Here is a 71923-nt window from a genome sequence, read left to right on the forward strand (position 1 = left end):
GCAATCTCCAGAATAAACTAATTAAAGTAATTGAATGTCTAGATGCCAGCAAAAAATAACGAAACACACTAGGTAAATTAAAGATATGGCCCAGTCAAAGGAACAGACCAACAATTCAAATGAGATACAGGAGTTCAAACAATTAATTCAGAATGTTCGAACAGACATGGAAAACCTCATCAAAAATCAAATGAGTGAATTGAGGGAGGATATAAAGAAGACAAGGAATGAACAAAAAGAAGAAATCAAAACTCTGAAAAAACAAATCACAGACTTACAGGGATGAAAGGCATGGTAGAAGAGATGAAAAAAACAGTGGAAACCTACAATGGTAGCTTTCAAAAGACAGAACATAGGATTACTGAACTGGAGGATGGAACATCTGAAATCCGGCGAGAAAAAGAAAATATAAAGAAAAAACTGGAAAAATATGAGCAGGGACTCAGGGAATTGAAAGACAATATGAAGCGTATGAATATACATGTTGTGGGTGTCCCAGAAGGAGAAGAGAAGGGAAAAGAAGGAGAAAAACTAATGGAAGAAATTATCACTGAAAATTTCCCAACTCTTATGAAAGACTTAAAATTACAGATCCAAGAAGTACAGCGTACTCCAAAGAGAATAGATCCAAATAGATGTACTCCAAGACATTTACTATTCAGAATGTCAGAGGTCAAAGAGAAAGAGAGAATCTTGAAAGCAGCAAGAGAAAAGAAATCCATCACGTACAAGGGAAACCCAATAAGACTTTGTGTAGATCTCTCAGCAGAAACTCTGGAGGCGAGAAGACAGTGGGATAATATATTTAAATTATTAAAAGAGAAAAACTGCCAACTAAGAATTCTATATCCAGCAAAATTGTCATTCAAAAATGAGGGAAAAATTAAAACCTTTTCAGACAAAAAATCACTGAGAGAATTTGTGACCAAGAGACCAGCTCTGCAAGAAATACTAAAGGGAGCACTAGAGACATGCAAAAAGACAGAAGAGAGAGGTGTGGAGAAGAGTGTAGAAAGGAAGACTATGAGTAAAGGTAAAAAGAAGGAAAATTAGATATGACATATAAAATCCAGAAGGCAAAATAGTAGAAGAAAGTACTACCCATGCAGTAATAACACTAAATGTTAATGGATTAACCCCCCCCAATCAAAACACATAGACTGGCAGAATGGATGAAAAAACAGGACCCATCTATATGCTGTCTCTACTCAAAGGACATGAGGGCAAGGACACAAATGGACATTTGCACACCAATATTTATAGCAGCATTATTTACAATTACCAAGAGATGGAAACAGCCAAAATGTCCATCAACAGACGAGTAGCTAAACAAACTGTGGCATATACATATGATGGAATATTATGCAGCTGTAAGACAGAATAAAGTTACGAAGTATGTAACAACAACAACAACAAAAAGACTGCCATGAGATATCACCTCACACTTATAAGAATAGCTGATATTAAACAGGAAACTATAAATGTTGGAGAGGATGTAGAGAAACTGAAACACTTATTCACTGCTGGTGAGAATGTATAATGGTACAGCCACTGTGGAAGATGGTTTGACAGTTCCTCAGAAAACTAAATTCCCAGTTGCCCCATGACCCAGCAATACCACTACTTGGTATATACCCAGAAAATAGTGGCACAGACATTGTACACCGATGTTCACAGCAGCTGTATTCACAATTGCCAAAAGAGGGAAACAATCCCAGTGCCCACCAACAGACGAGTGGATAAACAAACTGTGACATATATACACAATGGAATATTATGCAGCAGTAAGATGAAATGACGTCCTGAAGCATATGACAAGATGGATGAACCTTGAGGACATAATGCTTACTGAAATAAGCCAGACAGAATGGGAGAAAATATGTAGAAATCATATAGCAATAAGGTCTTAATATCCAGAGTATATAAAGAACTCCTACAACTCAACAACAACAACAACAACAACAAAAACAGAAACCACCCAATTTAATAATGGGCAAAAGATGAACAAACATTTATCCAGAGAAATTACACAAATAGCCAGCAAGCACGTAAAACATGCTCAACATCATTAGGCATTAAGGAAATGCAAATAAAAACCACCATAAAATACAATTTATAACCTCTAGAATTGTTGCTATTTTCAAAATCCAAAAATAACAAGTACAACCCCAGAAACAGCTTTCTGAAAGCTCTGGAAAACAGAAGAGTGCAGTAACAGAGAAAGCACTGAATCAGAAAAGGCTACTTAAAAGGGGCAGGATATGATGGCACCCTCACTGGCCTTCCCTCATTCCCTCACAAGTTTAGTGCAGAACTGACCCGTGTTCCCACTGCAGGTCCCTTCGGGAGTGAAGTAACCTCTGAGTACGTATATCTGTTCTAATCTGTCTGGTGGCAGCCTAAAGGGCTGAAACAGGACACGTGTCACAGGCTCGCTCTCACAAAACTTGCCCTGTGTGTGGAAGCAGTGCATGGAGCTCTCAGACAGAAGGCTTCAGAGAAAAATCAAGTTGTGGCTGTCTGAGGTAAGGAATTGCTGGCTGTGGAATATGCAGTGTAGTGCCCAGGACCCTAATGGTTTAACCTGTTTCCAAGGGAAGAAGGAACATACTGACCCATGTCAATGAGGGAATTCCTGAGGCTACAAGCACATGCCTAGGACAAGACAAATGCCCAGAAAGGACTGGGGAGGACCTATGCTTTTGCCTCAGCTGTTCTCTAAACTGACTCTATGGTTAAGCTCTGAAGGAGAGCACTCCAAAAGGCCATTCTGCAAAGGTTGGGAAAAGTGTTTTTTTTCTGTTGCTGTTGCTGTTATTTCCTGGCATTCAAGGAAAGCTCTGTCATGACACTAACTGGATACAAGCTTAAGGAACAAATGCCACAGATTCTAAGTTCCAGAGATAACACATTAAAAATACCAAATGTCCAGGTAGCAACAAAAGATTATGAAACATCTAAGGAAACAGGCAGCATTGGCACATGGAAAGGGAAGATTAAAGCATTAGAAACCATCAGCAAGGAGGACCAGACCTAGGACATGCCAGACAAAGACTTTTAAAATGGTCCTAAATATGCTCAGAGAGCTCCAGGAAAAAATGAACAAAGAACTAAAGGAAATCAAGAAAATGAAAGATGAACACAAAAAGAATATAAATAAATAGAAAGAAATTATGAAAATGAACCAAGCAAAGCTGAAAACTGCAGTATCAAATATAAAAAAAATTCCCTAGAAGGTTTCAATTACAGATTGGAGCAAGCAGAAGAAAGAATTAGTGAAGTTGAAGATAAGATGACTGAAATTCAGTCTGAGGAGCAGAAAGAAAAAAAGAATGAGGAAATGTGAACAGAGCCTGAGGAACCTGTGGGACACCATCAACCACACCAATGCACACACTGTGGGAATCCCAGATGAGAGAAAGGGGCAGAGAGAATATTCAAAGAAATAATGACTGAAAGCCCCCCAATTTAACAAAAGACAGATATATATAAATTCAACGAACTCCAAACAGGATTCACTGAAACAAACACATACTGCAACATATTTATAATCAAACTGTTGAAGCCATGGAGAATTCTGAATGTTGCACAATATGTCATGTACAAGGGGGCCTTGATATGATTTAGTGCCAGTTTCCCATCAGAAACCATGGAGGCAAGAAGGTGGTGGGATGACATATTTAAAGTGCTGGAAGCAAAATCTGCCAGCCAAGATTTCTGTACCTGGCAAAACTGTCTATTAAAAATGAGGGAGAGATTAAGGCATTAGAAAATAAACAAAAACTGATGAAGTTCATTACTTCTAAACCAGCCCTACAAGAAATGCTAAAGAGAGTTCTGTAGGTTAAAAAGAAAGGACAATAGACAAAAGATCAAAGAAGCATAAATAAATAAAGATCTCTGGTAATGAGTATGATGTGAGTAGATATAAAGGCCAGTGCCATAGTGTTTTTGGTTTTCAACTCCACTTTTTTTTTTACTTTCTATAAGATCTAAAAGGCAAATGCATAAAATGTAATGACAAATAGTGGTTTTGGACTCATAATGTGTAAACATGTAACCTATGATAAGTGCTACATAAATGTGGTGGGTGGAAGGGAATAGGACTGTAGTGTGTGTATACTATTGAAGTTGGGGTCAAAGCAAATGAGACTGTTATAAATGTAGGATATTAAATTCAAACCCCATGATAACTCCAAAAAGTACTGGAGACTATGCAAGCTCATTAAGACAGAATATAGGGTGCCAAGGGAGGAAGGCAGGGGGAATGGGAAGTTAAGGCAAAATGGGTGTAGGGTTTCCTTCTGGGAAGATGGGAAAGTTCTAGTAATGGAAGGTGGCTAGAGTACTGCAGTAGTGTAAAATGAATGATACCACTGAATAGTACACTTAGGACTGGTTGAGATAGGGAAATTTATGTTGTATATATGTCCCACAATTTTTTTTTTTAAAGAGCAGTTAAAGAGACAATGACAATTAAAGGCAATACATGATCCTGGACAAGATCTAATGATGGAGAAGAAAAGGGTCAAAAGAACATTATTGGGATATATTTTTTAAATGGCACATAGACTTTACATTGATGTTAAATTTCTTGAACTTGACAACTGCATTTCAGGTGGTTACAGAAGTGAATTTCCTTGTTCTTAAAAAAATGTACATAGAAGGAGCATGATGTGTCATCTTCATCTTCAAAAGTCTCAGGGGTGATGGTTGTGGAAAACTCTGTCACGGAAAATAAAGATATTTTAAGACATACAAACACTTAGAAAATGCACAACCCACATTTCCTTTCTTAATGAATTATGTGATGAAATACTTTAGCAAAATGAGAAATAAATGTGTGGAAAGAAATGATAATCAGGAAGGAACTCTGTAAAAACACAGTTACCTCTAAGTAAACCCAGCAGCTGTAAAAGTTAAATCAACTGTTCCTCCCTGTTTTTGGAAGCAACTGTTTGGTGATTCCAAAGAAAGGGAGGAAAATACCAATAAAATGATAGATTGTGGGGTAGGACAGAAGTAGTAGAATAAAAACTGATCTACTCTTGAATTTGGTAGAAAACAATGTTTAAATATTTTTGTTAAAATATTATGGGGAACTACTGAAACAGAAAAAGGCTATGCAACTTCCAAACCATTAGAGTAAAAGTGGAACAAGGTAAACTTAAAAAAAAAGAGCAAGGAAAACAAAACAAATAGAAAATATAAAATGTTAGGATTGAGACTAAGCATATTAGTAACCACAAGTACAAATTGGTGAGATTTCCCATCACCTGTGAGTGGTGTGGTGTCTGGGGCATCCTGAGTCACCTGGGGAGAAAAGTGGGGAAGGCTGCAGCAGGATGGGTGGATAATCGATGAAAAGGAATTAATGTGGGTTCCTTGTTCTGTTCCCTCTAGATGTTTGCATTTGAAAATTTTCAACATAAAAACTTTTTTTTATTAACAGACTCTCAGAAAATCCATTTATATATTGATTACAAATGAAACAGAAAGGATGAAAAAGACCAAGAAATAATAGGCAAATATTTAAAAAGAAAGCTGGAATGTCCTTATTACTTGGTTAAGGATGGGGGAAAACGAGGAATACTCCACTAAGATACAATCACCACGAAAGAGGCTTCTGGTCCTGAACACACTGCGCTGAAGGAAAGGAACCAGAACTAGTTGGGAAAACTGGGAGAGACTGAGAGGAGCAGGGTGGGAGGGCCCAGCACACCTCTCACAGCCATGTGACCGAAAATAAACTCAGGAGTCAACCTGAAACATTAGAAAAGAGGCAAAATAGCCTAAATGTCCATCATAAGGAAATGCTTATAAAAATATGATCTGTCAATACTGTGGAACATATGCAACCGAAAAAGAATGAGATGAGCTGTGTGGAAAGTCCTGTGTGATATACTGGCCTTATTTACATGAAAATGCACACAGAGAAAATATTTAGGGTACTTTTTTTAAAGCACTGTTAAGGTGTATACTTTCAGGATTTATCTCCAGAGGGCAGGAGTAAGAGCCATTTCCATTTTCTTCTTTTGAATTTTCTATATTTAAAAAATGTTTTATGACCATGAACCCCCCAAAAATGTTTTATAACAACATGTATGACTTTTGTAATAACACAGAAAAAACTATTTTACGAAATTTGAATGATCTTCGGCTATGTTAACAAAAGTATGGTATCTACAGCAGAGTTTTGAGAATCCCTCCCTTGCTGGTCAAACATCCTGTGGCATGCATGTTCCTTTCAGGGCTGCACACCTCCAAGGCACCCGGTGGCCAGCTCAGAGGAGACAGTCAGGCTGTGATGGATCATATGGTCAGTCAAATGAGGGCTGGCTCATGTATCTCCCAGAGGAGATTCCAAGGTAGCAAAGAATCTGTCATCAAATTTGAAGGTTGTAAAGGATGAAGGAAATTCCAGGTATTTCTTATAGCTCTAAAAAGCAGAACTAGAACTAAGACTGATACCTCAGTAAGAAAAAAATTTAGTATACAGATGGCCTAATATTTTTTCCAAAATTGGAACTAATATGAGGGAAGTCAGTGCACTGAGGATTCAGGGTCAGATTTAGGAAAAAGTGCTCTCAGAGATGAACTAAAAAAGGCATCAAAATAAAACTGATGTCAATTCTAATTTGCAACAGCATCTAAAAGAATAAAAGAGCTAGGAATAAACTTAACCAAGGAGGTAAAAGACTTCTACACTGAAAACTATAAATGATGCTGAAAGAAATAAAATGACCTAAATAAATGCAAAGACATCTTGTGTTATGGATTGGAATATTTAGCACTGTCAAGATATCAATTTTGCCTAAAGCAATCTATTAATTTAATGCAATTCCCATAAACATTCCAGCAACCTTTTCTGCAGAAATGGAAGAGGTTATCTCAACATCATATGGAACTGCAAGGGGTCCCAAATAGCCAAAACAAACTTGAGAAAGAACAAAATTAGAGGACTCACACTTCTTGATTTTAAAACATATTGCAAAACTTCAATAATTTTTAAAATGTGGTATAGGTGTAACAATAGCCATTGTGCTGGTTTGAATCTGTGGTGTACCCCAGAAAAGCCATGTCCTTTAATCCTCATACAATATTGCTAGATAGAAGCTATTGATTATCCATGGTGATGTGATCCACCCAATTGTGGGTGGTAACTTTTGATTAGATAGGTTCCATGGAGATGTGTCTCCACCCATTCGAGGTGGGGTTTCTTACTGGAGCCCTTTAAGAGGAAACCATTTTGGAAAAAGCTTTAGAGCCATGAGATCTCATGCAGCCAGAGACCTTTGGAGATGAAGAAAGAACCTCCCCCCCCCCACCCTGGGGATAGCTTCATGAAGCATGAAACCTGGGGAGAAAGCTAGCAAACATCACCATGTCCAACATGTGCCCTTTCAGTTGAAAGAGAAACCCAGAACGTCATTGGCCTTCCTGAATCAAGGTATCGTTTCCTGGATGTCTTAGACTAGACATTTCTATAGCCTTGCTTTAATGTTGGACATTTTCATGACCTTAGAACTGTAAGCATGCAACTTAATAAATTCCCCCTTTTTAAAGGCCATTCCATTTCTGGTATATCACATTCAGGCAGCTTGCAAACTAGAACAACCACAGGCCCATGGAATAGAATTGAGAGTCCAGAGATAAATCCATACATCTATAGCCAGCTGATTTTTGACAGCAGTACCAAGTCCATTCAATGTGGAAAGACTAGTCTCTTCAACAAATGGTGCTGGGACACCTAGAAATCCACACGCAAAAGAATGAATGTGGGCCCTACCTCTCACCATATACAAAAATTAATTCAAAAGAGATCAAAGGTCTAAATATAAGAGCTAACATTATAAAACTCTTAAAAAACAATGTAGAGGAGTATCTTCATAGCCTTGTAGTAGGAATAGATTTTTAGATTTCACACCCAAAGCACAAGCAACAAAAGAGAAAATGGATAAATAGACTTTATCAAAAATAAAAACTTTGTGCATCAAATGGTATTATTGAGAAAACAAAAAGACAACCTTTAGAATGGGAAAAATATTTGGTAACCATGTATCTGATAAGAGCTTAACTACCAGAATATATAAAGAACTCCTATAACTTAAGAACAAAAAGAAAAACAATTAAAAAGAAGGCCAAGGATTTGAATATACATTTCTCCAAACAAGATATTCAGATAGTCAATACGCATATGAAAAGATGCTCAAAGTCATTAGCCAGTAGAGAATTCTAAATTGAAACTACAATGAGATACCAGTTCACACCCAACAGGATGGCTATTATTAAAACTGACAATAACAAGTGTTGGTAAGAATGAGAATAAATAGGAATATTGTACATTGTTTGTGGGAATTTAAAATGGTGCAGCTGTTGTGGAAACAGTTTGACGGTTCCTCAGAAAGTGACAAGAATTACCATATGACCTGTCCATTCCATTCTTAAGTATATATCCAAAGATGTCAAAGCAGGAACTTGGACAGATATCTGTTCATCAGTGTTCATCATGGCATTATACATAACAGCCAAGAGGGAAAAGCAACCCAAATGTCCATCAACAGATAAAAGGATAAATAAAATGTGGCTATTATGGAGTATTGTTCAGCCATAAAAAGAAGTGAAGTACTGATACATGCTACAACAGGGACAAACCTTGAAGACATCATTATTGAGTGAAATAAGCCAGACACAAAGGGAAAATATTGTATGACTACTCCTATATGAAACACTTAGAATAAGCAAATCCATAGAGACAGAAAGAAAAACAGTTGCTATCATGGATTGGGGGGAGGGAAGAGTGGGGAGTTACTGCTAGATGAGTATGTATTTTGGTTTGGGATGATAAAATAGTGTGGAAATTGTGGTGGAAGGTACATAGTATTGTCGCTGCACTTAATGTCAAAGAATTGCCCACTAAAATGGACACTTTAAATGATTTTTATGCTTTGTGTATTTTACTACAATTACAAATAAATAACTAAAAATAAAATAAAGTCGATGTAATTAACCCAAAACCCTAGACAATATATGGCCCCTTTAAAGAAAAAGCTTCATAAAGGCCTCAAGTATCAGTGTAAATTATTTTTTTCCATTAACAATTAATGTTCTGTTTCTTGATTGATGGCTTGTTATTTAGATACATTCAGTTTGTGAAAAATACATGCACTTTTCTCTGTGACTATTATATACCAATAAAAAGTTATAATATGTATATATACCAACATAATATTAAGTATAAATTCCTTATACTATAGTGTACACCTGTAAAATCAAAACAAACTTATGAGTGAAACACAAAGAAAGGTGCACTCAGTAACCTTCAAGTTGGTAGCATCACTTTGCTGTGACAGAGGACGCTCTGCTGAGACTGACTGTCCCACCTCCAGCAGGGGTCAGATGCTCAGCCCTTCTGAGTCCCACACTTCTATGCCCACGTGCTCTGTGCAGACGTGGTCCTTCTCCTCCCCTCAACTGGACCCACTGCAGAGCCCTTGTCCTGCGGCGTGGCCCCAGGGCCCACTGGACTGGACTTAACCCAGGGGCCAGCTCACCCAGTCCTCTTCCTCAGGGACCTGAGACGGCTGAACTAGGCCTTCCTCCTTGGGGCCAACACGTTCAGGAATACAAATGGGACTCTAGGCACTGACAACTATTCTGTCCTCATCCAGAATATGCTTTTACTATTTTTTCAGATTATCAAAATAAAACCACCAAATCAAAATGAGAAATCAGTGACATTAGAAGATATCTGTAGGACTTGCCTGGATTTCAGACTTCTAAGAGATAGTCTTTATGAAGACTTAGGGAAAATTCACATCTAAACCTTAGAAATGGAAAATTCACATCTAAACCTTAGTGGGTGGAGGGAGCACAGCGCTGGAGTGTCCAGCCACCTTGGAGAAGTTTGGGAGCACCCTGCACAGCAACGGGGGTCACACCCACAGCTCTGCAGTTCCATGTTGTTTCCTTGGAACAACACTTCTCAGTGTGTGGTCAGATGGTCTCTGGAGGTCCTTGTGACCTTTTAGGAGAGTTCATGAAATTAAAACTATTTTCATAATTATACTAAGGTGTTATTTGGTTTTTAAACTCTCACTGATCAGTGTACAGTGGCCCTTTCCAGGGGTCACATGACACATGATACCACAGGAAACTGAATGCAGAGGCAGACAGGAGAATCCAAGTGACTTCTATAAGCCAGACATTGAGAGGTTTACAAAAATGTCAAATGAGGTACCTTTCTCACTAAATGCATTTGTTTGGAAAACCATATTTCATTTAAAAAGTTATTTATATTAATATGTAATTTGTTTATTATTTTGAAATGCATTATTATACATATATTCATTTTAAACTTCTCAGTTTCAATTTCTAAGGCAGCAATTACCAACAGATACAACCCACATCAATAAAAGCTCTTTGAGGGTCTCAATTTTTAAGAGCATAAGGGGTTCTTGAGATCAAACAGTTGTGAACAACTTTTCTAGAGCAACTTTAGCATGTGAGCAGCAGAAGCCATATGCAAGAACATACAAAGCTGCCTGAGTGCCAAAAGAGAAATATGAGAAAGATGTCTGTCAGAAGAATGGAAACATAAATGGTAGTACACTCTCTCAAAAGCAGCATACAATTCAGTACAAACTAACTCCAACTCCACAAAAGAGCTTGGATCAGTCCTAGAGCTCGGGGTTGAGGCAGAAGAGAGCATAAGGAGAATCAACAGCTGTGTTATACTTCTGCATACTGTGTTCACTCGTGGCTTATAATGTCTCATAATTTACAAAGGAATATATGCAACATACCAAATATATGAACAATGTTTCAAATACAGAGGTAAATGGACAGAGGAACTCTAATGTTAGTAAAATGGATTTATTAAATCTCAAGCTGTACACCATATAGAATAGATTTTCAAGTTCCTGGGATTTTCAAAAATGGATGGTTTGTCAGATCACAGAGAAAACCTCATGGATCCCAAAATGTAGAAACAGTACAGACACTTGCATCTGGTCACATTGAAAGAAAATTGGAAATAACAGAACTAAAAAGAAATACACCAGGAACAACCTATCCACTTAGAAATTCTAAAACTCCCTCCTTAACAATTATTAGGTTAAACTGGAAATTAAAAATTATACATTAAAACTTAAGAGGCACATCTAAAGCTGTGCTGAGAGGAAAATTTATAGCCCTAAGCATTTTCATTACTAAACAAGAAAAATTAAAAGAAAGCATTTAAATAGTCAATTCAAGTTTAAAAGTGTAAATGAAACCTATAAAAGTATAAATTAAGCCAGAAGAAAACACAAGGCTGGAGTTAAGAAAGAAAGAAACAAATGAATGAATTTGAAAACAGAAGGAAAGTATAATTGATAAATTAGATCAAGAGCTGGTTACTCAAAAATAAAATACTATCAGATATGATCCACTAATGCAATAATTAAACATGACTACGTGAAATTCTCAAGAAGAAAATCTTTAACATGACAAAGTACACACCTGAATAAACAGCAGTGAGTACTATGCTCAATGGTGACCGGACAAACATCCCATCTGAGGAGGAACAGGTGCCCCAACCACCCACGTGCGTTACCGACACTCTGAAAGAAGTGACCACTGCAGTTCGAGAAGAAATGAACCTCCTTCGAAAGCATCCGTTTGGAAAGCAATGAGGCAAAGGTTTTACTTGCAGATCGTATGATACTAGGCACAAAATCCCCAAGTGAACCAACTGTACAAAAATCAGTCGCTTTTTTTAAATGCCAAAAAAACAGGAAAAGGAAAAAAAAGCCAGTTGGAACAACGCGAGGCAGACACGGAGCCCGTTCAAGGGGCGCAGGAAGCCGGGGATCCGGAAGGCGCCCCAGCAGGGCCCGGCGAGGCTGGCGCGGAGCGCACAAGGGACCGCAACGCACCTTGTCCTCGGACGGGCCAGAGAAGCGGCTCCCCGAATGCGGGCTCACACTCGGCGCCACGCCAGGCTGACCCGCAGCGGCCACGCTCCTCTTGCAGGGTAATCCCACCACCCAACTCGAAACTCTGGAAAGAAGACAGAAGGCAGAGGTCCAGCCGCAGGCGCGCAGGAGCCGCTGCCGGGAGCAGCAGGCGCGCGGGGCCGCCCGACACCCAGGCCGCGCCCGGGTCGCCCCCAGGGAGCCGCGGCCACAGAGGCTGCGCCCGGGACGTCCCCAGGGAACCGCGTCCACAGGGGCTGTGTCCACAGGGGTCGCGCCCGGGTCACCCCCCGGGGAACCGTGTCCACGGAGGCTGCGCCAGTGTCGCCCGACCTCCTTCGTGCTCGTCTCACCATGGTCCAGCGGGGCTTTCATTTGAGGGGTTAGCGCCTTCCTGGCATGGCCGCTGGCAGATGGGACTTCCTGGCCCCTCCTGACTTCACCGTGGACACCCGGGCCCTGTAGTGAGCTGGAGGGGCAGCTGGCTTTCCAGTATGTAAGCCACAGGCCAGCTCTCTAGTTGAAGGACAAGGGTCCCAGTCCCTGGGCTTGAAAGAGTGGGTGTCCTGGGGAAGGCCTAATACAGAGCCTGTGGTCAAGTGACAGGCAGCCATGGGGGTGGGAGGAGGAGGGATGGGGGGTGGTCAGCTGATCCGAAAGCAGAAAGTGGTGGATGCCAGGGCAGGGCCAGCAGCTGAGTCTGGAATGTTCTAAGGCTGGGCTTTGGCCTGCACCAGTAGCAGTCTGGAATCCACCCCCAGGCTTTGAGTTCAGGGAAGCAGGTGGACCTTCAAAGCTGAGAAAGGTTGACCTTGTACCTGGGAGGAAGTGTGGAGGCCTGGCTGGAGGCAGAGCTGCTGCAAGGGGCAACCCACTGTCTGGTGACTCCCAGGCTCGGCTCCCTGCCTGCCCTTTGGCTAAGACCTGTCCTCCTCCCTCTGGCGGCCTTTACCCCACAGCCCCTTACCCCTCCCCTGGGAGGATCGGTCCTTAGTGTGAAAACTGGAGCAGGGTTGCCACATGTCATGCTACAGCCCATCTGGGGCCCCGAAACCTGCTGGACCTCTCTCCTCCCCCTCCCCCTTCTAGTCCACCTAAACCCGCCCTCCCGTTTGGTGTGTGGATCAGTTGGTGCAGCAGAAGCTTTGCCAAGTGATCTGATTTTGAAATGCAGGCTAGCGTAGCACCACCAAAAACAGCATGTTCAGATTGGAGAAAATAGATGGGAACTCAGGCAGGGAGGGGCACAGTTGAGCTTGAGGGATCTCGGCTGGAAAAGGCTGAGCGCTCTCAGGGTCACTCCCAGAGTCCCTCTTGAAACCCACAGGGCCCAGCCAGGCAGAACAGTAGAGGGACCCCTAGTACACGCACTTCTTAGTCTTGACTTAGAGCCAAGTCCCTGGGCTGGGGGGTGGGTGTGCCGTGTTATAAAGCCCCAGGCCCTGTGCGGCCTGCTCTCTGGGAACAACAGGTAGAAATTATGGTCGGAGCAGCAGGTGGGGGGTGGGGTGGGGGGCGGGCAGCAGGAGGAGTGAGACCCTGGCTATAGAAAAGCAGAAACCATCGGGTGGAGGGCCCACCTCGATGCTCTGGTCAGACTTGGAGCTGACATCCAGGTTTCCTGGGAACCAGGTCACCTGGGGGCCTTAGACCACCAGTCAGGAGGCCCCACTGCATGACCTCGCCTAGGCCCCTCACCATATCTGAGCCTCAGTTTCCCCTTCTCTCTGGGGATGGGGGTGGAGCAGAACCTCTGGAGCCCCTTCCAGCCTGGCAAGCTGGGATTCCTTACATCTCTCTGTCCCAGCTAGGGGAAAGAGAGAGGCCTGGTCCCAGGGGCCTGGGCTGGCTGACAGGTGACAGGCAGCCTCCTGCAGTGGGACCTTGTGTGTGAGGATGCCTGGAGGGGGCCGCTGGAGCAGATGAGCCACCTCCTGGGCTAGCTGCTGGGCTGTGTCCTCCTGGGGGCCATCTGTGACCGGTGAGATGGGGCCCCCCACAGCCTGGCCCAGGCCCCTTGGGGGAAGAAGCAACACTTCTGGACTCTGAGGTGGCCTCTGTGTCCCTCGCCACCCTGCAGGTTTGGCCACCGGCCTGTGTTTGTGGGGTCCCTGGTGCTGGCCATGGTCCTGGGCACCAGCGCAGCACTGGCTGCCAGCTTCCCTACGCTGCTAGCCCTGTGGCTGCTGCTGGGGTCTGCCCTGGCAGGCACCTTCCTCGCGCTCTACGTGGCTCATGAGTACCAGGGGGGGATCTGGGGGCACCTCTGGGAGTGGCCCTACCTAGTCGAATGGGTTCTCGGGTCCCCCACCTCAGGAGGGGGTGCCAGGTAGCTAACTGCTCTGCAAGCCCTGGGGTTCATGGGCAGCCCCTGGGGTGGGGGGCCTCAGCTCAGTCTGTCGGTGTCCACCCCAGGCCTGGAGCTCTGTGACCCCCTACATCACTTGGCCTTCTCCATGGGCATGGGCCTCTTCTCTCTGGCAGGCATGCTACTGCTGCCCGGGCTGGAGGTGCTTGCCCAGGACTGGTGCATCCTGCAGGGGCTGAGTGCCCAGGGGACTGGGCTCCTGCTGCTCTTTTGGGGGTGAGTGTCAGGAGTGGGACCAGGGCCACCGTGTAGCAGGGACAGGTCATAGAAAGCCCAGGCTAGGTGTCCTGCCCTCGGGGTCTGGGGAGCGGCTGATCTCTGCCCCTGTGGGAGCAGGAGGTGCAGCTTGGGTGCTGCGAGCCACCCTCACCCCCTTCGCAGTCTCCCAGCCCTGTTCCCTGAGTTCCCCTGCTGGCTGCTGGCTGCTGGCCATGGGGCAGCTGGCCAGAGCCGGGAAGATCCTGTGGCACTTTGCAGAGGCCAGCGGTGTGGACCCGGAGGCCAGTGCCTCGCCGGAAGGGAGCTCCCTGACAGCAGGTGGAGTACCCCCTGGGGAGGGGCACCCAGGTACCTGAGGAGGCAGGAGGGGCACGGGCCAGGCCGGCTCAGAGAGGCGCCTGACCTCTGCCCCCGCCCCTCACGTCCCCGTGGCTACAGAGCTGGTCCTGCCGTCTGCAGAGAACCCCTAGCCCCAGCCCCACCCTGTCCTTGCGCTCCTGCACAGCCACGTCACCTGGCGGAACAGGTTTATCCTGGGATTCTGTTCATAAGGAGGGGAAAGGGGGCAGCGGTGGAGTTGGGGGCGAAGGTTTGGTCCCTGAGCTCTGGGGTCTGCCGGGCCCCCAGCACAGCCCTCCCTCTCAGGTTGATTGGCCAGGGTATCATGCCCTGCTTCCTGGGCGCTCTGGCCCCACGAGAGCCATCCATCTACCTGCCCTACTTCCTGGATGCTGGCCTGGAGGCGGTGACCACAGTGATCCTGCTCCTGACAGCAGATCCCTGGGGACGCCAGCCGGTCCTGCTGCTGACCACCATGGCCACTGGCCTAGCATCCCTGCTGCTGCTCGCAGGGACCCAGTGTGAGCCCCGGCTGGCGGCCCAGGGGAGGTGACTGGGTGGCCGTCATTCCTTTTATCCCAACTATCTAGCGTGTTGTGTGCTTGGGGAAACTGAGGCCCAAAGAAGGCTGCTACTTGACAGGGATAAATATCAGGATGCGGACCAGACAGGGCACAGGGTGGGGGCAGGAGCCACCACAGGTGGGGGTGGGCTGCAGTTGCCCCACCGTGCGGAGGCCAGAACAGGGTGCAGTGGGGGGCGCGGTGGGAGAGCCCTGCTGTGTGACAGGACCCTTCAAAGGTCAGGAAGCTGGAGAAGGCTGGCAACGGGTGGGAGGGAGCTGGGCCTGAGCGGGTGCCTGTGCCCTCCACCTCCAGACCTGCCCGGCTGGGCCCTGCTGCCGCCCGCTGCGCTGGGTCTCGTGGCCTCCCCGGCCCTGTCCGAGCTCAGCTGCCTCTACGCGGCGGAGCTCCTGCCCACGGTGACCTGGTGAGCGCCCCGGCATGGGGAGCCCCCAGGCAGGGGAGGGGCCGGGAGGACACCCCCAGGCTTATGCACTCCTCCCAGCCCTCCTCCTGGGTGGGGGGTGGGGACCTGCTCAAAGAGGGCCCCGGTGCGATGTAGGCCGAGTGGGGGAAGAGACGGGAAAGCCTCACAGGCATAGCAGTCGAGGGACAAGTTGGCGCCATTTTCCTCGCTACAGAGCAAAGCTCTTCCCAGGGCGGGGAGCAGCTCTTGCCCAAACCCCTCATTTATTCCTAATTTCTGGGCGCCTTGATCTCTAAGGGCTGGCCGCGCCCCGGGGCCGGTCACCGGGGGTTGACGCAGGCGGGCGTCCGTCTGTCCGTCTGTCGGCAGGGGCATGGGCCTGGGCCTGGTGTTGGCCGCGGGCTTCCTGGGCCAGGTGGCCGCGCCCCTCTCCACCGTCCACGGCTGCCGTGGCTTCTTCCTGCGCCACGTGCTGTTCGCCACCTCCGCACCGCACGCGCTCGTCTGTGTCCCGCTGCTGCCTGAGAGCCGCGGGCACCCGCTGCCCCCGCGCCTGCCCGACGCCGAGCGCCTCCAACGCGGTCCGCTCTTCCCCGGCCGCCCGCGCCCCCAGGACCACCAGCCCCTGCTGCCGCCCCCCAGCCCCCGCGCGGCCGCCTGCGACCCTCGGCAGCACTACTCCGGCCTGGCGGAGCCCCCGCACCAGGAAGGGGTGCCCAGCTGAGCATCCCGGCGCCCCGGCCTGGGAGGGCCCCCACTGGGTGCCCGTGTCCCCGCAGTCAGGGTGGCACGCTGGGGACAGTACGGGGCGGGCGGGGTCTTTCCTCCCAGCCACGCTGTTCATGTGAGGGGAAAAAAGTGGTTCTGCAAGGGCTCTCCCTGCTCCTTCCTCCGCCGTGGCCACAGCCCCCCACCCCGCCACGCTGAGCCCCCCACGCTCCCCAGGCTCACGACCTGACTTTGGCGCTGATCCCCGAGTTGGGGCACCTTGGGATGGTGTGAGGCTGGGAGCTCCCCTCCAGGCTGACCCCTGGAAGCCCCGCTTGGGGGCATTGTGGCGCTGGAGGCCAGGGTCCACCTCGTAGAGACTATCAGGTTTTTTCTTCAAATTCGGCAAAAAGGACGGGTCGTCCTTTCAGAGGCAGACGGGGGCTGCGAGAGTGGTGAGGCAAAGGGGACAGTGGGGGACTGTGCCCCCAGCGGGGCAGCTGGGAGTGGGACTGCTTGGCCCTGGAGGTGCTGCAATCCCACCCTGGCTGCTCTATGCCCACATTTCTGGTTCTGACACTGGGACCTGGTCCACCTGCCCCAGCCAGGATCCCCCATGGTCACATGTGCCCCTGGTTCGGGGGGACGGTGCTCCTGGCTCTTTGGCTTTGGGCAGGTGGGTTCAGGTGCACACAGGAGGCAGCCTCCTGCCTCCCCGGCCTGGGAAGACTGTGGCCAGTGGCTGTCCCCTGGCCTGTCACGAATGGGCATACATGTATGCCAGCCGAGTGACGCGGGGACCCCAGTCCAGAAGGTAGTCGCAACCCTGGTCTTCGTCACCCAGGCTGGACAGGATGGAGCGCAGCATCCCCACGACAGAGCCGTCCCCTTCATAGTTATAGATGAGGGCTGTGTCGTAGGAGGGGACGCTGGGGTCACCATCTGCAGCCTCTAGGCCCTACAGAGAGGCCCCAGAGAGCTCAGGCCCTGGCTGGCCCTGCACCATCTTCCCACACTGCAGCCACTCAGGCCAGGTGGCAGGGCCCCTTCTCCAAGTCAGCCAGGGGCATGGGCACTGCCCGATGGGGCATCAAGAGGTGGCTGGGGCACAGGGTACTGCACCACTGTCAGGAGTGCCTGCTAGGGACTCAGATTCACTTGGGCAGCTCTTCTTCCTCCCCAGACCCTTGGTGCCTCACCATGAGACGGGACTGAGCTCAGCCCCATGCCCACTCCAGCCAGAAAACCTGCCCCCACTCCACCCCTGCATCTCCCCAGCCTCCCAGCTGGTCCAAGGGCCTGCAACCCTGCCTGCCCCTCGCAGGGAGAGGAGGCCCGTGGGTGGCCCCCTGCCCCCAGCATTTGGTTTCCCACGTTGTTCGGGACATCTCCCAGCCAGGGGTGGGGAGTCAGCCTCGTGGTGCCCAGAGGAGCCACCCAGATGCCGGGCTCCTGCTGACAGCGAGTGAGGACCTCAAAACAGCCCTGGGAGCTTGGGTGGCACCCAGCACCAGCATGGCACGGCCACCCATGCGCATCTACTCCTTGATGGGCCTCCAAGGTAGAGGTGGGAGTCTACGGCCGATGCCGGGTCCCAGACCAGGCCTGCCCTGGGTGTCTAGCTGCCCATGCCACACCCAACTGTGACAATCCATCCCCTCTGTCAGTGTCGGGCAGAGGGCAGCCCTGCCCTGCTCTCCCCCACGGGGCTGCTCCCCCTCCAGTCTGGCTGGCTGCTGCTCTGGAACCCTCACATCCTCGGAGGCCACCCAAGGCCACACTCTGCCCTGCCTCTGTGTCCCCCTTCCCTTCTGACCGACAGGGTGTGGGCTCTTGTTTCCTGGCCAGGCACACAGAGGACTCTCAGAAGCATGTGTCAGTGTGTATGCATGTGTGAGTGTGCATGTCGATATTTGAGTGCACTGTGAGTGTGTGTGCACATGGCTCCCAGGAGCACCTACCTCACAGATGAAGTCGGTGATGTTGACGGGGCTGCTAGGCAGCCCTCGGGGTGGCTGGGGGGGGGTCTGTGGCTGAACGGGGCGTCACAGCACAGGATTGGCCGCCCCAGAGGGACACCCGGGGCCCTCAGCCCTGTTGGGTGGTGCAGCTGGTTTGTCATAGGTGTCCTACGGGGAGCGAGGGGAGCAAACCCTGGGCCACAGGGGGAGGTGCCCATGCTGAATCTCTGGGAAGCCCGAATGGGCTCCAGGAAAGGACTGGCCTGGGGCTCCTGGCCAGCTCGAGGCAGCCCTTCCTCAGGCTCAGCACCCATGCCACCCTGTCCCTCACCTGGTCTTCCTTCACGTCCCCCAGGTCGTGATAGTCCAGGACGTTGTCCCGTGGGTCGTCGTCCAGTGGCCTGTGCAGAAGGGTCTTGTCCAGAGGCTGCCGGGGGAACCTCCCAAGGAGGGCAGCCAGGAGAAGGAGCACTGGGCAGGGAAGAGGCGGGAGGCTGGGGCCGGCGGGAGGGGGAGGGGGCGGTGCCTGAAGGAGAGGGGCAGGGTGGGGCCCACGCAGCAGCAGGGCGGCGCTGGCCCGATCGAGGAGCAGGGCCCGGAGGCTGAGGCCGGCGGGGGGACGGGGTCGGGAGGGGAGGTGGCGGGGTGGGGCTCACGCAGCAGCAGGGCGGCGTTGGCCCGCTCGAGGAGCTGCGCCCGGAGGCTGAGACCGGCAGGAGGGCGGGGCCGGGAGGGGAGGCGGTGGAGCTGTCGGGGGCGGGGCGGGGCTCACGCAGCAGTAGGTCGGCGCTGGCCCCAGTGCAGTGAGCAGAGCCGGGAGGCTGAGGCCGGTGGGAGGGCGGGGCGGGGCTCACGCAGCAGCAGGGCGGTGCTGGCCAGCCCAGCGACCAGGGCCCGGAGGCTGAGGCCGGCGGGAGGGCGAGGCAGGGCTCATGCAGCAGCAGGGTGGCGCTGGCCAGCGCAAGGAGCAGGGCCCCGAGGCTGAGGCCGGCTCCCGCGGCCTGGCGCGCAGTGTTGGCGGGCAGGCAGGCGCCGTCCTGGGCGCAGCGGCACAGGGTCACGTTCAGGGACTGCTCGCGCTGCCGGAGCGGCTGTCCTGAGTCCCGGAGCAGCAAGCTGAGGCGGAGCAGCCCCTTGGCGACCCAGAGCCGCGACCGCAGCCGCGCATGGCTCGCTGCGGTGGGGGGGGGGGGGGCGCCGTCAGCGGATGGCGGGCCCGCGGATCCCGGGCCTCACCGTTAACCTGAGTGACGCTCCAGTTGCGGGCGAGCTCGGGGACCCCGGGGCTCAGCTGGAAGTGGAAGAGGGCCACGTGCGGGGTAGGTCCTCGTCCGTGGCCCCGAGCAGGAAGCCGGGGCCCCGGCTGGGGTCGCCGCACAGGCTGCCGGCCAGCGGGCTCAGCACGGGCGCGTGGTCGTTCACCTCCTGGATCTGGATGGACAGGGTGCCGGTGGCCGTGCGCAGCGGGGGGCTGCGGGCGGGGGCACTGGCTGGGCTCGTCGTGCCCCCACCCTGAGGGGGTGTCCCAGCGGCGCCCCACCCGCGCGGCCACTCACCGTCGTCGCTGGCCAGGATGATGGCCCGGTACCAGCCGCTCTTGAGGAAGGGCGAGGCAGGGCTGAGCACCCGCCGGGTCTGGATCCGGCCCGTGGCTCCATCCACCTGCAGCCAGTCCTCAGGGTCATAGTCCTTGGGGTAGCTGGGGGCGGGTGGGGTGGCTCTGAGTCTCCCCCACCCCGGGGTCTTCCGCACCTCCCCAGGCTGGCCCCCTCGGCCCTCAGCTGGCGCTGGTACCCCTGGGGAGGTGGGGGTGGGGGGTGGGGGGCAGCCAGGACCCCCAGGTGGGTGCCCACACAGCTCAGGCAGTCTGGCTGATGGGAACTGACTGGCCAAGGCGGCCCCTGTGGACGGAGCCCGTCCTGCTCAGGGACTCCAGGGCACTCCACATGCCCCCCACTGCCCAAGCACCTGGGCCCCAGGCCTGGCCGGGAAGGAGGGGTGAAGCCGTCTGCACCCCCCACTGCCTCACCCCAACAAATGCAGATGCCCCAACCTGAGCCTCTGTAGGTGTTGGGTATCAGAGTCTCGGGCAGAGAAGATGGCCACGTGGGTCCCCAGGGCCGCCCCCTCAGCCAGGCTGGTCCGAAGTGCGTTCTCCAGGAACTGGGGGGCCTCGTTGGCATCCTGCACCTGCACGCTGATAACGGCCTGGCCCCACCTGACTTTCAGGGTGGCCACATGCAGCGGGGCCTCGTTCTGCACTGCCACGCAGAGCTGGTGGAGCGCGCAGCTCTCATGGTCCAGGGGCTGTGGGAGGAGCAGGGCTGATGGCGTCTGCCTGGCACGCGGGCACCCACCCTATCCCGGGGCAGGCCCGAGATGGCCAAGGCCCAGGGCAACAGCTTCCGGACTTGTGCTGAGAGCCCTGCACTCTCTCCTTCCCTTTCTAACCTTGAAAAATAAAAAGTGTGCACAAAGGTAAAAATAATAGGACAGGTAGCCACCACCCCAACCAAGTTTGCTGGGTGCCACGAGATCAGCTCCGTGGGTGGGCAGCTGCGCAGGTGCGCTGAGGCTCTGAGCAGTCACCACCTCGCAGGTAGAGCCCAGCCTGCACCCCAGCCGTGCCTGCCCCCTGCCATCGCGAGGCCCATTCCCCACAGAAAATCCCTTTATGTGTGTGCACTTATGTGTCCATGTGTGTCTGCGCATGTGTGTGTACACACACCCACATAGCCACCCCTGGCTGTGCCTCGGGCCGAGCCCTGCTTGCAGAGGTGCGCCGCATGGCCCACCTATGTTGATTCCGCCTGGCACACACGCAGAACGGTGGGGGGAGCAGGTCCTGGGGCTGCACCTTCTCCCCCCTCCTGAGGACACACCCAGAATCTGTACCCAAGTCCTTTCCTCGCGTCAGTGCTGGCAACTCAGAAATGGGGGTCCCTGCCGCCCCCTGCCCTCCACACCACACATGATGGGGTGCCCCCTACCTTTGCCACAGACAGGATGCCCGTGTTGGTCCCGGGGTCTGTGTGGATGGTGAAGCGGCCGTCGGGGTCACCCTCCAGGATGGAGAAGCTGGCCACGCAGTTGGGGGAGCCTGGCAGGTCCACACGCTGCACCTCGAGCCAACGTCCATGCCACTCACAGCCTCCACTGCCTCCAAGAAAAACTGAGGAAAGCGTCCTGGTTACCTGCAGGATTACAGAGTGGGGGCCTCCCACAGCCTGGGTGCCAGGGATCACTCACCTCGGTCTGGACCCCCTTCTCCCAGCTCCCCTCTGCACCCCCATGCTGCGGGAAAGATGCCCTAACTGCTTCCTCACCTTCTCCACGCCCCCGGGAAGCCCCGTGAGCCTCTGTGTATGCAGATGCTGGGGAGCTCCCTACTCCCGGGAGGCAGGGCACCCAACCCCACAGCAGGGGCCTGGGGAAAACCAGCCCCTCCTCCCGGCCCCCGGGGCTCCCAGGCACCCCTCCAGTCTCTCAACTTTGGCCCCACACTGGGACTCTGTGCCTCCCACGGGGCAGCCCTGGGGGGGTCACCTCGTCCCTGGTGAACTCAGGAACGTGGTCATTGATGTCGTCGAAGGTGATGAGGGCACAGGCCATGGCAGTGAGGCTGTACCCAAACATGTCGGCCACCTGCAGGGTCAGGTTGTCCACGGTGACCACCTGGGGGATGGGCGGTGGCATGAGAGGGTGCTGGGGGCCCTTCAGGATGGGGGGGTCAGTCCCTCCAGGGCAGCCCTACAAGCGTCCTGAGGCCCCCAAGTCTGAGCGTCCTGCCCTGTGTCCAGGCAGGGGCCAGGCAATGACACGCTGTCAGCTGCTGATTCGGAGCCCAGGGGCCATGCTGGGTAGAATCATGGACATGGTCCATGGGCCGGGACAGGCCAGCACTGACACACTGGTCCCTGCCCCTGGGGACCATGATTTTGTGGCAGGGGCCAAAAGAAATGGACAAGGCCCACACAGACAGCAAGTGACCAGACAGAGCTCCATGCTGGGCAGCTGTGGGTAAACTGAGGCTGGGCCGGGTCTCAGGAGGGTTTCCCAAGAGGAATCTTCAGGCAGCAGGAGCAGTAGGTGTCCCAATAGGAGGTAGAGATGCACAAAAGACAGACAGACAGACGGGCAGACAGAAATTAGTCACTCCAGAGTGTGCCACGCAGGAAGGGAGGGGCCCTGTCATGTGCTCAGCAGGCGGATGGGAAGACACACTCCCCTAGGACTTGGGCTCTTCCCCTGGTCACTGTCCCCACTGAGGGCAGCACATGGCCAGACCAGACTCTGACTGGGCTGGGCATGAGTCCACAGCCAGCGGCCGGGCATTTGCAGCATCTTGGGGGGTGAGGGGGGACAGTGTCCCTCCAAAAGACAGGTCTGCGTCCTCACCCCAGGTGCCATGGGGGTGGCCTTGTTTGGAAAGAGGGTCTTTGCAGACGTCATCCAGTTAAGACGAGGCTGAACTGGGGCTGGGGGCCCTGGGGGGGACTCTGGACAGAGGCACACACGGGAGAGGTGCCTGGAGGGCCGCGTCCACAGGTGGGCAGACTGCATGGCTGGTTGTGGGGGGCTCACCTCGCGGTCCAGCTCCACTTGCACGGTGCAGATCTCGCCTGTGAGCTCGTCGATGCTGAAGAGCTTGGGGCCCCCCTGTGCCATGATGGAGTACCGCAGTGCCGCGTTGTCCATTTCGGGGTCGTCGGCGTCCATGGCCTCGGCCCGGGTCACGAAGGTGCCTGAGAAGAGCAGGGGGTGCGTGGGGGCAGGAGGTGCCGGGGCCAAGCTCAGGGGGTCGTGGGGCCTGGGGGCCCATACTGCTGGCAGTGGTCGGCTCTGGGTGCCGGGTGCAGCCCTGGCCTCCGGGCACCTCTCCCCAAGCTGTGCGGGCCTTGGCCTGGCTTGGGCCACGTGGGTGAGGCTGGTGTCTCCTTCTACCTGCGTGGCCCCAAGCCCTTCACAAAGGGGTCCCCTGGGAGATGGCCGAGGGGCTGAGAAGAGCAGGCCGCAGGCCCCCAGCTCCCACCCCAGCTGCATGGCATGTGCTGCCTGAGACCCGGGCAGCTCCGGGTCAGCTCGCAGGAGAGGGGGCTGCAGCCAAGCCCCCTGCAGCTGTCCTCACCTGAGGCACAGGGCCGCCACCACACCCCACCCACCTGCCTGAGATGTGAGACACTAAACCAGCAAGGGGGCAGGAAGCACACAGCTGGGGGCACAGGGTGCTCCTCCCGCACAGCAGCCTCTTTGCCCGGGATGCGGGGGTGGGGGTGCTGGGGGCACGGGGGGGGGGGCCCAATCACGCGCGAGAGAAGCAGCCCCACCAGCGCCAGCTGGACGGACCCCGTGCACACAGGTGCTGCCGGCAGGGTCCAGGGGTAGGGGCCGCTGGGGTGAAGGCCGAGCTGGAGCATGGGGTGGGGACCCCTGAGCCACGCAGCCCCCAGCCAGGGGCCCTGGGCCAGGCGCTCCCACCTGGGCTGGCAGCCCACGCCAGTCGGGCAGACACGGTTCCCCGCGGCCATGCCGCTGCTCGGCCAGAGAAGAGAAGCGAGCTGGGGACAGAGGGACACGGAGCATAGTCGCAACAACCTGAGGCCCGCCAGTCAACAGAACCCCTGCCTGGGGGACGGGGACAGGGGAGGGAACGGGGGCAGGGCCAGGGATTGGGGGACAGGGACGGGAAAACAGACCAGATTAAAGGAGGCGGAAGAGGCCGTATGCTGCAGGCAGTGCACGAGGCAGCACCGCTTTTGCTAAAAATAGGTTCTGCAGAGGGCGGCAGATGGGAGGGTTAGGGTTAGGGTTGGGTTAGGGTTGGGGTTGGGGTTGGGGTTAGGGTTTAGGGTGGGGGTTGGGTTAGGGTTGGGGTTGGGGTTAGGGTTAGGGTTAGGGTTACGGGCACGCCACAGGAGCAGCAGTCCTAAAAGCCACAGGCTTGGCAGGTCCCAGGTCTCGGCCCCTTCAGGGATGAAGCGGGACCTGGGATGGGACCCGGGCTCCCCACGCAGCCCACCTTGAAGCAGTTCTCTTCTGGCAGTCCAGCATGGTGTTGAGGAAGACCTTCCCGGAGAACTTGTCCATGGAGAAGATGCCCCGGAGCTCCTCATCCACACCGGGGCCCTGGATGCTGTAGATGATGCTGCCCAGCTGCTGCTTGTCAGACTTGATCTGCGTGGGGAGACAGGCAAGGGGAGGGTTGGGAGCCCCTCCATGCTGAGGGCAGGGGAGATGCAGGCACCCTGGGCCTAGGGGTGGGGACGCCTCAACCTCAATCCAGAGTAGTGCTGGCACAGGGGGGTCCTGAAGCCTCCCCCAGAACACAGCCTGGGCGGACATGGGCCCTTGTCTCTAGGGCCTCACCCGAATCTGTGGGTCCACAGGGAAGTGTGTGCGGGGGTGGGGAGAGTGTGCATGGGGGAGCGTGTGCACGGGGAGGGGGAGTGTGTGCACAGGGGAGGGTGTGCACAGGGGAGGGTGTATGCAGGGGGAGCATGTGCACAGGGAGGGGGGAGCATGTACGGAGGGGGAGTGTGTCACAGGAGTGTGCCCACGGGGGAACACCCTTGGGGCAGAGGGAGTGCAGGGGCGTGTGGCCCTGGTTGTGGGGAGGTCTGAGCCCTGCTTTCAGCCCAGAACAAGAAAGCCCTGGGGGAGAAGGGGGGAGCTGGGCCCAGGGTTCCCAGAAGACATTTGGGAACAGGAGTGGGGGTGGGGTGGGGGTGGACAGAGCCTCCATGCAGACCTTTGAGGGACGAAGAGGACACCTCAGCTCCTGCCCTGCACGTCCCGCCCTGTGCCCCCTGCCCCTCACCTGCACCAGGGTGTAAGGGATGCGCTTGTAGTTTTCAGACACGCTGATGGAGGGGATGACCCAGGCTCTCCGCACACGCCTGGGCACCTGGTGCCAGGGGTACAGGGTGCTGGGACCCCCGGGGACTCCTCGAGACAGGCCCAGGCCCTGCAACAAGAAACCAGAGCATGGTCGCACCTGGCTGGCGCTGGGCGGGGGGCACCAGTTCCACTCACATCTGCCACAGCCCCGGAAACCCCTCCAGCCGCCCCTCCCAGGGACCCCAGTCCGGGGCTGCCCCAGGCACTGACTGTGCTTTCCGGTGTTCAGGATTGGGGTTCTGAGCCCTTGGTGCCCAAGTCCAGGTTTGTGTGTCTAGGGGCGCAGGGCTCGGCCAGGAGGGGCAGTGGGGAGTTTCGGGATGGCTGCGCAGCACAGAGGTGGCCGAGCAGGTCTGGGAGTCACAGATGAGTGGGCGCCACTGCTGCACCCTGCCAAGGGGGGCCCACAGTGTTGAAGAGGCCAGGCCCCCGACATTTCCCTGACAGCTCCCAGCATGCTGGCCCACCAGGGACCCCACAAGGTGTGTGGGGGTGGGGGTGTCTGTGGGCCCTTCAGAAGAATGGAGCAGCAGCAGGGACTGCGCACACCTGGGGCCTGCGGGGCAGACCCAGCAGCTTCCCTGGTGCTGTGTGTGGGGTGGGGACAGCAACAGTCCTGCAAGCAGGAGCCTCGACCTGGGGGAGGCAGTCAGCACCCAGGCCTTCACTGGGCACGTACAGGCCCGCGCCCCCCCTGTGGGCACCCCTCCCCATGAACCCCTCCCCACAGGCCCTCTCCCCACAGGGCCCCTCCCGCCTGTGCCGTTTTCCTCGAGCTGTGGATGGCCGTGGGATTCTCACCCCAACACTTCAATTCCAGGAAATGGGGCCCCTTGGGGTGCGCTCCCTCCCTCTCTGGACCCCGGGCCCTGCTGCCTGGGCCGGCCAGCAGTGCAGAGGGACGGAGGGAGGACGGCCGAGATGGGGCTGCTGCGCCCCGTTCTGTTCCAGAGCTGGGGAGACCTGGGACCCAGAGCGCGGTGGGCAGGCGGAGAGACGCCCCGGGTGGGGTGGGGGGGCAGCCCGGGCCTGGGAGCGGGGCGGGGTGGGGAGGCAGCCCCTGCGGCTGCTTCAAGGCACTCCCCCCAACTGCTCCCCAACCGCGCGCGGCTCTCTGCTGGGACCAGGAACGCCCCCCTCCCGTGGGGAGACGGAGACCCCCAGGGACTGCCAGGCAAGGCAGTGGCGGCACGGGCACCGGCCCCCCGAAACACCCTGATTTCCTGGGACCGTCCTGAGCTCCCCTCCGTCCCGGGTGCACGGTCTATGAAGTCGCAGGAACCCCAGACGCGCGCCCCTGGGGAAGTATGAGGCAGGCGCCCGCGGGCCCCTGGGACAGGCCGCCACCAGCCTGGCGGGGGGGTTGGTGGCCTTCGTGGTGGCTTGAGCTGCCCGAGGACACGCTGCCCACCAGCCAGCACTGCCCCGGGCTCCGGGGCCGCCCACGGCCCAGCACCCGCAGCAACTCCAAGAACATGAAAAGCGCGATCGCGGTGGGGGGGTCAGGTCCCCGTGTGGGTCTGGCGCAAGGCCGCCCGCTCGCCTTCTTGGTTCTGCCCCGTGAGCCCCCAGGCCCTGGGCACTGCACGGCCCACGCAGCCGCTCAGCCTCTGCCCTCAGGAGGCGCAGAGATGTGGGGTCTTCCCAGGGCCCCCCACGCATGTGAGGCTGCCCGGGCTGGGGCCCTGTGCAGAACCGCCCACTCAGATAGGGGGGTCAGGGCTGGGGGCCGAGTGGGCTGGGGATGAGAGATGGGGCTAGGGGCCTGGCTCCCTGTGGGACCCCCAGGCTTGCCCACCTCCCTGCCCCACACCCCAAGCCCGAGTCAGGAGGGTTGGGGTCCACAGAGAGGGCGGCCCTTCCGAATCCTTGGCCCCTCCCCTGCAGGTCAGCGGGGAGCCGGGAGCACAGGGCAGCCCCAGGCCCCTTCCCCTGCTGATGTTCCCGAGGGTGGGGGGCTCCAATCTGGGGGGCGGTGATGGCCCGGACCCTGAACTCCAACCCCGTCGGCTTTTCTGCCCAGCTGTATCCACCCAGTCAGGAATCAGACTCCCTTCTTCCCAGCGGCGAGCAGGCGGAGCGTGGCTGGGGTCGTGGGTGGCAGGTGGGAGCTGGGGGCCTGCTGGCCCTACTCAGGTTGGGCTCAGACAAGTGTACCCCTCTGAGCCTTGGGCTCCCTTTTGGAAAGATGGGCCCCGGGGAGCAGAGTGCAGGGGGTGCCGGGAGGAGGCAGAGCCGGACCTGTGGGGCCACATCCAGGGGCGCCCCGGGAGGGGCAGGGCTGGAGGGCTGGGGGTCCGGGGACTGGGGAATGAGAGGTGGCCTCACGTGCCTCTGCCTCACCTGCAACCCTCGTCTCCCCACTGCCTGGTCCCAGGATGCGGCCCAGCCCCTGGGGAATGGGTTCGTCTTGTCCTCTGCTGCGCCCCCAGGCTGGCCCCCAGCAGGGCCTCGTGCATCTGCTGATGAGGAGACGGTGGCAGCCACTGCCTCTGTGGTGGCTGATATGCTCACTTGGCTGGGAGGACCCCAGGCACTGGGCAGGTGATGGCCCTGAGCTCCTCAGGCCCGCACTCCCACAGGAAGCCTCCTGCCCAGTGACAGATGGCCGTGCAGCCTTTGGGCCCACCTCAGGCAGGGCAGGGGCTCCTTGCCAAGGCACCGGCTGCCTCCAGGCCAGGGGAGGCCCTGCTGCTAAGCGGGACTCACCAGCCCAGGCAGGAGCCAAGCGGCAGGGCTGGTGTGGCACGGGGATGCCTTCCTGCTCAGGCCTCACTCCCCCTCCCGCCCCTTCCCCTCCCTCCACCCTCCCCATCCCGCATTTCCCACACTCCCCCTCCCCCCGCCTCTTCTCTCCACTCCCCACCCCCCCACCCCATTCCCCATCTCCCTATCCCCGCTCCCCCACTCCCCGGCAAGGTTCAGAGAGGCTGGGCTGCTGGTGAAAGGCCACACAGCCGAAACGTGGCAGCCAGACCTGCAAGGGATCACCCAGAGCACTGCAGGGCCCGAGGACCCTCCAGACCCCCAGGCTCAGCGGAGTGGACCCTGGCTCTGCAGAGCCCATGTGGTCAAGCCCTTGTCCCTGTCCAGGTGCTGCCAAGCCTGGCCCCTCCGACCCAAGCAGAGCCGCTGGCCATCTCCCTGGCGCCCAGCAGGCCCCCCAGACTTGCGGCTTTGGCTTCAGCAGCTTCTCTACCCCACAGTGGGTGGAAGGCGGGCCCGCAGCCACCTTGGGGGTAGGGACACACCCCCATGACAAAACCACATCCATGGACCTTCGGCTTCCTGGACGGAATGGACAGCAGACCCACTGCCCTCGAGCCCATGCTGTGGCCCTGCCCCTAGCCGAGGACCCTGAAGGAATGGTCTTGAAGCTTTAGGAGGGTCCTGGGCTGCGAAGTCCCAAGCCCTGCGCCCAGCACCCCAGGGACTGCTGAGACCACCTCCCTCAGGGCTTCCTACCTGCCAGGCTTGAGGGGTGCCTCATAAGCACCCTGATTCCCAGAAGAGGAGGCCAAGGCTAGGATGGCTGCTAGCAGGGGCCGTGAACCCTCAAGCCACAAGCCTGTGGCCAGGCTTCCTTCCGGCGCTTTCCCGGCCCCTGGCACCATGGCTTCCATGCTCAGGGCCTGGTCAGGGTCGCCCCGGGTGCCCTCCGCGCTGTGCTGTAGCACAAACCCACTGGCCCTAGGAGCCCCCACTTCTCCGCCTCGCCCTGCTGCCGGCTCTCAGGAGGTCCTGGGGACCTGTGTTCAGCTCAAGGAATCTCATGCCTGGTCCTGACTGAGAAGCCCTGGGTGGAGGTGCTGCCCCATGGGGCTGAGACTGAGCCAGGTGGGGGCAGGAGATGCCCAGCCTGGGCCCCTCTAGCTTCTGAGGCAGAGCCCCTCCCCCGGGCTGGAATCCAGCCCTCAGTTTCCTGGATAGCCCAGCAGGTGGCGAGAGTGCCAGGAAAGGACCCAGCTGTCGGCCTGGCCCCAGGGGCCACCCTGTCCCGCTACCACAGGCTTTCAGGCTGCCGAGAAGGCAGAGGCCAGACAGGCCAAGGGTAGGGAGAGGTGGGGGCTCAGCAGTTCCCCCATCCTTGCTGGGAGACACATGTCTTCCCACGGGTGGGGGCGAGCTCTGTGTGCCCCCAGCCCCACCCAGGGCTCCAATCTACACTGGACAGAGCACAGGCCCAAGGGCCACTTCCCTCTGCTGCCTGGGTGACCCTCCAACTGGCAGGCAGTCCCTCCTGCTGGCCCTGGGGGGTGTGCTGTATCCTGGGGGCCCAGGACTGGACATGGTGTTTCCTTTCTCCTCCCCCCACGGACACACTGCCGCTGCCACACAAAGTGTGGGGCCAGTACCCCTGCACCTTCTTGTGGGTCCCAGGTGTGGGCCAGCCTACCGGGGGCACAGGGTGGTGAGCTCACCCGCTGGGAGCCCCCTGAGGGTCAGACAGGCCAGGGGAGGTGGGTCCAGGGCCCAGGTGCCCAAGCGAGGGCGGGGGCTGCACGTCCAGGCCATCCCGGGAAAACCAGCTTGAAAGCTGAGCGGGTGGGGGAGGGGCCGGTTCCTGTTGCACACACTTGGCAGACCCAGGAGACCCCCTCCCAGTGGAGCTCATGGGAGCCCCATGTGCTCCCCCCACTCCTGGAGACCTGCCTCCAGCTGTCTGGGGAGGGGGCGCATTTTGCAGTAGCCCTGGGAGAGGCAGAAGGAAGGAAAAGTTCAGAGGCGTCTAACTCCCCTTCCCCCAGAAAAGTCCACTTGGGGTCCCATGGAAAGGCAGTGCCAACCCCCAAAGAGAAGGAGGCTTTCACCAGTGTGCGGCCCCCACATTGCACGTGGTGCAGTTGACGGGGAAGTGCTATGCTAAGAACAAGCGGGGGGGGGGCAGCACTGGGGGCTCAGCACCTTCCGAAGGGGATCCCAATGTGTGTGGGCGGCGGGTGGGGTGTCCAGGCCCTGCCGAGGGGCGGGCCCCCAGGCAGAGGGCGGGAGCAGTGGCAGCCGTGGACAGTCAGGGGCAGGCGGCTGTCTCTGCAGGGCTGGCTGGCCAGGCACCTGGACGGTGGCCGGAGGGTGAGACCCAAGCCTGCCTGCCTGGCCCCTTGGGAAGCCCTGGGGGTGCTGCCTGATCCGCACCCGGCACAGCCTCGCGGACACCTGCCCGCCCTATGCGCCCACGCGCTGCCAGGGAGGAGGCGTCCGATTGGCAGCTCTGAACCCACAGATGCTCCAACCACGGTCGGCCCCGGCCCCCTGAAGGCAGTGGGTCCCTAAGACCCACCCACAGTGCGGACTGGGGGCTCTGAAGGCCTGCCCGCACCCCAGAGAGAGCTGAGTACAAGGGGTCGAGGGCGGAGATTTGTGGGGCCCAGGCCCCACCCTGCCCCCTGCAGCTTTTGCTGAGCTCTACGCAGACACAAAGGCATGGCCAGCTGTCCTGGCCGGAGACGATGTGGGGGCACGCAGGGTGGGGGGGGGTGGGGGCCTGGGTGTTCAGGGGAGCCCCTGCTGTCCCGGCATGGGGGTGATGGGGTGGAGGGTTTGGACACTCCCAGGCCTGGCCCTCCTGGGGGACACCATGCTGCGCCCCTGCTAAAGTGGGAGCCTGGGGGGCTCCAGCTGGGCCCTCCGTTCTGGGTGATCCCATCAAAGTCCCTCCATCTCCCTCCTCCCCACACCTGGGACTCAGCTGGGCATGGAGCAGCCTCCTGGGGGAACACTGCCCCACCCCAGCAGCCCAGCAGCCCACCCGAGGCCCCTCAGCTTGCAGGACCCCCGAAAGGCAGTGGGCGAAGCCTGGGGCGCCCCACGTTATGGCTCGGGGAGCAGGCTCTCCCCAAGGGGTGCAAGGCCTTACCTGGACCAGCAGCCCGAGAGCGAGGAGGAGCGCGGCGTCCATGGGCAACTGTCCGGGCTCAGTGGACAGCGGCGCCTCCTGGTCGCGACCCGAAAGGCGGCCTCAGCACAAGTGTGGCGGGGCTGGACTGGGAGGCAGCAGGTGGGCGGGTGGGTGGGGCCGGGAGGCAGCACGTGGGCGGGTGGGTGGGGCAGAGGCTGAGTGACAGCACGGCATGCAGGGCTTTTGGAGTCAGACGGTGGGCAGAGGCTCAGGCGGGGTGCAGAGACTGCCCAAAAAATGGGGTGGGGGTAGGTTAGGGACCGGATTGGACTCACTCACTCACTCACTCACTCACTCTTGGGTTGTGAGCACTTGGCCGCTGGGGGCTTGGCAGGGCTCTCCGCCTGGAATGCGCGCCCCTCGCTCTGCTGGGGGCTGGTTCCCTGGGCCCCTGGGTTCGGGTTTCGGGAGAAATGCACCTCCTCACCCTATTGAAAGCCAGCGCCTGCCCTTGCCAGCAAGGATCGCATCTGTCGTTTCCCTGGTGTCTCCCTCAGGGTGGGAGCCCCACAGGGGCTCAACTCATGTGTCAACTTGGCCAGGTGGTGGTACCCGTTTGTCTGGTTGGACAAGTGCTGGCCCGTCTGATGGGATGAGGGCATTTCATAGAATTAAATCATGATCATGCCAGCTGCATCCACAGCTGATTACATTTGTAATCAGCCAGAGGAGAGTGTCTTCTGCAATGAGTGATGCTTAATCTAACCACTGGAAGCTTTTAAGGAGGATTCAGAGAAGACAGTTGGTCTTCCTGCTTCGGCTGCAAGCCTCTTCTGTGGAGTTCGTCCAGACCCTCCATCAGAATCATTGGCTTCACAGCCTGCCCTGCGGATTTTGGACTCTGCATCCCCACAGTCATGTGAGACACTTTTATAAATTTTATATTTGCGAGTGTTCCCTGTTGATTGCTTTAGAGAACCTTAATACGATGTGATACCCAGAACAAAATGCCTTGAACCAGGGTATATTTTCACCACTTCATAGAAGTGGGAGATAGATCCTTCATTCTTTCTGTTGTCCAGAAGTCAACTAATATGCCCTAAAAATGTAACAGATTTTCTAGCGTTCACATTCTGATCTGAAATATATTATATGTACTACCAACCAACTTACCTCAATCTTATTTGTCCTCTAAATTTATATCATAAACATTATACAAATATTAACCCTATATATTCTTTCAAAGCAGAGTATGAGAATTCAGCCTCTCATTTCATGTTATTAATCCATTTTTAAAATAGGTTTCACCCCACTAATTTTCAATATACCTACTTATTCCAGAGCCCGAGATTATTTTCCCCTGTGGGAAAGTCAGGGTCTTTTGACTGTACCAAGTCTTCTGCAACCGAGGTGACAAGAGACATCAGCTGAACTTGGTCAAAATTTGGTCACCAAGGGGATCAAATAGAGATGGTAAAATCAAACAGAAGAGGAACAGGAAAGTTTTTTGAATTTTCTCTTCATCTTTGGTCATGTGTCCATGGAGAACATTTTCAGAATTAATTTCAAATACTTGTACTTTTGCAAAAATAAAAAGAACAGGGCCATTTTCTGTAGATGCTATTTGTTTGGTTACTTTCCAATTTTATAACTTGAGTGTCAAGTCACTTATTCTATTTGGGCTTTATTTTTGTGTTTGTCCATTCTTTGCAGCTTTTTTTTTACAGATATATTTTATATACCACAAAATTACTCAATGTAAGTGGATGATTCAATGATGTGCTGGTTTAAAAACTGTTATGTATCCCAGAAAAGCCATGTTCTTTTAACCCAGTTTTGTGGGAGGCAGACTTATTGTTTAGGGTTGGACCCTTTGATTAGGTAGTTTCCATGGAGATATGACCCCACCATCCAAGTGGGTCTTAATACATTTACTGGAGTCCTTTAAAAGAGCTCACTCATGGCCAAGAGGGGTCAGACACAAATACAATGGCTGCTAAGCAAGAGCTCACAGAAATAGCCAGAACCTGGAGAGAGCCATGGGGCAAACTCTGGATTTCACCTCTTAGCTTCCTTTGGCTCTCTCCAGGTTCTGGAGATGCTTGGAGATAAAGCCACTGAAATCAGAAGCTGGAAACAATGAACCAGTAGCGAGGACTTCTGGTGCCAATCACATGCTTTCCCAGCTGACAGAGGCATCCTGGATGCTGGCTGTCTTTCCTCCAAGAAGGTATCCTCTTGTTGGTACCTTAATTTGGACACTGTCATGGCCTTAGAACTCTAACTTGTAACTTAATAAATTCCCTTTATAAAAGTGAATCCATTTCTGGTATATTGCATTCTGGCAGCTATAGCAAACCAAAAAAAATGATACCTAATAAATTTATGTAATTGTGCTAGAATCACCACAATTCTGGAGTAGCACATAATTTTCACTAACCCTGAACACTTCCCCACCCCATGATTTTTTTGCAAGCCCTTTAACAGGCAATCCTATCTCTAACACCCTAGCTCCTGAAAACAGCTGTGGATTATCTTTATAAACCTGCCTTTTCTGTATATTTTATGTAAATGGAATTATATAGCTTACACATTTTTGTATCTGAACTCTTTTACTTATTACAGATGCTGGAAAACTGCAGCAATACAAATAATTTTTTTTTTAATGATTTTCTTGAACACTGCTTTGGGAGATTGAATTATGCATTTGGGGCTGGGTGGAGAGTCTCAATCTGTTCTCCTGTGGGGTTGAAGCCATTGTAAGTAGGATCTTTTGAAGATTGTGCTGTTGGTTAAGGTGTGGCCCTACTGAATGAGGTTGGGCTTTAATCTATATTCTGGAGTCTTTCATATGCAGAAGAAATTCAGACAGTGCCAGAAACCCATGTGGAGGAGCCAGAAGCAGGAAGTTCACTGAACCCAGAAAAGAAAGGGGAAGACATCACCATGTGACCACAAAGCCAAGGAAACCCGAAACTGTTGGCCAGCCAGATTGCTATCAACCCTGGAGAAATCAAGCCTTCCAGCCTCTGAAATCATATGCCAATAATTTCCTGTTGTTAAGGCAACATATTGGGTCATATTTGCCATAGCAGCCGGGACACTAATACAGTGTCGTTCCCATTCCCTTGTGCATTGTCTATGGCTGCTTCTTTGCTACAACAGGGAGTGACTGTAACAGAGACCTGCGAGGTCTGCAAGGCCTAAACTATTTGCTACCAGGCAGTTTAAGAAAGGACTGAGCATAATGTTTTGAGCTTCATCCATCTGATAATGTGTATTGATAGTTCATTCATTTTATTGTTGAATACTATTCTGATATATGAATATATCTCATTTTGTTTATCCATTCACCAATTGATGGATATTTGGAATGTCTTCATGTTTTGACTATAATAAATAATTCTGTAATATATGTTCACATACAAGTTTTTTGTGCTGACGTTCATCCCCACCCACTGTAGATTCCTAGGAAAGGAATTATTGAGTTGTGTGATAACTATATATGTTACTTTTCAAGAAACTGCCAAATTATTTTCCAGCGTTTCTTTACCATTTTCTATCCATTCCAGCAACATATGAGCCTTAGTTTCTTCACATCTTTGCCAACTTGGTATTATCTTTCACATCATCAGCATTGTAGTAGGTGAATGGTACTCTAAACCTGTGCTCATAGTTTGAATTGTATAATTTGATTACTGGTATCAGACAGCTTTGCATATGCTTTTTAGCTACATAAATGTCTTCATTGTTGAAGGCCTATTCAAGTATTTTGTACATTTTTAAGTAGGGTTGTTTGTCTTCTTATGTAAGACTTCTTAATATATTCTGACTACAAGTCCTTTAATAGATGAATGATTTGGAAATATTTTTTCTCCAATGTGGTTTGATGTTCTATTTTAATGTTTTCTTTTGAAGTGCTGAAAGTTTTTAAATTGCAACAAAGGCTGATTTGCTTTTTTAAAAATACTTTTATTGTCTGTTCATTTGGTGTCACATCTAAGAACTCTTTTCTAATCCAAGGTCATACAGATTTTCTTCTATGGTTTCTTTTAAGAAGAGCTCTTCTACTGGATCTTATGTATAGATCTATAATCTATTTTGAGCTTTTTTAATGTATAATGTAAGGTAATGGTTTTTAATTTTTATTTGTGGGTTGTTTTTGTTTGTTTGTTTGTCTTTTGCATATAGACATCCAATTGTCTTGACACCTTTCATGAAAAGATGATCATTTTCTCATTGAATTGTATGGGCACTTTTGTCAAAAAGCAATTAACCATTGATGTAAAGGTTAATTTCTGGACTCTCAATTCTTTTCTATTGACCTTTAAGCCAATCCTGTTGCCAACAGTACAGTCTTCATTGTTCTAACTTTATAGTATGCTGGAAATTGTGCATGTAAGTTGTCCAACTTTCTTCAACTTTACTGAAAATGTTTTGGCTTCTAGGATATTTGCATTTTTATCAATTTTAAACACCTACAAAAGAGTTTTGATAGGATTCTGTTAAAATCTATAGATCAATATTGGGAGAAAATAATGTCTTAACTTCAACTCTTCCAACCATGAGCATAGAATTTCTTTACAGTTATTTAGATTTTTAATTACTTTCAGGAATATTTTGTAGTTTTCAATGTACTAAATCTGTTTCTAAGTATTTTAATATCTTTGATGCTGTTGTGAATAGATTGATTTTTGTATGCTGATCTAGTATCCTGCAACCTTGCAAAACTTATACATTGGTTTATTGGTTTTACATGTGTGTTTCAATTTTTGGCTTTTAATACATGTCATGAGAAGTTTATATTAAATATATCATAGGACATCCTAAACTCCCATTTGCTCTACATGTTTGTTCTTAATTACTTAAAGGAACCTTGCATATCTTAGGTTTGTTTCACTTACTTTAGCAACAACCAAGAGATTATTATAACCAAAGGGTTGTTTTTTCTACTTAAAGGGTAAAATAAAGTCAAGTTTGAATAAGGAATAGTAATACCTCCTAAATAGCTTTAGTCTATGTATTGTTTTATAGTTTTTTATTGCTTTTACACATTTTATCTTAATTGGTTCTGATAAGGAGATAATACCAGTATAAGTATTCTGTATTCAAAAGAAGATCAAAGTAAAGATGAGAGGGTTTTAGGACTTAGCAAACTCTCTGAGAGAATCAGCAATCCCTGACCTGTCTTTAGAGCTCATTCCATGGCACCACCATAGAGTCCCTTCATTTTGAAGGCAGTACATAAAAGTGTATACTGTCATACTATATGGAGGGGCTGTCTTTTTAGTTAACACTTTCCTTGACTTGGGAATCTCAAGTTACACTTAATCATCTGCAGATTTTTCTCAAAAATTGAAATTTGGATCTATGGCTGAATCACAAATTCACTAATGTCATTCCAACTTGGAAAATGTTACAGTTCTGTTATTGCCTATAGAAAACATGCACCAGCTTTTTCTAAGTATTGATTGACCGTAAAAGTTCTCCTTGAATTTATAGTTGTTTATGCATTATTTTTATAAGGGTCAAGTTTAGGAAACAGGGGACGCTTCTAATTTATAGTCAATGTAATCACCTATTATCTATTTAAGCCAGATAAAGAAAATGAGATTCAGGAAATAAGCATCAATTTGCACTAGTTATTAACTTTTCCAGGGGTATGCTATTAGAACTAAAAAAGGTTTGTTGAGATTGTCCTTCGGTTTAATTTCATTCAGTAATATCCCTAACAACCCCATTAAAGACACTAAAAGTTTCTTTTCTGATCAATCTGTGGAATATTGAACTCAGTAAAGTATCTACTGCTACCCAGCTAACTGAATCAAGGTGACCTTTGTGATGCCATCCTAAAGCTAATTGTATGTACAAGCCTTGTTTTGCAACTCTTATACAAGGTTAGTTATTTTCGTTAAACAACAGGATTGGACCAGTCAAAATTAATTATCTTGTCTATTCAGCAATCTATTCTCTGGGCAAGTTTACTCACGAAGACTTGTATTAAATTGGAAGAAAAGTCAAGGTCACCTTTCTAACCTGTTTTGAATTGCAGCACCCCTTGTATGTATTGTATTCAACATTTGATTGGATGTTTCTAATTTACAGCATAAAAGTGAGAGTGTAAGCAAGAATAAATTCCTTTATATTCCTCTCTTCTTCTGTTTTATCAAAGGGTAATCTTTGTTTTAGACCAGTTACTTATCAGTGATGTGAAAACACTCTCTGCTATTGAGTCAAGGTGCAAATATTTGACCAAGGTATTGAAATTCCTGGTTTAAAATATTGTTTGTTTTTTCTCAAAATATAGTTTCTCTTTCTCTCTCACACTACATTGCTCCTACTCTTCTATTCAAGGACTTCTCACCATATTTCTATTTATTTGACAAAAAGAGATGAATTATCACATAGACTGTGGATCAGAAAATATTTATTATTGTGCTTTAATTAAATTTAATTAAACTTTTCATTAAACTTTTAATTTAATGCCTCATTTTGTAAGGGAGGTGCTCTAGTTTGCTAGTTGATGGAATGCAATGTACCAGAAACAGAATGGCTTTTAAAAAGGGAAAAAGGAAATTTACTGAGTTGCTAGTTTACAGTTCTAAGGCCAAGAAAATGTCCCAATTAAAACAAGTCTGTGGAAATCTAAGGCATCCAGGGAAAGACACCTTGGTTCAAGAAGGCCAATGAAGTTCAGGGTTTCTCTCTCAAGTGGAAGGGCACATGGTGAACACAATCACAGTTTCTCCCTCATCTGGAAGGATACATGATGAACACAGCATCATCTGCCAGCTTCTTCTACTGGTTTCCTGTTTCATGAAGCTCCCAGGAGGCATTTTCCTTCTTCATCTCTGAAGGTCGCTGGTTGGCACTCTCCACTTCTCATGGCTATGTCATTCTGCTCTGCTCTCTCTGAATCATTCATTCTCAAAAATGTTTCCTCTTTTATAGGACTTCAGAAACTAATCAAGACCCACCCAAATGGGTGGAGACATGTCATCACCTAATCCAGCTAAACAACCACTCTTAATTAAATTGCATCTCCAGGGAGATGATCTAATTACAGTTTCAAACACACAATACTGAATAGGGATTAGAAGAATTGGCTACCTTTAGAAAATGGGACTAGGATTAAAACATGGCTTTCCTAGGGGACATGCATCCTTTCAAACCAGCACAAGAGGCAACTATGGTAGCAAATACTGACTATTTTTTCTATAAATGTGATAGAATTAGTGGCCTAAGAAGGACTTAAAACATTTCTACTGATGCCCAGTTATTGCAGTTGGATTTCCTGAAAAGCAAATAGTGAGCAGGGAATATAATGGAGAATTTGGGGGGGATGTGAAGGAGATAGATTTGGACAATGGAAGAATTTGACCTGGGCAGTACTCCCACAAAAACCTCAACCTGTAAAACTGAAATGCCCACCCACCCCTCACCCCCAACATTGTCCCAATTGGTGCAAGGGAGCTAGGCTTTTCTCCTTTACACTGACCAATCATTTGATGTCAGCTGCCCCATGAAGGATTTATAGTCTTGCTGCAAAGTGGTTTCCTTCAGCCAAGGGCAGCTTTCAGAGAGGGACCCAGCTGAGAGCTGCCTGTTGGCAGTACTTCCAGCAGCCAAGGAACGAGTTCTTTTTACTGGAGGGGTGGTCAGGTGGTACACCAGAATATTCACTTCAGAGTTGCATAGTTAACTGAAATATCACCTCCAATCTTGTTAAATGTGAGACATTGAAAGAAACAGACTTAACAATCACCTTAAAATTCTCCTCTGGAAAAACTGACTTCCCAGTCACAACGGAGGAGGTCTGCTAACCTGACCCACAGTGAAACTGGTGAAAACTATTAAACATATGCACGTACACACATGTAAAGTCACCGGGAATGGTTCTAAAGGCAAACAGCAAAGTGAAGAACCATATATTAAAGAACTTGTATGAAACTTGAGTAAGAAAAGTAAGTATCTGTGGTATTTGATAAAAGATTACTCCCTCCTTTCTTCTTCCTGGTTCAACAAGGTGGAGATTCCAATGCAGAATACAAAAGCTAAGAACACAGGGCTCCCCTTCCACCAGCTTCCAGCTGGAGGGCTTTTTTCCCTGGAGTAACAGGACATGAGCATTTGTCATCCAGTGCTCAACTGTCTGTCGCTAGGGCTGAGTGCTGGATGAGTGAGTCTGAGAGGCGGTACTCTCTCCTGCCATCCAAAACCCACTTGTGGAATATGGGCTTTACATTGGATGCTACAGGCTAATGATCTTTTCTCCAGATCATGAGACCAGCATGCAGAGTTGCTACAATGTAAGTACAAAAAGTTCAGTTTCCAGCAAAAAAAAAAAAGTGAGATGCAAAGAAACAAGAAAATATGATCCACACACCAGAAATTAAAGCAGGAAACAAGAAAACTCCTGTAAGGTGGACAGATTTCAGATTTATTGGAAAAGGGCTTCAACATGACCATTATAAACATGTTCACAGAACTAAAGGAAACTATGAGTAAAGGAGTAAAGAAAGGTAAGGTGTCAACATCATACCAAATAGAGGATGTCTATAAAGAGATAGAAATTATTTTTAAAAATCAAATGGAAATTTTGGAGTTAAAAAATACAATAACAAAAAATTCACTAAAGGAGCTCAATTTATTTAACTGGTAGCAAAAAGAATAAGTGAATTTAAAGATATAGTGATAAAGATTATGTAAACAAAGACAATAGAAAGAAAAAAATGAAGACATCCTCAGAGAAACATGGAAAACTACTAAATACACGAAAATCGATGTAATGGGAGTGCCAGAAGAAGAGGAAACAGAAAAAGGTGAAAACTATTAGGTGCTATAATGGCTGAAACCTCCCCAACAACAACAAGCTGCCATCCAGAAATCTCAGTGAACTCCAGGTAGGTTAAAAAAAAGAGGTCCACAAACAGACACAACTTAGTAAAATGCTGGAAATCAAATATAAGAATAAAACCTTTAAGCACCAAGATTTGATGCTTCCAGTGAACCACAATGACATTGATAGTTGCCTTCTCGGGAGAAACAATGGAAGCCAGAAGGTATCAGAATAAAATATTCAAAGTCCTCATACAAAAAGAACTCTCAACCAAGAATCTTACATCCAGCAAAACTACCTTTCAAATATGAAAGTGAAACAGTGACTTTCTAAATGAATAAAAATCTGGGAGAATTTATTGCTGGAAGATTTACCTTATAATAAATACTAAAGCAAATTCTTTAGGCTGAAAGCAAGTAATAACTTGAATCTATGCAAAACAAAACAAAACAAAAACAAAGCCAGTAAAGGTAATTATGTAAGTTCAAAAGGCTGTTTAAATGTGGAATTAATCTTTCTTTTCTTAAATAATTAAAAAAAACAAGTATAAAACTTACTTATATAATGTATTGTTGAACAACACTGTAAACCAGCTAGATCTAACAGACATTTATAGGATGCTCCATCTAAGAACAACAGAATATATATTCTTTACAAGTGCCTCTGGAATAGTCTCCAGAATCAATCATACAGCAGTCCATACAACAAATTTCAATAAATTTAAAATGATAGGAACAATGCAAAGTAAGTTCCTCGGATCATAATGGAATGAAAGTAAAAATCAGTAGCAGGTAATATTCATTAAATTTCACAAACGTGGAAATTATATAAAACACTCCTAACAAACCAGGGGACAAGCAATAAATCAGACATGAAATTGGAAAATACTTTGAGATGAACAAAAATGAAAACAGCATATCAAAATAGTGAGGTACAGCAAAATTGGTGCATAGGAGGAAATTTAAAGCTGTAAATGTCTAAATTAAGAAGGAAAAAACCTCAAAAAAAATCTAATTTTTTCCCTTAAGATAGTGGAAAAAGAAGGAAAACCAAACAAAGTAAACAAAATGAAGGGATAGTAATATTAGAGCAGAAATTAATGAGAATATAGAAAAATGAAGCCTAATGAAACCAAATGCTGGTTCTTTGAAAAGATCAACAAAATTGATCTGTTTTTGGTTAGATTAAGCAAGATAAAAAGGGAGAGGACTCAAAATACTAAAATCAGATTTTAAAGTGGGGTTATTACATTTTACCTTAGAGAAATACAAGGGATTAAATGAATACTGTGAACAATTGTACACCAGCAAATTCAATAACTTACATGGAATTGACAAATTTCTAGAAAGACACAAACTATGAAAACTAACTGAAGAAGAAATAAAAACCTGATCAGACCCTTAACAAGTGAAGAAATTGAATTGGTGATTACAATAATGATAAAACTATCCAGAAGGAAAATGCAGGCTCAGAAGGTTTTACCTCTAAATTCTACCAAACAAACATATAAATAAAAAATAATATAAAATTTTCACCAAGTCTTCCAAAAAATATAAGAAGAGGGACCACTCCCCATCTCATTTTACAAGATCTGTATTACCCTGCATCAAAATCAGATCAAGCCATCACAAGAAAACAAAACTGTTTTGTTAAAATTTTTTATGTGTTCTTTTAATGATTTAGAGATTATTTCCTTCTTTCTTTATGTTCTCAAAGCCAAGTCTGGACCTCAGGGACATTAATCTCAATGCTGTCTGTGCTTTGTGTGGCTGAGTTCTGCCACACAGAAGCTGCCTGCTTGGTTGCTTGGAGTCTCTAGTGCACATTCTGGTGCTGCTTGTCCCAGACATCTGAAGCCTTGTCTCAGCTCACTGCCGGCTTAAATTTGGCTGGCTTGTCTGGGACTGGAGAGGGTTGGATTCTTCTTTTCCTTTTTCTTCTCAGGGTTTCCATCAGCTGCCAGGTGTTGGCCTTGAGGAAGTAGAGTTCATCAAACTTCATGCTGATGTCCTCTATGGACAGGTGTAGCAGGTCCCAGAAATCTGCCAGGTCCTGGGTTGGCATTGGGGTGGGCATTGGGGTTCATGTTTCGCTCACAGAGGCTCCAGAACTGTGGAATTCTGGAACATCAGTAGCTGGGCACGGCCCACAGCACTGAGGGCTTTTCTTAAGACTTCTTCAGAAAGGTGGTTCTCTTGTTTTCTTGTCCATCTGGCAGCACCAGTCTTTCAGCCTGCAGTAGCTTCTAGAGCCTGCAGTAGCTTCGAGAGCCAGTAGCCATCTTGGCAGCAGGCTCCTGGCTGTGCTGGTTCTGCAGGACGCAGAAAGAGGTCACCAGCCAGGAGTCAGGTGGGGGCAGTGAGAAAGAGGAAACAGGTTCCAAATGTTTGAACTAGAGTAAGTAGGAAAATGGTCCCTGATAGGCTGTGGGGAGTGAGGGAGTGAGAGGCTAGAGAGATGACCACAAGTCTTTGACTTGGGTATGTGGGAAGAGGACAATGCCAGTCACTTGGATAGAAAAAATAAACAATTCCAAGACAGCAGAGATGTGATTATGACAAAATATAAAGCCTTGAATCATAGAAAAATGTTGACTCTGGTGTCAAAGTGCAAGATTAAACTAATGATTAAATTTACCATTGTTTCATTGGCAAGGACACAGGAGACAAGCTGTGGAGCAGTGCTTATATAATAAAAGATAATCTAAAGAATGAAGGAAAAAAGTCTCATGAATTTGGACACAAAATCCTCAACTAAATACTAGCATACCAAATCAAGAAATACTTACAATGAATTACACACCAGAAACAAGTGGAATTTAACCTGAAATACAAGTTTAGTCTTTAACATCTGAAAAAGTTAATATAATACATTATGTCAATAGGATAAAAGACAAAAATCACACGGTCATCTCAATGGATCCAGAAAAAACGTTTGACAAAATCCAACACACTTTCATGATAAAGACACTAAAAATATGAGGTATAGAGAAGAACTCCTTTGACATGATAAATGACCTCTATCTAAATCCATAATTGAAATTATACTTAATATTGAAAGATTGAATAATTTCCCCCTCTGATCAGGAACAAGACAGGGATATTTGTTTCACTATTTATATTCACCATTGGAGTTTCTAGCTAGTGCAATTACTTAAGCAAGAGAAACTGACTGGAAATGAAGACTTTATTTCTATTCTGTATGAAACTGACACAATGTATATAGAAAATCCTAAGAAATCCACCAAAAAACTATTCAAAATAATAAACAAGATTAACAAGGTTGCAGGATGCAAGATCTGTATACAAGATCAATTGTATTTTTATACATTTGCAATGAACAATCCAAAAATGAAATGAAGAAAGCAATTCCTTTTATATTAGCATCAAAAAGAATAAAATGTTTAGGAATAAATTTAACAAAGTAGGAGTAAAGGAACAAAATTTTGCTCTTAAAACTAGAAAATGTTGCTGAAATAAATTTTAAAAGTTCCAGATGATTGTAAAAAACTCCCCATTTCATGGACAGAAACCTTAACATCATTAAAATGACAATACTCCCTCAAATTGATCTACAAATGAAATGCCATTAAATATCAGAATCCAGCTGATCCTTTGTAGTAATAGACTAACTAATTATCAAATTCACATGGAATTGTAATGGACCCAGAATAGCTAAAACAATCTTGAAAAAAAGAACAAAGTGGGAGAACTCACACTTCCCGATTTTAAAACAGTCTGCAAAGCAATGGTAACCAAAACACTGTGAAACTGGCACATGATAAGCATATGAATCAGTGGAATGAAAATGAGAGTCCAGAAATAAATCCTTATATCCACGATTAACTGATTATGCACAAAGGTGCCAAGATCATACAGTTTCTTCAAGAAATGGCATTAAGGCAACTGGGTATGCACATGGGAAAGACTGAAATTGGGCCCCTATATCACACTATATGTACAAATTAAGTAAATGGATCAAAGACTAAATATAAGAACAAACCATAAAACTATTAGAGTAAAACATAGACATAAACTTTCATAACCATGAATTTGGCAGATGACTTTTAGATATGACACCAAAAAGAACAAACAGAAGGGAAAATAGGTAAATCGGCTTTCATCCAAGTTAAAAATGTTTGTGCTTCGCCCTCAGGAAAGTGAAAAGACAACATGCAGAATAGGAAGGAAATGTTTGCAAGTTCATATATATATATATATATATGGTGAGGAATTTGTATTCAAAATACATAAACAACTTTTACATCTCAATAATTAAAAACACAAACAATCCAATTAAAATTTGGCAAAGGTACTAGACTTTTTCCAAAAAAAGGCGTATATATGCCCAAATAAGCACATCTAAGGATGTTTGATATCATTAGTCATCAGAAGAGAGCAGATTAAATCCAAAAGATGATGTCACTTCACACTCAATGGTATGGCTAGAATTTTAAAAAGTCAGATAACTATAAGCATTGGAAAAGAGATGGAAAAATTAGAATACTTATCATGTTGGCATTAAAGTAAAATGGCACAGACCCTTTGAAAACAATCCACAGATCCTCAAACGATTAAACATAGAGTTAGTATGACCCAGCAATTCCGTTCTTAGGGATAGACCCAAGGGAAATGAAAACTTATGTCCACACAGACACATGTACACAAATGTTTAGAGAAACATTATTCTTAACAGTACAAAAGTTGTGAACAGTCCAGATGTCCAATCAACTGATCAATAAATAAACAAAATGGGATATAGCCATACAATGAAATATTATTCATCCATGAAAAGGAATAATGTACTGACACATTATATTAAGTGAAAGAAAATAGGCATAAAAGATCACATATTATATAATTCCATTCCCATGAAATGTCCAAAATGGGGATATAAAGACAGAGAATAGATTAATGGTTGCCTGGGGAGCCTATATAGGGTTTATTTGGGGGGAGATGAAAATATTCTAAAATTGACTGTAGCAATGGCTGGGCACATCTACAAATGTACTAAAAGGCACTGATTTTGAAGCTTTGAGTGAATTTTACATATGTGAACTATATCTCAATGATGCTGTTAAAAATATGGTCCTCTACTATATTTTCTCCCATTAGAACAAAAGTAGGACAAGTAGGGGTATTTAGAATAATGTTTTTGAAAACTATCAGACAACTTGTGGAAATTACTTTTTAAATATATTTTATTTATCTTGGTCTAAAAATTAGACTACTCAATATTTCCGGAAAAGCAGAGGTAGAAATAATTAGGTAATTAATTGTTAAATATAGCTATTATATGAATTCATTCTCCTACTCATACTTGTCATTGCAATTAATGAAAAAAATCAAAAATCATCAAATGTTTCCATAAATACAAAGGTTTTTTTGAGGTTTGTCTTCGACCACATGCTCATCATCAGTATATCATGTATATAACATACATATCATAACAGCAAATACAAAAATGAAAAAGATAAAAACAAATGCAGAAATTGTGCTTTCACTACCAACAGAGGACACCAATACACAAAAACAATTCATTATACCAAGGAACCCATGTATTGTACACAGGAAAATACATGTAAAAACTCTCCTAAATTTGATCTATTTGAAACTAGTCTTGGAGATATAATAAACTTCCATTTATAATCTAATCAAAATATTTTGTTTGCTTTGGAAATAGCAGGGAATTGAATAATGGTTTAATTAAATCATATTCTTTAAAAATACTGCATGCAGAATATATGATCAATACATATAATACATACATACTGATGTCTCCCATTTCCAGCTAACCATTTCTTTCTCTGGCAAGCAGACACATTATAATGCTCTCTGTTGACCTTAGGGTTGCTTCATAGTAATTTTCTAGACATTTCATAAATGCCTGTGGTTGCTATCATCTTCATGATGGTGATACTTTTCCTGGTGAAAGATGTTTTTAAATGTAAGACCTGATCTAACATTTCACTCTTCACTTCCTCTCATTTTCTCCATTTAGTAAGAGCTGACTTCAATATCTGACCCCTGAAAAGTCACTAGGAAACTGGTACCTACAACTGAGTTGATAAATGACTCAGCTTTGGCAGGCAGGACAAAAGTTGCTGTGCAATTAACTCTTAAAGTGCAGAGATGAATTAGGGCTTAATGCACTTTAGTTAGAAAAATGAGGCAATACAATCCAGGAGGACAACTGAAATCCAGCAAAGCATTTTTGCTTTAGAAATCAAAAGAAAATGTAGAACTTCAAATAACAAATTGCAAGCAGAATTTGATTGGAACATGATACTCTGGTCTACTGGTTAGAAGGATCTCTCTCTTTCACTTTATTTTGTTCAAATATTTATGGATCATCTCTAAAACTCTCCATTGAAATGAAAGATTACTTTGTCAAATAGAAACTATATTTTTCCTTTAGATTTATAAAAATATGAATAAATATAATACCTTTATGAGTCTATAAAGGTAACAAATAAATTAGTACATCAAGGCACAGAATGTTGACTGATTACCCAGTTACATTATGAGTTACTAATGGAAACAGTATTTGGTATTCCATTACAATATGTTGGTGGCCTTCATGGTTTCCTCATTTCTCTGATGCCCTGTTCATTTTCCTTAGTTTCTCTGTAACTACTCTAATACGTGCTCCACGATAACCAAATGCCACTTCCTACTGAAATATGCAAAGCCAAAGCTGGAATGGCCTGTGTGCCAAGGGAGAAGGCTATATTTGGCAATTCAAGAGTGTACAACCTAGTAATCAAATAGAAAATCTATTTTTGGATATAGGTTCATTACTGAGAGAGAAGCCTATCACATTGTGGGAACGAGGGATACAAGAATTATGAGATTATGGGGACAGCTAGTGGGTGCGGAAGTTAAAGAGAAATTCAGAACAGCAGGTACTAAGGAACACACAGAAGCTACAGGGCACTGTCACCATCTTTGAAATTCAATCCAGTGGTGCTCATCAGAGATGAATGAGAGGACCTACAAAACAACATGTGAGGGAAAGTCAGACAGATTTAAACATTTGCTTGTTCCAAAGAGGCTAAACTCTTAGAAAAACGATAATCAAGAATTTCATGAAAGTCTTCTGCTTTCAGAGAAGAAGAAGTCATAGGAACCAGATCTACCCTCTCACCTGTAGCTTGTCAAACAAACTTGGACAATATTTGTAGAACAACAGATTTCAAGACATTGGCAATAAGGCAGCAAGTACAGTAATTCCTGACAGGAGAGAAACAAATGGGGTGAGTCCTAACACTGCCCCAGTTTAATGCCTTAAAGAGTTTCCTATCTGATGTCCAGGGATGGAGAATCAAGCTATGTTGAGTTGAGGAGATAGACCTGAATACTCAGATATACCACAACAGATGGGCAGGGTTTCAGAGGAGAGAGAGCTGCACAGGGAGAGTACACCAAAGAGCCACAGAGAATCATCCTCAAATAGTCAACAAAGAGCTGATCTGCACATTCATTTGAAGAAGATTTCTGAGCCAGGGGAAAGAACTAATCCAAAACATTAGCAATAACAGTGCATGTCCTCACACAAGCCAGAAATCGCACCTGTTCCCATAAGCCAGATGGAAGACATTTACCATTCATGAGGCAGACAGTACAGTAGAAGGAAGGCCTTACCTGAGTAGTGAGAAATCATTAGCCCTGGAGTGTCAAGCAATCCATAAAAATTAAAACTTGAAAGGATCAAATCATTTCCAAGTAAATGAATTGTATCCTAGCAGGAAGCTCAAAAAGATGGATATGAACACAAAAATAGCCATCATCCAAACCAGGTAACATTCACAATGTCTGACAGCTGATCCTAAGTTAACAGGCATACACAAAAGCAGAAATTACAACCCATAAAGATGAGGGATGATAATCGATTAAATGTCCTAAAATGGGCATAGATTTTAGATTAGCTGAAAAGGATATGAATAAAGTTAGTATCTGTTTTGCAATTATTGTACATGTTAAATGGAAAGATGAAAGATATTAAAAGACTCATATAAGACTCCTAGATATGAAAATTGTGAAAATGAAAAGTATAGTGAATGATACAAACACTTGATTAGACATTTCAAAAGATAACAGTAGCTACATAACAGTAGAAACTATTGAAAATAAAAGACAAGGAGAACAAGGCCGGTGCGACCAATAGCAATATGATAGATTCAAGCCTAACAATTTCAATAACCATATTAAAGATAAATTATCTAAACATCCCAATCAAAAGGCAGAGGTGGTCAGACTAGATAAAAATCAATACTCACATATATGCTCTTTAATAAAAATGTACCTTAAAATTAAAAATGCATGTAAACTGAAGGGAAGTGGGTGGGGAAAATATACCATGCTAGTCCTACTCAAAGAAAGCTGGAGTGATATTAATATCAAAGTGATTTCAGAGCAACTAATTTTACCAGAAATAAAAAAGAAATTCTATAATATTAAATCATTTAATGTATTTGACTAAAAATCTAAATATTTGTGGATATAAAAGAGCTTCAAAATACAGAGGCAAAACTGATAGTACTACAAGGAGAAAGGAACCAATTCAAAATTACGGTCAGATATTTCAAATACATTCTCTCAAGAACTGTCAATAAACAGAAAATCACTGACAATACAGAAGATGTGAGAAGCACAATGTATTTTGAAGTAAACAAAAATGAAAACACAACACATCAAAATTAGTGGTTTGCAGCGCAAAGAGTCTCTTGTGGAATTTTTAAAAGCACTAAACAATGCAATGTATCAGAAAAATAGAAAGACTTCTCATCAATGACCTTAGCTTCTTCACCTTAAGAAACGAGAAAAATAAACAAAGCAAATGATGAACAAAGTAAGCAGAATATAGAATATAATTTTTAAAAAGAGAAGATACATTTAAGCAAAACAAGGACCAAAGAAGACAGAAAGCAATAGTGTAAATGAATAAAACTAAAAGCTAGTCTTTTCAGAAAGTTAATAACTTTGCTAAACTTCTAGCCAGACTGACAGAGAAAACAGAGAGAGTAGACAGATACCAGTGTAGGAAACAAAATAGGGGATATCCATTAGTGCTTGTTCAACATGCATAATAACCCTGACTCTATCCATGCTTTATGATGGAGGCAGAAGTGAGTTGCTCAGGTCAGTGGGGTATATTTGGCTCCTCCATGGCTGAGCTGCAGAGTGTGGTGGGGCCCCAGCCGAGCATGGGCCCTTTAGACAGTAAGGCCTGCTGCCTCTGTACAGGCACCATTTTCTCTGCAAGCAGTTTTCTCAACTCCTAAGTATAGAGGGAAGAGAAAGCAGACCGCCAGAGTCATGGGTCTCAGAGAGTATAAGAGTACTTGGAATGTGTGTTTCTGCCACATATAACTAAAAGATCTCTTTGATTTTATATTTTATTTCAGAGATTTTCAAATGTAAAAACTAATAAAGAACTTAGAATTCATGAAATAAAGGAAGTAGCAAGTCCTCTGTGTAGGCAAAAGAAAAGAGAGTCAAGGAAAAGATTAGGTGTTATATTTTTCCCCTCTCTGAAGAAATGTATTTCACAGTCTATACAGAAATCCTCCCCAAATAATAAAAAGAGTGTCTTTTATTCGGAGCAAAGAGAATCAATGATCAAGATGATTTTTATTGTGCTTAGATTTTTATTTGAATTTAATTGTCCTCTCAGTTCTTGGGGAAAATAATGCATTGAGGAGACAATGAAGTTAACCCATTTTTAGTGAGTGTGAGAAAACTTCATGTAACAATTTTAAGAACCTTTTACATTTTAATACTGGGAAAATCTGGCACACCAGGTAAAGACATCATGTTGTTCTTTTTTTTTTAATGTATTTCTAAAGCTGTTTTCAACAAAATGATCTGTTCTTTAACATTTCAATGCTTGTCAAATTAAGCTAGAGAGATAACAATATAATTGTAAAAGAAGTATATTTCAAACAATATCCTGAAAAATAATAGTCCATTTATTTCACTGCTATATAGAAACAATAAAAGTAGAAAAATTAAAAATTGTATCTGTCAATTTTATATATCATCTATTAATGCAATAAAATTCTAATGACCAAGCCCATTTTCTTTGTGGGGAACTAATCCATGACTGTCTGGGAATAATAGCTATTGCCAATCAGATTATGGCAATGGTTGAAGAACACACAGAACTATAAAGTACTGATGTTGACAAAAAGTATAAAGAGTTGCTGGTCAGCAAACCTATCAATTCAATGAACATATTGTTTTGGGATTCCTTTAAAACTTCTAGTACAAATCTGTACATATTCTGGCTGCCCAAGAATTCAGATGGATAAATAAACTGTTCCAAACAATTGCTGGAGTGGGATACCACAGATTTCTTATGACTGAAGCCAACATGTGCAGGAGAAAAAATTCCCAGGTACAGCTGCTCAAATATATTTTTGCATAATCCTATATTCTTGAGTCCCTAAAGGGCAATTCCACAAGGCAGGTGCTTCAAGCAGAATTTATCTGACACTAGGTGCATCATTTACCCTCATCTCAACCACTCCTACTTTCTCATGAGGAGGAGTCTCCTTACACTCAGTATTAAGGGTCAAGGCAATTAGAAATTGAATGTCTAGGAAATAGTCTCTTTATTAGCCTTTTTATTAGATTATGAGATATACTCTCTTTAAAGAAATGGTCCAACCAAGTGTTTTGCCAAAATGAGGCTGCCACTTTCTTAAGAGAATTAGTATTGCAAAAGCGTATGTTTGTCGTGTTTGCTTATGTCCTCTTTCATCAGTCCCCATTGTGTTGGTGGGGCAGCATCCAGTTCATACTCTACAATTGAACTGTTGTCTTTGATTCTTTTCTACTCTATTTTGCTGTTTTAGAGATTGTGTTGTTATCCTGAAGGAGATAAACAAACAGGGAAGAATGTTAATCATCAAAATAAATCTAGCATTTTTAGAAACAGTTGGGAAGTGTTGAGTTGTTTGAAGATATAATCATAAATCCATGAAGACCAAGGCTGTGGTAATGAGGTGAAAAAGAAAAGGAGAAATTCGAATTGTATTTAAAAAACAAACAATCCACAGGACTTTGTGACTTTTTGGACAAAAAACTGAGGAGAAGTTTGTTAAGAAGATTTTGAAGGTTTGGATGCATGAAGGCCAGAAAGATCAATTAGCCACTAAGAGAGGTCTTACAAGGGAAGAGAAAAAGTCAGTGAGTCCTATTTTAGCCATTTGAGTTAGATTCAAGCAGAAGAACTGAAATTTAGAAAACAGAGTAGAACTCTACAGAAAAGTCATATTTGGAGCTGGTGAGAGACAGCTCTGAAACCTGGCTTGGTCTCTTCTGGGATGGGTGCCTTTGTGCAAATCCCTTCTATTCTGTGGACCATGACTTTTTTTATTTGCACAATTGAGATGTCACAAATTGCTCCTTCACAAATGTCAGACCCTGCAAAAAGTGTCTGAGGGCTCTCATTCCTCTGACTCCCTCCTCTTTATTCTTTATAGACGTGTTCTTCAATGAATCTCTTGTACATCTAATTCTGTATCCTCTACTGCTTTGCAGAAAGCTCAAACTAACACATGCACAAGTGGTGCTAGGATTGTCTAAGAAAACAGCTGGTAAGATACTGCTTTGGGACTGGCTTCTCACTCCCCAATGGACAAAAAAGATGCCACCCTGTCTTATAAGTGAGGTATGGATATTCACTGACACTAGGTAATAGGAAAACTGATAAGATGTCACCAGTGGTGACTTAGGGAAACATTCTGGTAAAGGAGAATGCACTTGCAAGTGTGATGAGTCAGGCATATGGAGCAGAAATGCTTATATTGGAATTGTCTGTTAGACTCATGTTTCATGATAAAATGCAAAGAGAGATAAAGAGAAACTGACAATCATTACAAAGGAAAAAAAAACGAATAAAAGCTTAGTGCAAGAGCCAGTGACCTCTGTAGTTGTTTACAAAGAAGCCCTTATATCTGGTTCAGGCACAGCTGAGGAGCAAACTGAGGATTTGATGGAGTCACAGAGCTTCTAAGATATGTAAACGCTCAGCTAAAGGCAAGGAGGTAGCTCAGGACCCTAAGAAAACCTGTAACCCTGAAATGTGGGATAAGGATACCTAGATCAATGCCCCTAAGGACACTGACCTCCTCTACCCACCCTCCGAGTGTACAGAGGCAGACAGCACTTCTCTAGTGAGAGCCAGGATTTCCCTCGGGCTGGAAGTGGCTGCTCCTCAAAGCCATTGTGGCCTCTTCAGGGTCTGCTCCCATCATTTGCTTGTTTGCAAGGGCAGCTTAGGGTGCTTGATCTGCATGGAGTTTTACAGAGTTTAGAGGATATTACATCCAATAAATAGAAGGATATAAGTATGGGTAAAAACAGTTTTGCTTATTAACTGCACCAGAAAACAAAGAAGGAATAAAGTTTAAGGAATTAATTAACCCTAAATAGTATCCATTTATATAGGATGCACAGGACTGTGTTAACTATTAACTCATTGCCTGCCCTAATAAAGTTGTAAGATGTCTATTGGATCTGTATATCCCACAGAGCATCATATTGATCCGCTACATCAGGGTCTGGTAAACTGCAGCCTCTGGGACAAATATGGTCCAACCACCTGTGTTTTATTGGAACACATCCCCATGCATTCATTTACATATTGTCTATAGCTATTTTTACATTACAAAAGCAGAATTGAGAAGCCATGACACACACTGTACACAAATACTAAAATATATATGACCATTTAGAGAAAAATTTTCCAACACCTGCTCTATATCTATGACGGGGGCTGATGAGACAAGATGAGCAAAAGGTGGCTAGGATACTGGAGGCTTGGTAATATACATTTACTCCAGGGCTTGGCACACTATCTTATGTAGTTTTAGGGACCTGCCCTTCAGTAAAGTTTGCAGAAGTCTAGTGGTTGAGGGTGTTCAGAATATCTCCTCCAAAATAAAAGACAAATTGCTAAATCATAAGTCCCCTACCACAATACAGGGAGTGCAGTGTTTGGTAAGTTGGCCATTTTGGTTCTAGAGGTAACACATTCCACACAGAGCTGACATCATCATGTGATGATAACATGTGGTGCAGCTATGACTCACTCTGCTTCTAGGAAATTTGGTAAATTTGGTTTAATGTACATTTTGAATGTTTTTTTTTAATTAATTCCATGAAAGATTTCAGTTTTGGAAACAAACATGTTTGGAAAAGAAAAAATTTTCTCAGTCCACCAGTGAAATAAACCCATTCAATGTAAATATAGTCCAAACTATTGCAGTTGTAATCATTTTAGCATACTTTTACTCTTTGAAGCTTCCTGAATATAAAATATATGGTCAACTTACCTATGAGTCCTTAAAAGATCATATATGAAGTTGTTCATTGCACTTTTCTTTTTTCTTTTTTCTTTTTTGGCACCAGGGGATTGGAAGCAAGCTATGATCACATATGAGTCAGTCAGGGCAGAGTTTAGCATCACTTACTCTATTTGGAAACATACATATCCTATGACAATGAGAGTCCACTACTATATTTATAACCTAGAGAAATGTGCACATATATACCAAACATTGCAACGGAAGAACAGATAACTACATGGAGATATTGTGATTCAATGGAATATTAAAGGCAATGGAAATGAATAAATGGATTACCTTAATCATCATGGATGAGTCTTAAGTGTAAGTACTGGGGAAGAAAAACTGGTCACAAAATGCTTCCAGTATATTTCCATTTAAAAAAGAGCAAAACTGGCAAAATTACACACACATAAGTAAATACACAAAAATAAATCACATATATAGAGAGGGATAGAATAAAAATGAGATCTGTTAGCAAAATTGTTTCAGGAATATGATTAGCTCTGTGGGAAAGGGATGAAAAATACAAAGCAGAAGAGGCACAGGGCAGTTCATAGAATAGAGTAATGTCATTTTTCTTAACCTGAATGTTAGGAACATGATGTCCCTTTTATTATCCTTAAAATATCCATCTCTATTTTATAGGCCTTCATGAGCCTGTGCTATGCTTTATAATATATCTATAAAACAGCGCTTGGGATAAAATGCTAGATTATTTGTGAGAATTTTTAAAGTATGGTTAAAAAGTATAAGCAATATTCACCTGCTTAACTTGATGGAATTTTGTACCTAATTGCTGCTACATGCAGGCTATCCACTAACCAGAAAGAAATTAAGTTTCAGTAGAAAGTGCGTGTTATTCAATTTCACAGTGAAAACCCTTAGGTAACACTTTCCAGTCTTGGCCATCTGGTCTCCTGGAGGAAAAGTAATGGAACAGTTGCATCTTTGGAACTATTTCCTCCAACTGAACACCTACCACTGAAATTCCATTATTCTTCCCATCCTAATTAGTGTAATGCACTTTTTCTCCTTCTAAATTATGATTTAAAATATCAAATCTCACTCAAAAATGTGACTACTGTTTGCAAGATATTTCCCTATAAAGCTAGAACAAACCAAGACCAACCAGTGAGTGGAAAATGGCAAAGTGTATTGTTGTTTGGGATACTAGAATGCACTTCACCAATGGATGATGATGATCCGGTAAACTGGATTTCAGCAATGACATAAGTGGTTTCATTTCCAGATGGCCACCATATGTCCTGGTACACATCTTAACAGCCTGTGTTAGAAGTAGAATGTTTCCATGTCTCTCCTGTCCCCTCTTTCTACCTCTGATCACCAGAAGAGACCAAGCCCTAGATTTCTGTGGTTTCTGCAACATGTTGCTGAGGTAAGCTTGGTATAGAGAAGAAAGGAAGCACAACAGCATGGTGGAAGGAGAACAGATTTTGGAGGTAAAGAAATCTAGCTTCGGAGTTCTCCAGCCGTGGCCGCCGACGCGGGATGAGCCAAGCGCGGCCCGCCCGCCACGGGCCCAGCAGTTCCGGGTCAGAGCGGCCCGCCGAGCCCGCGGCCCCGAGGCGGAGAGCTAGAGGAGCGGCGACCGGAGCGCGGAGGGCCCCTCTTGCCGGGGCCAGGCGGGTCAGCCGAAGGGACGCCGGAATGAACTTCAAGAGCTTGAAAAACAAATAGCATCTGTCTCTGATGAAAATAAAGAAACAGAAAAGCAAATTTATCATCAAGATGCTGCCATAGAGAATACCCAATGCCAATGTGAAAGCCTTGAAACTCAAATCAAAGCCTTACATACAGAAAATGTAAAGCTTAAATTTGACATTGGAACAACCCAAGAAGATTTTGAGGAACAAATGATAAGACATAATGCATATTATGCAAAAATAAAAGCATATAAAGATAGTTTTGGAGAAGTAAAGAGCAAATGGTCATTTATGTCTGAACTCCGGGAAAAACAAGATCTTGTTAAAAAACTAAAGATGATGAAAGAGGAACTTATGCAAGATCTCCAAAATCCAGAAGGAAACCGAATAGAACAAGTACAGGAAGACATTACGAAGCTAAATGATAAAATTTTAACTGTAAAAGAATCTATCACTGAAAAAGCTTGTTTTCTTGAGGAAGAAAAAAAGTTACATGAAAAATTAAGAAAAGAAATAGAGGTACAACATAAGAGATATGATGCAATTCTTAAATGTTTGCGTTGTCAGGTGAGCAAGCTTCAGTCAAATAGAAGACAGTGGCAATGGAACATTGAACGACTTGAAAAAACTGCAGCTGAACTAAGAAAATGCATTGAAATGAAAGAATAACATTGTCATAGGGCAAAGGGGAGCACAGACTCTGCCAACTCAATTATGGGACAGAATGTTGAGAAATTCCTTTGGATTCTTAGCAACCAGGGTCCACTATCAGAATCCTGTCTGGATGATGGATATATTTGCTCTTTTTCAAAATCAGAATCTGTTTATTAAAGTTCTTCTGAACCCTACTACTAATAGCAGTAGATAGACAATCAGAATGCTTACTGGAGAATAGTGAAAGGCGACATGCATGTTTTGAGTATGCACAATATATTGTACTCAGGAGTGCCTATTTATAACTTTGTCACATTCAGCACCATATGGAGTAAAACTTTTAGAAGAAAAGGATAAATTGATTTTTCTGTGATTTAAATTGTCAATATATTAAAAATTTCATCTATTTCAAAAAAAAAAAGAAATCTGGCTTCAACTCCCAGTTCAGCTCATAATTTCAGCTTCTTCATCAGTGACCTAGGGATAATATTATTGGTACCTGCCTCACAGAACTCTTGGGAAGATGGTGTGACATAAAGCATGTAAAAGTACTCGGTGAAGGTTAGTTCAGTCATTCTGGCTTGACCCCTTCCTGCTCCCAATTGTCATAGTCCAACGGAGCAGTTGGGAAAGAGGGATCTTTAGCTGAGACATGACTAGTCTCCCCTTTAAATGATGGCAAAAATAAAACCTAACCTCTAACTGCAGCACTTTGGATAGACTTAGGCTTAAGTGTCTTCCCAAACACTATCTCATCTATTCTTATTACAGTCCTTTTGAGGACAGCAGAATAGATACTATTACACCCACTTTTCAGATAAGAAAACTGAGGGAAAGAGTCACTAACTGATTGCCTAGCTGTATAGTGAAGAACCTGGAACTAGAACCTGTGTCTCTTGAACCTAAACTAGAGTCTTCACAAAATTATGTACCTTGCCACTCACAAAAAGAAGACCCACTAGGATTTCCACCCCCAGTTCTATTTTTCATTTAAAAAGATTTCTTTGGAACACAAGTCAGGATGCTATGCATCTGGCTCTTCTTATGACATCTTTTACCCTGATTCTTATCAATTTCCTCCCTGGAAACTGCATTTAACCCAGAAGAGGCTCATAAAGGTGTGTGGGAGTAGGGAGGAGGGAAGGAGAAGCAATTGCTCTCATCACTAAAACAAATGCCAAAAAGAAAAAAGTTATCTAATTAGGAGCCCATTTTCTTTTGAGAAGAGAAGAAAGTGAAAGCAAGATCCTGGTTCAGTTGTGTGTTTGCTCAAGTGCTGTTTTTTTCTTTGAAAGTTCAGGAAATGTCCACGAGATCATCATAGAAGCCATAACAGTGTACCTCCACCACTCATAGGGCTTTGTGATGAGACAATGTCTTCCTGGCTATCAAAACAAAGTTGCTAGTCTCATCTAGAAGAATATTAATTCTTATCAACTAGCCAAATCAGATGTGAGTCTGAAGAGCTTATAAATATCCAAGTGGGCACAAGTCAACACAGCACACAAGTGGTGTGGGCACAAGTGACCACAGCTTTTGTGTGGTCATCAAAAGCATGGTCCAAGGAGTGGGTTAGTTTGTGTCCCATTTTAATAACATAGAACTGGCTGTCTTACTTAGACCATTGCTAGAGGGTGTAGATAGCAGGAACATATATATGTCATATATATAAATGTCATATTTGTGACTAATATATATGACACATATGTTAGTTCCTATTATCTGATTTTCATTATTGTTATCATATATTCAGTGTTTGAGTAGGGGATAAATTTACATGGCTAAAACAAAATCCATTAAAAAGCATAAAAATGGAACACCTCCTCACCCCTTTGCCCAGTCTCCCTTCACCGTAGCTAACCACCGTCACATGTTATATTCCATCAAATCTAAGACCCCTTCAATTCAAGATGAGCCATTATTTAATTTAATTATTTAAGAAAATAAAGTGATTAATTGTCATTCTAAAATATCATTTGATAGGAAGACACATTCTTATTTCACAGATGTTGAGATGTGAAAAAATGCATAACTTAGACTCAATAAACTATTGATATTTCTTGATTTATGTTTCCTAATTTCTTTCTGAATGTGCAAGCAACTGTGAGTATAGATATCAGTTCTATACCCTAATGATAGGAAAGAGTATATTATGTTCTGTTCATAGTCACTTAATAAAGTCTATCTTGGTGATCTTGACCTATAATTGCATAAAGATCTCCCCCATTCATTTTTCCAGTTGCATAGTATTTTATTAAATGAATGTGATACAATTTATTTAGTCAGTCCTCTATTGTTGGACATCTTAGGGTTGTGCCCTATCTTGCATAGTTCAAATAATACTGTAATGAAAAGGCTTGCATGTACATAATTTCACAAGGTGACAAGTATTTCCATAGGATACAGTCCAAAAATTGAAGAACTGGGTAAAAGAGAATGGGTTAAATAGATTATGCATTTGTAATTTTGATGGAAATTGCTTAAATGTTTACCATAGAGGGTTATACCAATTTATCCTCCCACAATTAAGGTATGAGTATACCTGTTCCCCACAGTTTTGCCAGTAGGCAGTTGGTAGGAGGTGTGTGTGTGTGTGTGTATGTGTGTGTGTGTATGATACACAAAAATATATCATAGAAAAAAGAAAGAGTTTCTTAGCACAGTTTTATTTTATATTTCTCATATTATAAGTGCAGCTGAACATCTTTTCATAACTTTAAGAGCCATTTGTATTTATGTTTCTGTGAACTAGTTTATATTCTTTTCCCATTTTTCTATTAGGTTGTTGTTCTTCTCATTGATTTTTCCAGGGGGATTTGTACATTATCTGTAATGTGGGTGGCAACTTTTCTTCTAGTTTATCATTTGTCTTTTACTTTGTTTATTGCATTTTTTTGCTATACAGAGATTTTAATCTGATTTTAACATAAATAGATCATCCTTTTCTTTTTTGGATTCTGGGACTTGAGTCATAGTTAAAAAAAGGCATTTCTCACTACAAGGTTACCCAAGAATTCCCCCATATTTTCCTGTAATAGTGTTTTAAGATTTCACTTTTTTTTTTCATTTGAATTTTTTTATCAAATTTGGAATTAATCAATCCATCTTTTCCCACACTGGTTTGTGATGCCCCCTTTATAATAAATTCCTATGTGCATCTGTTTCTGTCTCTAGACTTTCCAATCCATTCCATTGGTCTTGGGTCCTCTTATTTATGTACCTATCTATCTATCTATATAGATATATATATATTTTTTTTGCATGGGCAGGCGCCAGGAATTGAACCTGGGTCTCTGTTATGGCAGGTGAGAATCCTACCTGCTGAGCCACCATCACACTGCCCCCATCTATATTTTTTTAATTAAAATCCAGTTATAATTTCAGAGGTGCAGTCTAAGGGTCACTCTTGAGGACAGGCCACTCTTTTTTAAAAACTGTTTTTATTGTTAAATATAACATACATACAAAGAAAAGAAAGAAAAACTATGATTTTCAAAGTACACTTCAACAAGTAGTTACAGGACAGATTTCAGAGTTTGTTATGGGTTACCCTTCCACAATTTCAGATTTTTCCTTCTGGTCACTCCAAAACACTGGTGGCTACAAGAAATAAATTTTTCTTTTTTTGTCAAAAATAGCATACATATATAAAAGCAATAAATGTCAAAACACTTGGCAACAATTTGTTGTAGAACAGATTTCAGAGTTTGCTATGGATTGCAATTCCACAATTTTAGGTTTTTACTCCTAGCTGCTGTAAGATACTAGAGACTAAAAGAAATATTAGTATAATGATTCAGCAATCATACTTGTTTGTTAATCCCTACCTTCTCTGTATAACTCCACTATAAGCTTTGATCTTTTTCCCACTTTTTAGGGGTTTTTGGGCTATGCCCATTTTAACTTTTTCATTTTGCAAGGGGCTGTCGATAATGTGGGTTAGGGGGATGGAACTAGTTGATGTTCTGGAGAGACTGACCCTCTGCATTTCAGGACTTATCTGGTCCAGGGACCCATGTGGAGGTTGTAGGTTTCTAGAAAGTTATTCTAACGCATGGAATCTTTGTAGGATCTTACATATTGCCCTAGGTGCTCTTTAGGATTAGCTGCAATGGTCTTGGTTTGGCAAGTTATGGTACCTAGCAATATTTAACTGAAGCTTGCATAAGAGTGACTTCCACAGTAGCCTCTTGTCATGGTTAGGGACAGGTGTCAACTTGGCCAAGTTGTGGTACCTGTTCATCTGATTGGGCAAGCGCTGGCCTGTCTGTTGCAATGAGGACATTTCATAGGATTAGGTCATGATCACGTCAGCTACATCCACAGCTAATTCCATTTGTAATCAGCCAAAGGGGAGTGTCTTCTGCAATTAGTGATGCTAAATCCAATCATGGGAAGCCTTTTAAGGAGGACTCAGAGGAGACAGGTTGCATTCCTGCTTTGGCTGGTGAGCCTCTCCTGTGGAGTTCATCCAGGCCATCCATTGGAGTCGTCAGCTTCGCAGACTGCCCTGTGGATTTTGGACTCTGCATTCCTACGGTCACGTGAGACACTTTCATAAATTTTATATTTGCAAGTGTTCCCTGTTGATTCTGTTTCTCTAGAGAACCCTAACTAATACATCTTGGTACCGGGAGTGGTTCTTAAGGAACAGAATCTTAAAAATGGGTTTTTATGAATGGTTTTCTACTCTGACTGGGCTCAGAGACACTAAGGACTCTGATTCCCGTAATCAGAATGACACTCCCAATCCATGGACTGAGTTGGCAAAGGAGATAGTCAAAATATCATCATTCGATTCTCCTAATGCTTCGCTTGTACGAAGCCAGACTCTGGGGGATAATGTTTTTGACACCTTTACAGAGTTTTGTAGAAATGAGAGTTATAGAGATGTTGGTTGGTTGTTGTTAGATACACTGTCTACATTAAAGGGTGAAAGGGATGGGCTTAAGGCTTCAAACAAGAAGCTTAAGTGCCGTCTGAAAGATGTAGAGGTTTCTATGAGTATCCTGAAGGAAAATTTTATTTCCTGTAGCCGTAGACTTGAGATCTCTGAAAATCAGACTCAGAATCTTATTGTTAGAGTAGCAACTTTACAACGTAAACTGAAATCTCAGTCTTGCATGGTGTCTGCCGTTAAAGTGAGGGCATTGATTGGAAAGGAGTGGGACCCTGAAAAATGGGATGGTGACATATGGATTGATAATGATGTTGGGGGTGAGGTTGAAACCCTAGACCATGCTGAGCCTTCTTTAGATAACCCTGTAATAGTCTGCCCTGAGGACATAGCCGCCCCACCTCCAGCCTGCCTTGAGGAATTGGCCATCCAACCTCCTCCTGAAGGGATTAGCCCTAGAGTTACTAATCCTGTTTCACCAGATGAAACTGCAAATGAAAGCCCTGAAGCAAATGGCTTGGAAGATATTTCTAATTCTTTTCATGACCCACCCCCACCACCCCTCATTTCTTCTAGACCTATAACTAGACTAAAGTCCCAACAGGCCCCTAAAGGTGAGGTACAAAGTATCACACATGAGGAGGTACGTTATACTCCAAAAGAACTGTGTGAGTTTTCCAATTTATATAGACAGAAATCAGGGGAATATGTGTGGCAATGGATTTTAAGAGTGTGGGATAATGGTGGGAGGAATATAAGGCTGGATCAGGCTGAATTTATTGATATGGGCCCACTAAGCAGAGATTCTGCATTCAATGTTATAGCTAGAGCAGTTAGAAAAGGTGTTAACAGCTTGTTTGGGTGGTTGGTTGAAACATGGATCAAAAGGTGGCCAACATTACCTGAGGTTGAAATGCCAGAACTGCCCTGGTATAATGTAGATGAGGGGATCCAGAGGCTTAGAGAGATTGGGATGTTAGAGTGGATTTATCATGCAAAGCCTGCTCTTACACCCCAGGAATGTCCAGAGGATGCACCTTTTACCAGAACAGTGAGAAATAAATTTGTGAGACTAGCACCATCATCCCTCAAGAGCTCTGTGGTTGCACTTCTCTGTAGGTCAGATATTACTGTAGGAACTGCTGTCACTGAGCTGGAATCCTTAAACACAATGGGGATGACAGGATCCCGAGTTGGCAGAAGTCAGGTGGCAGCACTTAATCACCAAAGACAGGGTAGACGTGGGTATTATAATAGACAACAAACTCAAAGGAGGCACCAAAATTATATGACACGCAGAGATTTGTGGCATTGGCTAGTAAATCATGGGGTGCCTAGAAATACAATAGAAGGGCAGTCTACAAAATTCTTGTTGGAGCTGTATAAACAAAAGAGTTCTAGGTCAAGGGAACAGAAGTCTAACCTGAATTACAAAAACACAGAGTCACGGCCCCTTAATCAATTTCCAGACTTGAAACAGTTTACAGACCCTGAGCCCCTTGAATGAAGGGGAGGCCAGGTCCCTATGGGGGAGAAACCTGTTACACTGCCACAAATTTATACTGTTAACATTCCTCTAAGTCTTCCCCAAGGAGACCGATGGCCTTTTACCAGGGTAACTGTGCATTGGGGAAAAGGAAATGATCAGATATTTCGGGGATTATTAGACACTGGTTCAGAAGTGACATTAATTCCAGGGGACCCAAAACGTCACTCTGAACCACCAGTCAGAGTGGGGGCTTATGGAGGCCAGGTGATCAATGGAGTTTTAGCTCAGGTCCGTCTCACAGTGGGTCCAGTGGGCCCCCGGACCCATCCTGTAGTTATTTCCCCAGTTCCAGAATGTATAATTGGCATAGACATACTGAGCAACTGGCAGAATCCCCACGTTGGTTCTCTAACTCGTGCAGTGAGGGCTATTATGGTGGGAAAGGCCAAGTGGAAGCCACTAGAACTGCCCCTACCAAGCAAAATAGTAAATCAAAAGCAATACCGTATTCCTGGAGGGATTGCAGAGATTACTGCCACTCTTAAGGACTTGAAAGATGCAGGGGTGGTGATTCCCACCACATCCCCTTTCAACTCTCCTATTTGGCCTGTGCAGAAAACAGATGGGTCTTGGAGAATGACAGTGGATTATCGTAAACTCAACCAGGTGGTAACTCCAATTGCAGCTGCTGTTCCAGATGTAGTATCATTGCTTGAGCAAATCAATACATCCCCTGGTACCTGGTATGCAGCTATTGATCTGGCAAATGCTTTTTTCTCAATAGCTATTAGTAAGGACCACCAGAAGCAGTTTGCTTTCAGCTGGCACGGTCAGCAATATACTTTCACTGTCCTACCTCAGGGGTATATCAATTCTCCAGCCCTATGTCACAATCTTGTTCGCAGAGACCTTGATCGTTTCTCCCTCCCACAAGACATCACACTGGACCATTATATTGATGATATCATGTTGATTGGACCTAGTGAGCAAGAAGTAGCAACCACTCTAGATTTACTGGTAAGGCATTTGCGTGTCAGAGGATGGGAGATAAATCCAACAAAAATACAGGGGCCTTCCACCTCAGTAAAATTTTTAGGTGTCCAGTGGTGTGGGGCATGTCGAGATATCCCTTCTAAGGTGAAGGATAAATTGCTGCATCTGGCCCCTCCCACATCCAAAAAAGAGGCACAACGCCTAGTTGGCCTTTTTGGATTTTGGCGACAACATATTCCTCATTTGGGTGTGCTACTCCTGCCCATTTATCGAGTGACCAGAAAAGCTGCTAATTTTGAGTGGGGACCTGAACAAGAGGAGGCTCTGCGACAGGTCCAGGCTGCTGTGCAAGCTGCTCTGCCACTTGGGCCATATGATCCAGCAGATCCAATGGTGCTGGAAGTGTCAGTGGCAAATAGAGATGCTGTCTGGAGCCTTTGGCAGGCCCCTATAGGAGAATCACAATGCAGACCCTTAGGATTTTGGAGCAAAGCCTTACCATCTGCTGCAGATAACTACTCTCCTTTTGAGAAACAGCTTTTGGCCTGCTACTGGGCCTTAGTAGAGACTGAACGCTTAACCATGGGCCACCAAGTTACCATGAGACCTGAGTTGCCTATCATGAGTTGGGTGTTGTCTGACCCACCAAGCCATAAAGTTGGGCGTGCACAGCAGCACTCTATTGTAAAGTGGAAATGGTATATACGAGATAGAGCCAGAGCAGGTCCTGAAGACACAAGTAAGTTACATGAAGAAGTGGCACAAATGCCCATGGCTTCCACTCCTGCTGCCACATTACCTTCTCTTTCCCAAACCAGAGCTATGGCCTCTTGGGGTGTTCCTTACAGTGAATTGACTGAGGAAGAGAAAACTCGGGCCTGGTTTACAGATGGTTCAGCACGATATGCAGGTACCACCCGAAAGTGGACAGCTGCAGCATTACAACCCCTTTCTGGGGTTTCCTTGAAGGACAGTGGTGAGGGGAAATCCTCCCAGTGGGCAGAACTTCGAGCAGTGCACCTGGTTGTTCATTTTGCTTGGAAGGAAAACTGGCCAGAGGTGCGTTTGTATACTGACTCATGGGCTGTGGCTAATGGTTTGGCTGGATGGTCAGGGACTTGGAAAGACCATAATTGGAAAATTGGTGACAAAGAGGTCTGGGGAAGAAGTATGTGGATAGACCTTTCTGAGTGGGCTAAAAACATGAAGATATTTGTGTCCCATGTGAATGCACACCAGAGGGTGACTTCAGCAGAGGAAGATTTTAATAATCAAGTGGATAAGATGACCCGTTCTATGGATACCAGTCAGCCTCTTTCCCCAGCAACTCCTGTTATTGCCCAATGGGCTCATGAACAAAGTGGTCATGGTGGTAGGGATGGAGGTTATGCATGGGCTCAGCAACATGGGCTTCCACTCACCAAGGCTGACCTGGCTACAGCCACTGCTGAGTGCCCAATCTGCCAGCAGCAGAGACCCACACTCAGCCCCCGATATGGCACCATTCCCCGAGGTGACCAGCCAGCTACATGGTGGCAGGTTGATTACATTGGACCACTCCCTTCATGGAAGGGGCAGCGATTTGTTCTAACTGGAATAGACACATACTCTGGATATGGGTTTGCTTTCCCTGCACGCAATGCTTCTGCCAAAACTACTATCCGTGGGCTTACAGAATGCCTTATCCATCGTCATGGTATTCCACATAGCATTGCTTCGGATCAAGGAACACACTTCACAGCAAATGAAGTGCGGGAATGGGCACATGCTCATGGAATTCTCTGGTCTTACCATGTTCCCCATCATCCAGAAGCAGCTGGATTGATAGAACGGTGGAATGGCCTTTTGAAAACTCAATTACGGTGCCAACTAGGTGGCAAAAACTTGAAAGGCTGGGGTAATGTTCTCCAGGAAGCTGTGTATGCTCTGAATCAGCGTCCGCTGTATGGTGCTGTTTCTCCCATAGCCAGGATCCATGGGTCCAGGAACCAAGGGGTGGAAATGGGTGTGGTGCCACTCACTATTACTCCTAGTGATCCACTAGGAAAATTTTTGCTTCCTGTCCCTGCTACCCTGAGTTCTGCTGGTCTACAGGTTTTAGTTCCAAAACAGGGTGTGCTTTCTCCAGGAGAAACAACAGTGATACCACTGAACTGGAAGTTAAGATTGCCACCTGGCCACTTTGGGCTACTTATGCCTCTGGATCAACACACCAAGAAGGGGATTACACTATTGTCTGGGGTAATTGACCCTGACTATCAGAAGGAAGTAGGACTGCAACTACATAATGGAGGTAAAGAAGAGTTTTCTTGGAATATAGGAGATCCCCTGGGGCGTCTATTAGTACTGCCATGCCCTGTGATTAAAATCAATGGAAAACTGCAACAACACAATCCAGGCAGGACCACTAATGGCTCTGAGACTTCAGGAATGAAGGTTTGGGTCACCCCACCAGGCAAAGAACCACGGCCAGCTGAAGTGCTTGCTGAGGGGAAAGGGAACATGGAATGGGTAGTGGAAGAAGGTAGTGATAAATATGAACTTCGACCACGTGATCAGTTACAGAAACGAGGACTGTAATGCTGTTTTGTTTGTGTTATACTATTTAAGTTGTAAGATATCAAGTTTAAGAATGAATGTTGCCCAAGGATTTGCACCCTATTCTGGAGAGATTTAATGTGTTTCCAGTTATATGCAGGACAGTTGAGTATTGTCAGGTAAAAGAAAAAATGTGTGCTTATTTGTTTTCATTTGGAAATTAAGTATGGTCTAAGGTGATGTATATATATATATATATATATATATATATATATATATATATATATGTGCCAAGTTGACAAGGGGTGGACTGTCATGGTTAGGGACAGGTGTCAACTTGGCCAAGTTGTGGTACCTGTTCATCTGATTGGGCAAGCGCTGGCCTGTCTGTTGCAATGAGGACATTTCATAGGATTAGGTCATGATCACGTCAGCTACATCCACAGCTAATTCCATTTGTAATCAGCCAAAGGGGAGTGTCTTCTGCAATTAGTGATGCTAAATCCAATCATGGGAAGCCTTTTAAGGAGGACTCAGAGGAGACAGGTTGCATTCCTGCTTTGGCTGGTGAGCCTCTCCTGTGGAGTTCATCCAGGCCATCCATTGGAGTCGTCAGCTTCGCAGACTGCCCTGTGGATTTTGGACTCTGCATTCCTACGGTCACGTGAGACACTTTCGTAAATTTTATATTTGCAAGTGTTCCCTGTTGATTCTGTTTCTCTAGAGAACCCTAACTAATACACCTCTCGACTATTTGAACTCTCTCAGCCACTGATACCTTATTTGTTACATTTTTCCCCCTTTTGGTATGGATGGAATTATTGATCCCATGGTGTGGACTGGCCACTCTTAAAGCTCCTACCTAAAAACTTACTTTTGAAACAACCTGTCCTGTTTTATAAACTATGCAGTAAAAAAAATACAACAGGAAAGATGTGCACTACTCAAGGAAGACCTCAGGGAGCACTTGATAGAATAGTAATACTGATCATCACAGATTTATCACTTACAGCTTCACACATCAGAACCCTACATAGCAATGGCCAATGCCTCTTAACAACAAAGTCCAGTGCTCAAACACCCAGTCCCTACATAGCCTCCTTCTGCAGTCTAAGACTTAACTGTACCCAAACTGGATTTCACCCATCTTCTTCTTCCTCTTATCTCTTTGACTCCATTCTGACTTCCCAATCTCCTGTCTTGCCCTCACATGACTTGCTTTCATCTTCCAGGTCATGATGACTTAGCTCAACTCCACCCTCCTTCCACTAACCTCACTACCAACATCCTGGCACAAACCACCAACATCTCTCTTCTGGTCATAACCTCCTAACTGGTCTTCCTTCCTCTAGTCTTGCCCCCTCTAATCTAGTCTCCATTTGCAGACAATGATATTTTCAAAGCACAAATCTGGTCATGACACTGTATTACTTAAATCATTTCAGTGGCTGCCCACTGCTTAGGATAATGGCCAACATCTTTGACAGGGCTAGAAGGTCCTGCATGATCTGGCCCATGATTTTTCCACCCTCATTTTACCCCCTACTTCCCTTTACTCTCTCTGTTTCAGTCGCACTAATGTCCCTTAAGTTCTGCAAACACATTTTTTTGCCTGCTGTTCTCTCTGCCTGGAATTCCCTTCTTCCCATTTTTTTCACTATTCATCTCTCAGACCTCAAATCCAGCACCACTTCCTTAATGTTTACTGTTTTAAATCTCCCAATCCTATGTTCTTTCTTTTTTTATGGTACTTATCTAGGTTTATATATATTTATCTGTATTGTTATTTGATTAATATCTGTGTCTCACAAGCACCATAGGAACAGGGGCCATGTCTTTTTAAGCTTTCCCCCAGTATCTAGCATGGTATCTGGCCCAGCACACAGAAAGATGCCATAAACTATGAGTCTATTAAAATGGTGTTAGTGTCCAATAACATATTTTGACTTATCATTGAGTAGCCATTTATTCATCAGTGATTTTGCTATTCCCATTTACAAGTACCCTTAGTATGTACAAATCACTGAAGTAGGAGGAATAAAGAAGTATTCAAATTCTTCCACTGAAAATTTTGTTGGTAGCTTCTTTCAACATGTGGTCAACAGGCAGACATCCAACCCAGAAGCAGGAGAACTGGTTGAATAAGTTCTGTTTCCATATGATTTATAGATCAGAATATGGATCTAGCCAATAATCTAAGTGATGTCAAGCCTTCAGGGAGCTTGTCACTGTGTTTTAGTTATCAAGAGACCTACATTGCCCCTCACTGCCAGCCCCATTTCCTGGCTTCCCTATCAGCCCTGCTTTCACCTTCTCCTGCTGAGCCACCATCACACTGCCTGACTCTATAGTTTTTGCATTTAACAAATGGGAATTTTAATCTCAGGTGGTGAACTACAGGATGATTTCTACCTCCTGGCATTTGCGTCTTTTTGTAGTCCTCTCTAATATTGAATCAGAGGCGGTGTGTGTGTGGTTGATAGAATACAGCAAAAGTGACATTGTGCAACTTCCACATAAGTCATAAAAGGCATTAGAGCTTTTTCCTTGGGTCTCTTGGATCCTTGCTCTGGAGGAATCCAGCTACCATGTTGTGAAGACACTCAAGCAGCCCTGTGAAAAGAACCACATGGAAAAGAACTCAGACCTCCAGCCAACAGCCAGCACCAACTAACCATCCCATATGAGTGAATCACATTGGGTGATGACAGCCCTAGCTGACATAGAAGTGCAACTTCATGAGACAGCCTGGACACACAAACCACCCAACCAAGCTACTCTTAACTTCCTGACAAACAGAAACCATGAGAGACAGTAAATATTTATTGTTGTTTTAAACCACTGAGCTCTGGAGTGATTTGTTAGGCAACCTTAGATACAGGATATAAAGACAAAAACTGGGGACCAGTGCCTCATCTGTGTCTTTAATATTCTGAACACATGATCTTTCTTTTTCCCTTATTAGTCCCTTTTCTCTATTGCTTCCTGTGAACCACTCTATCTAAGAAGGAATTTATATCCTTTATCTGGGCTCCCTTTATAATGTATACATACATCTACACTAGTCTCTATAGGTGCAGTACAGCATAGCGTCTAATGGCATCAGCTCTGGAGACTCAGTGCCTTTGTTCAAATCCCTGCTCTGCTATTTACTACTTGTCAGACCTTCGGAGAGAGCTCTAATCTCTGTGTGCCTTAATTTTCTCACCTGCAAAGTGGAAATAATAATGGTATCTATTTCATAGGATTGTTTCCAGTGCTTAACCCAAGACCTGGCACATAGGAAACCTTACAAAATTGTTATTATTATTATTATACTAAGCATGCTGTTTTGATTTGGAGGTTTCATGTCTCATTTCCTCTCCAGACTGTGATGCCATTTATCTTCATTCTGTCAGCTGTCCAGGGCCACCAAGCACATGGCAGGTGACCATCACAGGTATGTCTTACTAGGGTTGCCTCTGAGGAGGTGAAGGCAATTTTATGATCAGGAGCTTGAGTTACAGGAGGATAGAACAGAGATATTGTTTGTAGTACAAGAGAGGGACCAAACAAAACAGAAGGCAGAGCCAAGATTGGAGCAGAAGGAAAAGGAAGAGCTTTTCCAGCTGCCCAGAGCCATGAGCCTGGTGGAAGAGCCTGGCAAAGTTGTCCAGATCCTTGCATGAGGGCTTCCTCTTGCCTGCCACTTACTCTTCTTCCAGTTGCCCTGCTTAGCGCTTGGCTTCTGTCGGGAACTTCTGAATGTGAAAGACCCTCAGTTGTTGCTGGCATGGGTGGGGCCTTGTATAATTCTCTTAAATGCACTGCTTGGTTTCTCCATCTGGAAGCTAAGGAGAATAATCACAGTTAAGACTCAAGAATGTCGAGAGTTATATGTGCTCAAGCTAGTAAAGCAAGTAGCACTGATGGCAGACATAGAAAGAATCAGATAAACGTTGGTCCTTTGTTTGGCAAAAATATCTTAGTGAAAACAATGTGGCATTTCTTTATGTCTTGATGCCAAAGAATTTCCATGATTCTCAAGCTTTTCTGCTTCATTTGCAGAAAGAACCAAGTCATGTTTGTGTGCATGGGTGCACAACACATACACACACACACACTTCTTTCTGGAAGAGGTTAACTATTGTGACCAGTACAATTAGCCCCCTTCCATCTAGTAACAACCCCATCTAAGGAATTCACAACCATTAATTAGAGGCACCTGGCAATCTTGTGAGGGAGGAAAATTATCACTCAGACTCTACATGTGTGTGAACCAAGTTGCTCTGGGGTAACCTCAGTCACAAAACCTGGGCCTGAGCAGGAAGAGAATAGGATGGAGCCTGCTAGCTCCTGACCCCTCCACACCACCCTTTCCCTCTTCTAAGGCTCCAGGGGGCTGGCTGGACGCCCTGCTGTTGTAACTTCATTGTTAAATCATTTCTCACCAAAAGATGAAAAAGACTTGAGGATCCACACACAGTGGTTTTTAAAATACTAGTCTCTCTTCAATAGAAATTGAATTCACTGATGCAGCCCAGGGAAAAGCCAGCTCCTTTCTCTCCTCCAAATGATTCTTTCAGGGTAATATAGCAGTTAAACCTTCAAGTACATAATAGCATGCCGGTCTATTAGCTAAGGTGATTTTATTCTTCAGCTTGCAGCTTCTTGCCTGACAGTTGTCACCTAAACAACCATGTCTCCATGAACTCAAGAGGAGACCGGGGGGTGTCCTCTGAGGAGACAGCCAGCCTGATACATCAAATCTTCTGGTGCGAGGGAACCATTCTTGGGTTTGCAATGTGGAACACACTAAATAATGCATTCAACTGTTGTCTATTCATCTTTTCCATCACCACCACCACAGGTCCCTCCTTGCCTGTGACCTTGAAATGCTCCTTCAGCTTCAGGCCTTCCTATTCTCCTGTTATCAGCAAATCTGATTTGGTGTGATGTGTTTGTGTGTTTAACAACTTTCCAGCCTTGCAGCTCCCTAACTATGCTTTTCATTTTGAAACAAAAGAACTGCAAAGGTTCCTTCCGGGTCAAGATGGCGGCTTAACAACGAGCGTGTTTTAGTTCGTCCTCCAGAACACCTACTAAATAACCAGAAACAGTACAGAACAGCTCCTGGGGCCACGTCAGTGACCAGACACACAGCGTATCCCAGTCTGGACCAGCTGGACCGGCTGCGAGCACCCCTTAACAGTGAGTTCCCAAAGCTGCGGCAGCCAGTGCCCCTCCCCCACAGGCTGCTTTCCAGAGGGGAAAGGAAAGGACTTTACTAGCAGCAGAGACTGGGCACAATCAAACACCAATTGTGGAACTAATTAACTAATTCTGACTACTAAAAATAGGCCCCCAGCTTAGGTGAACCTGATCAAAGCGGAGGTTGCTCATTTTTGCCCTGGCGGCAAGGGGGCAGGACTGACAGAAAAAGGGGGGGAAAAAAAAGAAGAAAGCAGAGGTTTTTGTGGCTGTGTATCTATAAAGGCTTGACTGCCTCTGGATACAGCAGCAGGACTTTTCAGGCTGCAACTGTCCCAGACATAGGCAGAAGTGAGCTCTTTTGGGGGCTTGTCTGGAGCCTGTGCCTTCCCGGGGGCGGGGGGGGGGGCGGGGAGCCCAACTCAGGTGGAATCCCTCCATCAAGGAATTCAGAAACCAGGGCTTGGTAATTTGAAGCCATTAAAACCAGCCTACAACCTCTCCTCTGTCTCCACCACGCCCCCAACAGGGTGAGTCTGCCAAAGTTAAAGGTACCGCATCATCTTATGCTGGTGGGACCTGCAGTCAGACAAGCACCACATACTGGGCAGGATAAGAAAAACAGAGTCCAGAGACTTCACAGGGAAGTCTTTCAACCTGCTGGGTCTCACCCTCAGGGAAAACCAACACAGGTGACTCTTTCCTCCTGATAGGAGGCCAGTTTGATCCGGGAAAATCTGGCTGGGGTCTATAATATCTAAGTAGACCCTCCTAAATGTGTGTGGGTGAAAGGCACCACACAAGCAGGGCAAGAAATAAGAAAACCAGAACGGGAAAATTCTCCTCTGTTAAACAAAACTTAAGCTAAAGATCCAGATAAAGCTGAACGGAATGTCAAAGAACAGATAGACGCAAATTCATCCAGCAAGAAAACCCTAGATAAAAGAAGTGAAAGCAACCTCCAGAATAAACTAATTAAGGTAATTAAATGCCTAGACACCAGCAAAAAATAAATCACACTAGG

The 71923-nt window shown here is 46.3% G+C and overlaps 2 protein-coding genes, 1 long non-coding RNA gene and 2 pseudogenes across 3 annotated transcripts; 2 read left to right on the forward strand and 3 right to left on the reverse strand.

Moving 5' to 3' along the window:
• Positions 1–4535: 4535 nt before the first annotated feature.
• LOC143673988 (uncharacterized) lies at positions 4536–13055 on the reverse strand. Its single transcript, XR_013170810.1, has 3 exons — positions 12311–13055; positions 11919–12042; positions 4536–4725 (listed from the first exon to the last, which is right to left on the reverse strand). It is a non-coding gene; the product is annotated as an uncharacterized LOC143673988 (long non-coding RNA).
• Positions 13056–13541: 486 nt separating this feature from the next.
• LOC143657506 (putative solute carrier family 22 member 31) lies at positions 13542–16875 on the forward strand. The gene is given in 10 exon segments (XM_077130002.1): positions 13542–13589; positions 13814–13938; positions 14038–14192; positions 14373–14541; positions 14707–14752; positions 14754–14867; positions 15050–15404; positions 15762–15873; positions 16243–16585; positions 16819–16875. Coding segments are annotated over 10 exon segments (1524 nt in total).
• Positions 16876–18385: 1510 nt separating this feature from the next.
• Positions 18386–31408, reverse strand: LOC143657509 (cadherin-15-like). The gene is given in 12 exon segments (XM_077130017.1): positions 18386–18943; positions 19779–19973; positions 20099–20241; positions 20596–20849; positions 21533–21669; positions 21672–21714; positions 22089–22217; positions 23127–23597; positions 23705–24074; positions 24562–24716; positions 25360–25506; positions 31297–31408. Coding segments are annotated over 12 exon segments (2145 nt in total). The 5' UTR covers positions 31339–31408; the 3' UTR covers positions 18386–18884.
• A 10419-nt stretch (positions 31409–41827) lies between these two features.
• LOC143657516 (disks large-associated protein 4 pseudogene) lies at positions 41828–53777 on the reverse strand (annotated as a pseudogene).
• Positions 53778–55241: 1464 nt separating this feature from the next.
• Positions 55242–57783, forward strand: LOC143662342 (coiled-coil domain-containing protein 122 pseudogene; annotated as a pseudogene).
• Positions 57784–71923: the final 14140 nt, after the last annotated feature.

Source organism: Tamandua tetradactyla, chromosome 2 (genome assembly GCF_023851605.1).
Source record: "Tamandua tetradactyla isolate mTamTet1 chromosome 2, mTamTet1.pri, whole genome shotgun sequence".
Taxonomy (NCBI): Eukaryota; Metazoa; Chordata; class Mammalia; order Pilosa; family Myrmecophagidae; genus Tamandua; species Tamandua tetradactyla.